The 67553-nt window shown below is 46.1% G+C and overlaps 5 protein-coding genes across 13 annotated transcripts in view; 2 read left to right on the forward strand and 3 right to left on the reverse strand.

Annotated features, from left to right (window-relative positions):
* Positions 1-1160: 1160 nt before the first annotated feature.
* SLC50A1 (solute carrier family 50 member 1) lies at positions 1161-13728 on the forward strand. 2 transcript variants are annotated; one of them, XM_060685051.2, is made up of 6 exons: positions 1214-1425; positions 3195-3272; positions 3780-3903; positions 5883-6044; positions 11395-11514; positions 12823-13728. In XM_060685051.2, exons 1-6 carry the CDS (start codon positions 1352-1354, stop codon positions 12922-12924), a joined length of 660 nt encoding a protein of 219 aa, XP_060541034.1. In that variant the 5' UTR covers positions 1214-1351; the 3' UTR covers positions 12925-13728. The 2 variants fall into 2 exon arrangements, with proteins under 2 accessions (XP_060541037.1, XP_060541034.1); XM_060685054.2 differs by lacking the exon at positions 11395-11514 and having other exon boundaries at positions 1161-1425.
* A 4321-nt stretch (positions 13729-18049) lies between these two features.
* On the reverse strand, positions 18050-27142 carry DPM3 (dolichyl-phosphate mannosyltransferase subunit 3, regulatory). 2 transcript variants are annotated; one of them, XM_087881115.1, is made up of 2 exons: positions 27123-27142; positions 18050-18503 (listed from the first exon to the last, which is right to left on the reverse strand). In XM_087881115.1, exon 2 carries the CDS (start codon positions 18497-18499, stop codon positions 18218-18220), a length of 282 nt encoding a protein of 93 aa, XP_087737241.1. In that variant the 5' UTR covers positions 18500-18503; positions 27123-27142; the 3' UTR covers positions 18050-18217. The 2 variants fall into 2 exon arrangements, with proteins under 2 accessions (XP_087737241.1, XP_087737240.1); XM_087881114.1 differs by lacking the exon at positions 27123-27142 and adding an exon at positions 20220-20275.
* Positions 27143-31554: 4412 nt separating this feature from the next.
* Positions 31555-40265, reverse strand: KRTCAP2 (keratinocyte associated protein 2). Of its 2 annotated transcripts, XM_087881036.1 has the most exons (6): positions 40120-40207; positions 40050-40067; positions 38757-38911; positions 36481-36544; positions 35358-35424; positions 31555-31761 (listed from the first exon to the last, which is right to left on the reverse strand). In XM_087881036.1, the coding sequence occupies exons 1-6, from the start codon at positions 40190-40192 to the stop codon at positions 31641-31643; spliced, it is 498 nt and encodes a 165-aa protein (XP_087737162.1). In that variant the 5' UTR covers positions 40193-40207; the 3' UTR covers positions 31555-31640. The 2 variants fall into 2 exon arrangements, with proteins under 2 accessions (XP_087737162.1, XP_087737161.1); XM_087881035.1 differs by lacking the exon at positions 40050-40067 and having other exon boundaries at positions 40113-40265.
* A 752-nt stretch (positions 40266-41017) lies between these two features.
* Positions 41018-56010, forward strand: TRIM46 (tripartite motif containing 46). 5 transcript variants are annotated; one of them, XM_087881133.1, is made up of 10 exons: positions 41018-41130; positions 43892-44147; positions 45236-45582; positions 46187-46330; positions 46574-46669; positions 47488-47741; positions 48587-48708; positions 52033-52332; positions 53690-53987; positions 54745-56010. In XM_087881133.1, the coding sequence occupies exons 1-10, from the start codon at positions 41068-41070 to the stop codon at positions 55118-55120; spliced, it is 2256 nt and encodes a 751-aa protein (XP_087737259.1). In that variant the 5' UTR covers positions 41018-41067; the 3' UTR covers positions 55121-56010. The 5 variants fall into 5 exon arrangements, with proteins under 5 accessions (XP_087737259.1, XP_087737261.1, XP_087737260.1 ...); XM_087881134.1 differs by lacking the exon at positions 41018-41130 and adding an exon at positions 41574-41726; XM_034406952.3 differs by lacking the exon at positions 41018-41130 and adding an exon at positions 42608-42656.
* A 7010-nt stretch (positions 56011-63020) lies between these two features.
* MUC1 (mucin 1, cell surface associated) overlaps positions 63021-67553 on the reverse strand; it is a 20739-nt gene continuing 16206 nt past the window's right edge. Inside the window, exon 7 of one of the 2 annotated variants that reach the window (XM_087881038.1) lies at positions 63021-63641. In XM_087881038.1, coding sequence (XP_087737164.1) covers positions 63639-63641 — 3 coding nt within the window. In that variant the 3' untranslated portion in view covers positions 63021-63638. Of the gene's footprint in view, positions 63820-67553 lie in introns of both variants that reach the window. The other variant, XM_087881037.1, reaches the window with a different exon arrangement.

Consider the following 67553-nt stretch of genomic DNA (forward strand, 5'->3'; position numbering starts at 1 on the left):
CTTTCTCTTTCCCTTCCTTCTTCTCTCCTCCCTTACCCACCTCTCCCTTCTTCCTTCTCTTTCCCTTCCTTCCTCCTCCTCTTCCTTTCTCTTCCTCTCCCTTCCTCCTCTCTTTCTCTTTTCCTCCCTCCCTCCCTCCCTTTCTCTTTCACTTTCCCTTCCTTCTTCCCTCCTCCTCTTCCTTACCCACCTCTCCCTTCTTCCTTTCCTTTCCCTTTCCCTTCCTTCCTTCCTCCTTTCTCGTCTTTCTTCCCTCCTCCTTTTTCTTACCCACCTCTCCCTTCTTCCTTCTCTTTCCCCTTTCCTTCCTTCCTTCCTTCCTCCCTTTCTCTTTCACTTTTCCTTCCTTCTTCCCTCCTTCTCTTCCTTACCCACCTCTCCCTTCTTCCTTTCCTTTCTCTTTTCCTTCCTTCCTTCTTTCCTTCCTTCCTCCTCCTTTCTCTTCTTTCTTCCCTCCTCCTCTTCCTTACCCACCTTTTCCTTCCTCCTCTCTTTCTCCTTTCCTTCCTTTCTTCCTTCCTCCTCCTTTCTCTTTCACTTTCCCTTCCTTCTTCCCTCCTCCTCTTCCTTACCCACTTTTCCCTTCTTCCTTTCCTTTCTCTTTTCCTTCCTTCCTTCCTTCCTTCCTTCCTTCCTTCCTCCTCCTTTCTCTTCTTTCTTCCCTCCTCCTCTTCCTTACCCACCTCTCCCTTCCTCCTCTTTCTCCTTTCCTTCCTTCCTTCCTCCTCCTTTCTCTTTCACTTTCCCTTCCTTCTTCCCTCCTCCTCTTCCTTACCCACTTTTCCCTTCTTCCTTTCCTTTCTCTTTTCCTTCCTTCCTTCCTTCCTTCCTTCCTTCCTTCCTTCCTTCCTTCCTTCCTTCCTCCTTTCTCTTCTTTCTTCCCTCCTCCTCTTCCTTACCCACCTCTCCCTTCTTCCTTTCCTTCCTCCCTCCCTTTCTCTTTCACTTTCCCTTCCTTCTTCCCTCCTCCTCTTCCTTACCCACTTTTCCCTTCTTCCTTTCCTTTCTCTTTTCCTTCCTCCCTTCCTCCTTTCCTCCCTTCCTTCCTTCCTCCTCCTTTCTCTTTCACTTTCCCTTCTTTCTTCCCTCCTCCTCTTCCTTGCCCACCTCTCCCTTCCTCCTCTCTTCCTCCTTTCCTCCCTTCCTCTCCCCTCCCTCCGCTTTGCCAAGAAACCCACCGCTCCCCTCGCCAAGCGCCCGGGCGGAGCAGCGCGATCCGCCCCCGGAAAGGCGGAGCAGCTGCGCGCTTGGTGCCCGCCCGGCCGCCGGCCTGCCTGGCTGCGGTTCTCGCGGGGGCAGCGGCGGGTGCGGAGCCGGTGGGGAGGGGGAGCCTGCCGGGGGGCGATCCGGGATGGAGGGGGCGCTGCTGCAGCTCCTGGCCTGGAGCTCGCTGCTCTTCACGCTGGGCATGTTCGGCACCGGGCTGTAAGCAGGGCTGGGGGGTTGCAAGCAGGGTTAGAAGGCTGGAAGCAAGACTGGGGGGCTGTAAGCAGAGTTGGCGGGTTGTAAGCAAGACTGGGGGGCTGGAAGGAGGGCTGGGGGTCTGGAAGCAAGACTGGGGGGGGTTGCAAGCAGGGTTGGGGGGCTGTAAGTAGGGTTGGCGGGTTGTAAGCAAGACTGGGGGGGCTGTAAGCTGGGCTGGGGGGCTGTAAGCAAGACTGGGGGGGGGGGTTGCAAGCCGAGTTAGAAAGCTGTAAGCAAGACTGGGGAGTTGCAAGCAGAGCTGGAGGCTGTAAGCAGCTGGGGGGGTTGCAAGCAGGGTTCGGGGGGGGGCTGTAAGTAGAGTTGGCGGGTTGTAAGCAAGACTGGGGGGCTGTAAGGGTTAGAAGGCTGTAAGCAAGACTGGGGGGCTGGAAAGAGGGCTGGGGGAATGTAAGCAGGGCTGGGGGGCTGCAAGCAGGGTTAGAAGGCTGTAAGCAAGACTGGGGGGCTGGAAAGAGGGCTGGGGGGCTGTAAGCAGAGCTGGGGGGTTGCAAGCAGGGTTAGAAGGCTGTAAGCAGAGCTGGGGGTTGCAAGCAGGGTTAGAAGGCTGTAAGCAAGACTGGGGGGCTGTAAGGGTTAGAAGGCTGTAAGCAAGACTGGGGGGCTGGAAAGAGGGCTGGGGGAATGTAAGCAGAGCTGGGGGGTTGCAAGCAGGGTTAGAAGGCTGTAAGCAAGACTGGGGGGCTGGAAAGAGGGCTGGGGGGCTGTAAGCAGAGCTGGGGGGTTGCAAGCAGGGTTAGAAGGCTGTAAGCAAGACTGGGGTTGCAAGCAGAGCTGGCAGCTGTAAGCAGCTGAGGTGTTGCAAGCAGGGTTGGGGGGGCTGGAAGAAGGGCTGGGGGGCTGTCAGCAAGACTGGGGGGTTGCAAGCAGGGTTGGGGGGCTGTAAGCAAGACTGGGGGGCTGGAAGGAGGGCTGGGGGGCTGGAAGCAGCTGAGGGGTTGCAAGCAGGGTTGGGGGGGCTGGAAGCAGAGCTGGGGGGCTTGAAGCAGGCCTGGGGGTTGGGGAGCTGGAACCAGAGCTGGGGAGTTGCAAGCAGGGTTGGGGGCCTGTAAGCAGGGTTAGAAGGCAGGAAGCAAGACTGGGAGGGGGTTGCAAGCAGAGCTGGGGGCTGTAAGCAGCTGGGGGGGGTTGCAAGCAGGGTTGAGGGAGCTGTAAGTAGGGTTGGCGGGTTGTAAGCAAGACTGGGAGGCTGTAAGCAGGGCTGGGGGGCTGGAAGCAGAGCTGGAGGGTTGCAAGCAGGATTGGGGGGCTGTAAGTAGGGTTGGCGGGCACCGGGCTATAAGCAGAACGGGGGGGGGGCTGTAAGCAGCGTTAGAAGGCTGTAAGCAGAACTGGGGGTTGCAAGCAGGATTAGAAGGCTGGAAGCAGGATAGTGGGGGGGGCTGGAGGCAGAGTAGAAATGAGGGGAGGGGGGACTAGCCTTGTGGCAAACTGAGCCCCCCCCGCCCCCCACAGTGCACAGGTGGATGGAAAATCCGGTTTGGGTGGGTGGAGCAGAGATTCCACCTGTCTGCTCAGGTGAGCCGGTGAATGATTGTCCAGGAAGCAGATTTACAGAAAGGAAAGTTTATGGTTGTGGGGCAGAAGTGAAAAAAAAAATAGAGAAATAAATTTATTTATTTATGAATAAATTAATTTCCACAGGGAGGGAGGTTATGGGGCAGGAGAGGGGGGGGCGATCTAACGTTTGCCCCGTCTCGTTTCGCACTCAGGACTGACCTCCGGAAAATGTTTGCAACCCGAAGCGTGGAAAATATCCAGTTTCTTCCCTTTCTGACGACTGATGTGAAGTAAGGCCGCTAGCGATGTGGCATCCCGGATTGGGGGGGGGGGGGCTGGACGGGGTTGGACTAAATGATCTCTGGGTTCCCCCTCCGAGCCCTTACCTTACAAGATTTCGGGAATCGCTCGATCGATCAGGCATATTTGTACGATCGATCTTCTCAACGGTAACAGGCTCCTGATAAACGAGGGAGGCCATCAAAAATTGAAAAAAAATTTAAATTGCCAAGGAGTCCTCGACCTTACGACCAGACCGACGTTTCTGTCGCTAAGTGAGACATTGGTTAAGTGAGCGTTAGCCACGTTTTACGACCCGTCTTGCCACCCAAGGTTGTAAAGTGTGTGTGTGTGTGGGTGGGGGAAAACTCACTTCATGGCTGTCTTCATTTAGCGACGGAAATGTGGGGCTCGATTGCGGTCGTAAGCCGAGGACTACCCCGGGCCATTTAAGACATCTCAGAGAAAGGGAGTGGGCTCGTCACTCAAAACTCTCTTTCCTTCTCTCTCTGGATCAGCAACTTGAGTTGGCTAAGCTATGGTTTCCTGAAGGGCGACTGGACGCTGATCGTGGTTAACTCCGTGGGCGCGACGTTGCAATCTCTGTACATCCTGGTTTATTTCTTCTTCAGCGCGGAGAAGGTGGGTGGGCTTGTCCCAAAGACCAAGACCCTCAGGACGGGGGTCTCTCATTCTCTCCCCTCCACCCTTGGCGAACGAAACGCCTTGGCCGAAACCTCCCTCTGCGAAGCTGGCACTCAAAGGTAGACTGCTCCTGACCTCGGAGTTCCTTTACCCAACCGATAAAAGTTTGCAAAGAGCCTTTGGGAGGTGTTTTTCGACCGACGTTCGAGCAGCTTTGGGGTTGTCCCCTCCCTCCCTCTGTTGACTCAAGAGGGCTGGTGACTTGAGTCAACAAAAGCTCTTGTCCCCATCGGTCCAACTCCGCCTCGTGGGCTCACGTGTCCCGGGTCACCAACGGGCCACGAAGGGCGTGGAAACTGAAAAAATATTGACTTATGCCCAGAGTTACTAGGCCTCTCGGGAGAAACCCACAACTCCTGAGTGAGCCCGTATTCCGGTTTTTTAAACCTAGAGCTGCCTCCGTGTTTTTATAACTCTGTGCCAGTAACCCTCCTCCTCCTCCTCCATTTCTTTCTCCTTCTTCTTTTCTTTCTCTTTCTCCTCCTTTTCTTTCTCCCCCTCCTCCTCCTCCTTCTCCTTTCTCTTTCTTCTCCTCCTCCTCCTCCTCTTTTTCTTTCTCCTTCCCTTCCTCCTGCTCCTCCTTTTCTTTCTCTTTCTTCTCCTCCTCCTTTTCTTTCTCTTTCTCCTCCTTTTCTTTCTCCCCCTCCTCCTCCTCCTTCTCCTTTCTCTTTCTTCTCCTCCTCCTCCTCCTCCGTTTCTTTCTCCTTCCCTTCCTCCTGCTCCTCCTTTTCTTTCTCTTTCTTCTCCTCCTCCTTTTCTTTCTCTTTCTTCTCCTCCTCTTTTTCTTTCTCCTCCTTCTCCTTCACCCCTTCTCCTTTTCTTTCTCCTTCTCCTCCTTCTCCGTCCTCTCTTCCTTTCTTGTCTTCCTTCTCCTTTTCTTTCCCTTTCTTTCTCCTCCTCTTCCTCCTTCCTCTCCTCCTTTTCTTTCTCCTCCTCCTCCTTTTTTCTTCTCCTCCTCCTCCTCTTCTTTCTCCTCCTCCTTCTCCTTTTCTTTCTCTTTCTTCTCCTCATCCTCCTCTTTTTCTTTCTCCTCCTTTTCCTTCTTTTCTTTCTCCTTCTCCTTCTTCTTCTTCCTCTCTTCCTTTTCTTTCTTGTTTTCCTTCTCCTTTTCTTTCCCTTTTTCCTCCCCTTTTCCTCCCCCTTCTCCGTCCTCTCTTCCTTTCTTGTCTTCCTTCTCTTCCTTTTCTTTCCCTTTCTTTCTCCTCCTCTTCCTCCTTCCTCTCCTCCTTTTCTTTCTCCTCCTCCTCCTTTTTTCTTCTCCTCCTCCTCTTCTTTCTCCTCCTCCTTCTCCTTTTTCTCTTTCTTCTCCTCATCCTCCTCTTTTTCTTTCTCCTCCTTTTCCTTCTTTCCTTTCTCCTTCTCCTTCTTCTTCCTCTCTTCCTTTTCTTTCTTGTTTTCCTTCTCCTTTTCTTTCCCTTTTTCCTCCCCCTCCTCCTCTTTTTCTTCTTTTCCTCCTCCTTTTCTTTCTTTCTCTTCCTCCTCCTCCTTTTTTTCTCCTCCTTTTCTTTCTCCTCCTCCTTTTCTTTCTCCTTCTCCTTCCTCTCCTCCTTTTCTTTCTTGTCTTCCTCTCCTCTTCTTCTTTCTCCTTCTCCCTTCTCCCTCCTCCTCCTCCTTTCAACCCCTCCCTCCTCCTCCTCCTCCTCCTCTCTGCAGACCCCACCTCTAGTCTAGCACTGATGATGTCACCTAGTTTGGTAATAAAATGTTTGCAAGAAAACGATCAACCTCAGAGCTACTATATGTCAACAGAGGACAAATCCCACCTCCTCCTAGCACTGATGATGTTCCCTAGTTGGGTCAAGAAACGTCTGCAAGGAAGCTATCCAGCTCAGAGAGCACCAAAGGCCCTGTGTATTTTACATCTCTCTCTCTCTCTCTCTCTCTCTCTCTCTCTCTCTCTCTCTCTCGCTCTCCAGCTTGGCGTCTTAAGGAAAACAACAGCCCTGCTGGCGGTCCTTCTCTTCGGCTACGCCTACTTTAGCCTGATGGTCCCCGATCCCACCACGCGCCTGGCCCAGCTGGGTCTCTTCTGCAGCCTCTTCACCATCACCATGTACCTCTCGCCGTTGGCAGATCTGGTAGGTAACCTGGCGTCTTCGCTGCTCCTGGCTGTGGAGGCTTTTTGCGGGCTGAGGCAAAATCTTTGAATGGGTCATAAGAGGGAAAAGCTTGCATTCAGAAGGGTGTTTTTATTTCCCTGCCGTTGCCGGAGAGATTTGGAGCAAAAACTGTTGCAGGAGACAAGATAACATTTAATAATCATTTTCCTTCTCCTGTCTGCCTTTAGTTATTTGTCTCTTTTTTTTTTTCCCTCTCTTCTGTCATCCGTCTATCCAACCAAACAGTTTTCTCTCTATCAAACGATCTTCTATCCCTGTTTTCTGAGTATTTCCTATCTTTTCTCTCTCTGACTGTCTGTCATCTATCTTCTTTTCCGTCTTGCCTCCCTGATCTATCTGCCACCCTCCCTCCCTCCCTCCCTCCCTTCCTTCCTTCCTTCCTTCCTTCCTTCCTTCCTTCCTTCCCTGTCGATCTATCTATTTATCTATATCTATCATCTATCTATATCTATCTATCTATCTATCTATCTATCTATCTATCTATCTATCTATATCGATCTATCGATATTATCATCTATCTATCTCACTGATATGTCTCAATCTCTCTATCTTACTTCTGTTTATCTTTTATTATTATTATTATTATTATTATTATTATTATTATTATTATTATTTATTTATTGAATTTCTATACCGCCCTACTCCCGAAGGACTCAGGGCGGTGTACAGCCATGAAATAAAACACATAGATATACAAAATTTAAAATCGAATAAAATGAATTAAATAAATTTGGCTGAATTAATACCCATAATTTAAAATACCCATAATTTTAAAATACATTAAAAATTTAAAATTTACACTTAAAAGGGAGAAGATTTAGGCGAGGCCCTTTTATCTTTTCCCTATTGCTAGCCATATCTTCCTTCTTTCCTTCCTCCCTTCCTTCCTTCCTTCCTTCCTTCTATCTTTGTCTGTCTCTCTGTCTCTCTCTCATCTATCTATCTCTAATATCTATCTATCTCTAATCTATATCTTCATTATCATCATCTATCTCACTGATATGTCTCAATCTCTCTTACTTCTATTTATCTTTTATCTTTTACCTATTGCTCCCCATAATATCTTCCTTCCTTCCTTCCTTCCTTCCTTCCTTCCTTCCTTCCTTCCTTCCTTCCTTCCTTCCTTCCTTCCTTCCATCCATCCATCCATCTTTGTCTGTCTGTCTGTCTCTCTCTCTCTAATCTCTCTCTCTAATCTCTATCTATCTATCTATCTATCTATCTATCTATCTATCTATCTCTAATCTATATCTTCATTATCATCATCATCTATCTATCTCTCTATCTCTCTATCTTACTTCTATTTACGGTATCTTTTTATCTTTTACCGATTACTCCCCTTAATACATTTCCTTCCTTCCTTTTCTTTCCTTCCTTCCTCTTTCCTTCCTCCTTCCTTCCTTCCTTCCTTTTCTTTCTTTCCTTCCTTCCTTCCTTCCTTCCTTCCTTCCTTCCTTCCTTCCTTCCTTCCTTCCTTCCTTCCTTCCTTCCTTTCCCTCCCTACCTCCTGAAAGCCATCCATCTCATCTACATCACTGGACAAGCTTATCAATTTAAAACTGTATCCTCCTCCATTTTTCAGCCTCGGCGAGGGAGGGGCAGACGAAGCAACTTAATTCTGGGGGAGGGGAAAAAAAGCCTCGAGACCAAGGATTACACAAGCGTGCCCTCTTCTGACCTAATTCAAATTAAAGTGAGTTCATCAAATGAAATGCATCTTTCATATGACACACCCCTGTAGCAAGTAGCGGGAAGGAGGGGAAAGCAGTTTCTACTTTTCAACAGGTGCATCATTGATGGTTTCTCAATATTTGGCAGATGAGCGTGAAATATTGACATGAGCCAATAAACGGCGTCACCGATACCGAAGGGAGAGCGAGAGAGGCATGATTTGCAGAAACTGTGATTTGGAAAACTTAAGAAGGGGGGAAAAGAGGACAGGAAAAAGAAAAGAAGTTTAAAAAAGAGCCCAGCAAAAAGCCAAATGCTGACGTCAGCCAGGAAATGGCAATGAGAAAAATAGAGAACTTTTTTATTTATTTTATTTTATTTTATTTTATTTTATTTTATTTTATTTTGTTTTATTATTTTATTTTATTTTATTTTATTTTACTTTACTTTACTTTACTTTACTTTATTATTTTATTTTATTTTATTATTTTATTTTATTTTATTATTTTATTTTATTTTATTTTATTTTATTTTATTTTATTTTATTTTATTTTATTTTATTTTATTTTATTTTATTTTATTTTATTTTATTTTATTTTATTTTATTTTATTTTATTTTATTTTGATTTATATGCCGCCCTTCTCCGGAGACTCAGGGCGGCTTACAGTGCGCTAAGCAATAGCCTTCATCCTTTTGTATATTTATACAAAGTCAGCTTATTGCCCCCACAAACTGGGTCCTCAATTTACCTACCTTAGAAAGGATGGAAGGCTGAGTCAACCTTGAGCCTGATGAGAATTGAACTCGCAGTAATTGCAGGCAGCTGGGAGCTAAATACTACCTTTAACAGTAGCATTAGTCTGCTGCGCCACTCAGGCTCCTAAAGAACTTTTTATTACCTTTTATTCTCTCGTTTAATTGAATGGCCTTTGGTGTCTCCTTTCCTAATGATTTCTGGTGTTTCTGTGAAAGGGGAGGCGGGGGAAGAAATCTGAATTTTGTTGCTGTTTATACCTTTCCCTGTAAGGGACCGAATTTAAATGAGAGAGGGGAAAAAAGGAGAATTATGTACATTTTGAGACGTATCCAAGAAAGAAAGTTTTGGTGGTCCAAAACTCCTACGTTGCTTCATTAAAAAAAGAGTGAAATGGGGACATCTGATTCTATTCTATATATTCTATATTTTATATTCTATGATATTCTATTTTAAATTGTAAATAGTAAATTCTATTCTATTGTTTTTTTTATATTCTGTATTTTCTATTCTATTCTATATTGTAAATTTATATTTCTATTCTATTCTATTCTACTTATTTATTTATTTATTTATTTATTTATTTATTTTTCATATTTGTATACCGCCCTACTCCCGAAGGACTCAGGGCGGTGAACAGCCATAATAAATACAAATATTCCTATTCTATTCTATTCTATTCTATTCTATTTACTCTACTCTACTCTACTCTACTCTACTCTACTCTACTCTACTCTACTCTACTCTACTCTAAATTGTAAATGCTATATTTCTATTCTATTCTATTCTATTCTATTCTATTCTATTCTATATTGTAAATTCTATATTTCTATTCTATATTGTAAATTCTATATTTCTATTCTATATTATAAATTCTATAATTCTATTCTATTCTGTTCTGTTTTGTTCTGTTCTGTTCTACACTACTCTACTCTGTTCTAAATTGTAAATGCTATATTTCTATTCTATTCTCTATTCTAAATTCTAAATTCTATATTTCTATTCTATATTGTAAATTCTATAATTCTATTCTATTCTATTCTATTCTATTCTATTCTATTCTATTCTATTCTTCTATTCTCGTAAATTGTAAATTCTACTCTATTCCATTCCCTCTCCTCTATATTCCATATTCTATTCCGTTCCCTCCTTATTCCCCTTTCCCCTTCCCTCCAGCAAAACAAGGCCATAAAATCGGGGGCGCCCTTCCCTGAACCATCGCCCTGCTTAGCAACGAAAACCCTGACTCCCGACTGTCGGCGTAAGTCGAGGACTCGCTGCCAACAAGCAGCCGTGCTGTGTCTCCCATTCCTCGCTTTCCACCTGCCTGCCAGGCTCCCGTTCGGTCTCGTTCGTTCGCTCCCGACTAGCAACGGGCCAAGCGTGTTGGGGCACGCGGCTGGCACGCGTGCCGTTTTTCCGGTTTTTTTTTTTTTTAAGGGCAGCTCAACGCCCAGAAAGAAGCCGGACGTGAACAATTGCCCGTGAAGTAACTTTGGCAAAGGAATTTTTAATTTTGCATAAAGGGCAGGGCTCGGGCGGGGTTTTCGGAGTTTTAAGAGGCGCACCTGTCAGAAAAGGGCAAGAGAACTCACAAACCTGGTTTCGGGGATGCCTAACCAGGTTAAAGCATCACTAAAGACAAGCCAGGGTTCGCCTCCCGGGGAGCCTCACATGAACCCATCCAAGGTTTCTCTTCGGATCTGCGCAGGCTGGGAGCATCTTGGGGGGCGTTTTCTACCCTTCCCCGTGCGATTCCTTGGCGTTCCGAGGTAGACTTCTACTGAAGCTGGAGGTTCTAGGGAGGGTTTGGTGGCTAAAGAGTCCAGCTGGATCTCTCCCCCCCCCCCACCACTGGTTCCTGCCTTTTTCCAGTTCTCCCTCGCCCTTCTGCTGCTCATACTTCTCTGCTTGTGTGTCAGGAAGTGTTTCCTGGTTGGTGAGGCGGCGGAACTCACTGCCACATGAAGTGGCAATCGGCTGTCAGGCGACGGAACGGGCAAGCCACGTGTAAGGGAGTTTTTCACTTGCCGAGCCTTCAAACAAAAGGCTGAGACAATCAATTGTAGATTTTATTCATTGATTTTTTTTTTTAAAAAAACAAACTTTGATTCGATTTGATCTTCTGCCGTGCCGTCTCCTCTTCCTCCTCCCTGCAAACTTAGCGACGGGCGATCCGGTGTCAATTGCGGCCATAAGTCGAGGACTCCCGTTAAGTCTTGAACGACGCAGTGCTTAACTCCCCTGTGTAACCCCAGTTAACCCCAGGTGTGCTGGCATCTGACCCCAAACAAACCCCGTATGTTGGCTTAATTTTTAAGACAGGAACTTACTTAACAGTTGGAGGGCACCTTGGAGGTCATCTAGTCCAGCCCTCTGCCCAAGCAGGAGACCCTACACCCGAGGCACGTTCAGCTTTGCAAGGTGGGAGTTTAATTTTTAAAGAGTACGAGACCAGTTCAATGGCGGCTTATGCCATAAACTAACTACGATTAGGGACAACTGAATGAATTCGCCGTCTCTCTTCTTAACATCGCATCCACGGAACGCATGCATCCTGTGGCGGGTGGAATTGAATTAAAAATGCCGAAAAAAATCACCCCCAAAAGACGTAAAAACCGGCGCCGATGTGGCTTACCAGCCAAACCGTGGTTAATATTAACTCCTTTTTTTTTCTTCTTTGCAAGCGAGCCAAAACGAGCAACGTGCTCGCCTCTGCGTCGGGACTTTTTCCTCCACGAAAATTATCAATATTATCTCCGAATAATTTTTTGCCGGGTTCCCCTTATCTCCTGTGCCGTTCGGACTGTTGGATTCCCAATAAATATTTGATTTCAGGCGGAAGTAAATAATAGATATATATATATATTTTTTTCCCCAAGATCAAGATCGTGAAGAGCCGTTCCACCCGCTGTCTTTCCTTCCCTCTGACGGTCACCACTTTCTTGGCGTCGGCGAGCTGGACTTTCTACGGGCTCGTTCTGGAAGATCTGTATATCGCGGTTAGTCTCTGGCCAGGTTGCGGGGGACGGGGAGACGGGGCTGAATTAGGCCGAAAGAAACTGAGTTTCTGGGCAGAGGGAGAGGGCAAGCAGAGAGGGACGGTGGACAGATTTTTCTGCTTACGCTGCACGCCGTTCTCTTCTTTTGATAGAAGGGAATATTTGTAGCTCGGGATTGAACTGTAACCCTGATGATGTTAGCTAGTTGGGTCGTGAGACGTCTGTAAGAAAACCGCCAAGCTCGGAGAGTACCAAAAACCCCTCAGTCCTCCCCCTCCCCTTCCTCTTCCTCCTTTTCCTCCTCCTCCTCCTCCTCGCAAACCCCACCTCCTCCTAGAACTGATGATGTTAGCTAGTTGGGTCATGAGACGTCTGTAAGAAAACTGCCAAGCTCGGAGAGTACCAAAGACCCCTCAGTCCTCCCCCTCCCCTTCCTCTTCCTCCTTTTCCTCCTCGCAAACCCCACCTCCTCCTAGCACTGATGATGTTAGCTAGTTGGGTCATGAAACGTCTGTAAGAAAACCGCCAAGCTCGGAGAGTACCCTTCCTCTTCCTCCTTTTCCTCCTCCTCCTCCTCCTCCTCGCAAACCCCACCTCCTCCTAGCACTGATGATGTTAGCTAGTTGGGTCATGAAACGTCTGTAAGAAAACCGCCAAGCTCGGAGAGTACCCTTCCTCTTCCTCCTTTTCCTCCTCCTCCTCCTCGCAAACCCCACCTCCTCCTAGCACTGATGATGTTAGCTAGTTGGGTCATGAAATGTCTGTAAGAAACCCACCAAGCTTAGAGAGCACCAAGGACCCCTCAGCCCTCCTCCTCCCCTTCCTCTTTTCTTCCTCCTCCTCCAAAACCCCACCTCCTTCTAGCACTGATAATGTTAGCTAGTTGGGTCATGAAACGTCTTCAAGAAACCCACCAAGCTTAGAGACCACCAAGGACCCCTCAGCCCTCCTCCTCCCCTTCCTCTTTTCTTCCTCCTCCTCCAAAACCCCACCTCCTTCTAGCACTGATAACGTTAGCTAGTTGGGTCATGAAACGTTTGTATGGAAACCAGACGAGAGAGCACCAAGGACACTCACAATCCTGTTCCTCCTTCTCCTTCTCGTATCTTCTCCAACTTATCTCCCCCCCCTCTTCCTCCTCCTCCTCCTCTTCCTCTTCTTCTTCCTCCCCCCCTGCTCCGAAACCCCACCTTCCTCCATCCCTGATGACGTTCCCCTAGTTAGCTCACGAAACGTCTCCGAACGAACCTCGAAGAGAAATCTCCCTCACCAAGGACCTCACAATTCTCCTCCTCTTCCTCCTTCCAGATTCCCAACGTGCCGGGCATCGCGACCAGCCTCGTCCGTTTCTGGCTTTTTTGGCGTTTTCCCGCCGAGCAGGACAAAAATTACAAACTGCTGCAGGCCTGAAGACGGAGGGGGTGGGGGGCAAGAAGCGGAGGAGATCCCACTCCTCAAAGCCAGCCGAGGAAGGAGAGAAAAACCCCAAAAATCAGAAAACTCTGCAGATGATGGACTTGCCCGCCTCGCTTTGCACACAGCCTGCTCACCTGTCCAGCAGTGTGGTCCATTTCCACCTGGATGGACCATTCTGGACATTTTACAGCGGGAGGGGGGGCGTGAGAAAATCCCCCCCCCCAGGTGGAGCAAACATCTGGATCTAGATGGACGGGATTCCCACTCTGGACTCTTTAAAAGAGGTTTGCAGACTCCACCAAGTCTGGGGAATGTAAAGGGGCTTCTCCCCACCAGATATTTTTTTGGGGTGGCGGGGAGCAGGCCCCCCCCCACCCCGAAAGCTGTTGGAAAAACCATTGAGTTTTGAAGATGGGAGCTTCCAAAATTTGACAGTCTCTTCTCCCTCTTTCTTGATTCTTTATTCAGATCTGCCAACGCGACCAGCTTGTATACAACCGTTGCCTTATCCGTCCACCAGAAATGCCTTTTATATCTATATTTATAGAGAGAGAGAAAAAGTTTTTATAAACTCTTCCCCCCTTCCTCCTTCGCCACCGGCTCCTCTTTTCCAATTTTTTTTTTTTTAAAAAAATGGATTCCAAAGATTAAAATCCAAAAGAGAGGGGGGAAAAAAAAAAAACCAGAGACAAAACAAGAGGATTTTTTTTTTAAAAAAAATGTGAATTGAAAAGGACAAAAATGCCTTTTTTTAAAAAAGAAAAATAAAAATTATCCCACACCTTTTTTTTTTTGCAACTGGCTCCTCTTTCTGTTTTTTTTTAAAAAAAATTGATTAAAATACAAAAGAAAAAGATGAAAAACAAGGTGAATTCAAAAGGACCAAAATGTCTTAAAAAAAAAATGATTCCACTTCCCGTTTGCAACCGTCTCCTCTTTTCAATCTTTTTTATTTGATTCCAAAGATTAAAATAGCAAAATCCAAAAGAAGGAAAAAAAACAAGAGTCTAATCAATGTGAATTTTAAAAAAGGACAAAATGTCTTTTTTTTAAAAAAAAAAAAATTCTCCCACTCTCTCTCGGCAACCGGCTCCCTCTTTCAATCCACCGGGCTCCCTTCTAGGTGGGAGATCTCCCTGAGGTCTTGACCTGTTGAACGTTGGGCCGAGAAGAAGGGAGGAGAGCCCCAGGCAAACATTCCACGGATGTAGCTTTATGAGTGTCTTGCAATAAACAGGAAAGAGAGGAGGGGTCTTTTTTTTTTTTTTAAAGAGTTGTTTTTTTACCTTCCTGGAGCAAAAAAAATCAAACTTTGATTAAAAAAAAAATTAGCGGACCTCATAAAGCAGGGAGTTCCTTCGGCTTTCAGTTGAGTGGATTCCTGCCTAAATGATCCCCGATATCTGTTTCATTCTATGATTCTATATAGTGGGGTTCCTCCTGGGGAAGGGGGCTGGCCTAGATGACCTCTGAAGGTCCCTTCTGCGTGGATTTTGTATAGAGGATTCCTCCTGGGAAGGGGGTCAGACTAGATGGGTTTTTGAGGTCCCTTTCAGAGTGGGATTTCGTGAAACGGGTTCTCCCTGAGAAGGGGGCTGGACTAAATGACCTCTGAAGGTCCCTTCTGCGTGGATTTTGTATAGAGGATTCCTCCTGGGAAGGGGGTCAGACTAGATGGTTTTTGAGGTCCCTTTCAGAGTGGGATTTCGTGAAACGGGTTCTCCCTGAGAAGGGGGCTGGACTAAATGACCTCTGAAGGTCCCTTCTGCGTGGATTTTGTATAGAGGATTCCTCCTGGGAAGGGGGTCAGACTAGATGGTTTTTGAGGTCCCTTTCAGAGTGGGATTTCGTGAAGTGGGTTCTCTCTGAGAAGGGGGCTCGGCTAGATGACCTCTGAAGGTCCCTTCTCCACGGATTTTGTGTAGCGGATTCCTCCCAGGATGAGGGTCAGACTAGACAGTCTCTGAGGTCCCTTTCAAGAGTGGGATTTCGTGAAGCAGGTTCTCTCTGAGAAGAGGGCTGGGCTGGATGACCTCTGAAGGTCCCTTCCTGACAGATTTTTGCGTGGCAGATTCTCCCCAGGAAGAGAAGTCAGACTAAAGAACCTCGTGAGGTCTCTTCCAGTATGGGATTTCATGCACCGGATTCCTTCTGGGACGAGGGCTTAGACTAGATGGTCTCCGAAGGTCCCATCCTGAGATTCTGGGAAGGAGGTTGGCCTAGATGGTCTCTCTTTTTTGTAAATATTTTTTATTATTTTTCAAACATAAACATAAAATCGAGCAAAAACTCGATCCGGTCATAGATGGTTACCACGCTTACATTCCTTTAACAAACTCCATTCACAATTTCCCATTACATCTTTAAAAAGGTGAATATTCAAAACATGAGAAGAATAAATTTTAACATCAATTCTAACATCCTTATCTATATCGTATCGATACAATTTTAATTTCATATTTACTTTAGCTCATTTATATCTAAGTATCATTCCTGCTTATATCCGGTTCTTCTCCACATTGTCTTTATCATCCCTTTTACCATCAGTTGCAAAATACTTTTTAACAATATTCTAATCTCTTATTCTAATTATTAACCACGATTTTATCACCTCAATTCTTAATTTCAAACTTGATACATTTCCATGTTTCTTACCATTTATACAACAAAATTCTAACTACATTTCTTGGACTCTTGACCCATTCCATCAAATCTTGATAAGCCTAGATGGTCTCTTGAGGTCCCTTCCAGACTGAGATTCCGTCTAGCGGATCCCAGCATTCGAAAGGGACCGAAGTAATGCTCTCTCAAATCTCTTCTAGTGGTTTCTTGGAGAGGATTCCTCTTGGAAGAAACTTAAAGATGCCAAACTGCCCCCCCCCCAACAACTCTTCCATTCTAGGATTCCCTGCATTGGGTCGGGGTTCGTCTAGATGACCTCCCGAGAACCCTTCCAAACTCTTTTTGTGATTCTTTTGTTCCTTTGCAACCAATAGGTTTCATTTTCCCTACTGGCTACCACAAAGGCCCCTTTTGCAGAAAAAAATGCACAATTTTACGAACGAACGAAATGTCGTGTTCCCAAGTCCTGTTGGACCAGAACGCCAGGGAAACTGAGTCACGCAATCCTTGTCCTTCAAGCCACCGGTCTCTCCGGAAAGGGCTAATTATCTTCCCGGCTAATTACCAGGTGTTTTTGCTCTGCCCCCGCCAACTTTATGAAGGTGTGAGTTAAATAAACCCCAAAAATCTAGAATAGCCTGGTTTTTTTTTGAGAGGGGAGAAAGAAACATCCCAAATTATTATTATTATTATTATGGATCGTAAAGACAATTTATCTGGCACACCCAAACAACGTAACTCGACGTGTAGGCCAGACTGCAAAAATAAATGCAGAGCGTGAAGGTAAAAGGCAGGCATTAATATTTATGAATAATTATAGTTTGGGCAGACAACCGAAGGCGGAAGGGGAAAAAAAAAATTAATACAGGGAGTCCTTGAACTTAAAACGGTCCATTTAGCAACCGTTCAAAGCTACTGAAAAAAAAAATATTTCCTTTTGTTCTGGCTCAAATGTCAGGCAGACCCCCTGTGAATTTGAGCGATACCCCCCGTCCCCCCAGTGCTAAACGGACAATTTTAATTTCTTTCACCCCCTTTTCTAGTTTGCACAAGATTCTGAAACAACAGCTTAAAAAGAGACAAGAGTCTAATCTTCTCAGTGGGTGCATGTAAATAAGATTTTGTCTGTCTTTGGAGTTGCGTACGTGTGTCTCTTTTGCATATATATATATATGCAAACCTGGCCCCCACCTTGGCACCTTTGTTGCAAATGAAGTCTGTAAAATAGTATAGCCAGCAATTCTCCCCCCTCTCTATGGGATTTCCTGCTTCCCGTCCGCCACGCTCCAGAAATGAAAATTCAATTTAATTAAGCAGAAAAGAAATTCTCAAATCAAGTTCTACACGCCTCCGTTGTCGCCACACTTTTGGCTGGGAACGAAAAAAAAAAAAAATCACCTGTCTGGATTTTTTTATTTTTCCTCTTGAACGTTTTTTTTTTCAAATATATATATATATATATATTTTTGGGGGGAGTTGTGTGGATCAGTTTTACAAAATTGTGGGATTGTTGTATGCCTCTCCCACCCCCGGAGTGTGTTTCCGTGAGACGGGCAGATATATTTAAAAAAATTTGGATTGATAAAATTAGCGGAGATAGTAAAATACTAGGAAATCCTTCAGGTGCTTTTTCAGGCTGAAAAAATGGATAGAAGTGAATGGGGTTTTGGGGCTTAGCAACTGAAAAACAAATATGGGAAGAAGTGATTTATGTAATATCAAAGGGGAAGTTGTCTGCTTATAATTGCTGTAAAGATCGGAAATGATTTCCTTAAGTGTCCTTTTCTTTCCTCTCCTCTCTCCTTCCTTCCTCACCCCTTCCCCTCTTCCATCCTTCCCTTTCTCATTTCCTTTTTTCCTCCCCCTTTAATCCTTCTTTGCATCTTTCACTCTCATTATCAACTGTTTTCTCCTCCCTTCCTTGTCTCCATATTCCTTCCTTGCTATCTTTTTCTTTTCCTTCCTTCTTTCCATCCATCCATCCATCCATCCTTCCTTGTCTATCTATCTTCCCTCCTTTCTTCCCCATTTTCCTTCCTTGCTTTTTTCTCATTCCTTCCTTCTTTCCATCCATCCTTCTCTTTTCCTTCCTTGTCTATCTTCCCTCCTTCCTTCCCCTTTTTCCTTCCTTGCTATCTTTTTTCTCTTTTCATTCCTTCTTTCCATCCATCCATCCTTCTCTTTTCCTTCCTTGTCTATCTACCTTTCCTCCTTCCTTCCCCATTTTCCTTCCTTGCTATCTTTCTCTCTTTTCCTTCCTTTCCATCCATCCATCCATCCATCCGTCCCTTCCTTCCAGCCATCCTTCTCTTTTCCTTCCTGCCATCCTTCTCTCTTTTCCTTCCTTCTTTTCTCTCTGCCATCCTTCTCTTTTTCTTCCTTCCTTCCTTCCTTTCTTCTCTCCCTCCCCTATTCTCTGCACTATTTTCCTTTTTACATTTCTTCTCATTTTCCCCTTTTTTTACTTATTCAGATTTCGGATGACCTTTTGCTACTGTTCAAACTTTTAATAAAAATTTCATTTATTTTTGTTTTTAAAAAAAGAAGCAACGCTTTTTCTTGACGTGGGCTCCCCGAGCCAGGCTGCACCCCCAAACCGTTCGGTCACATGCTGAACAATTGTTTAATGTCCATGGGTCATTTATGCTCCCGCAAGGGTCCCCGGTCAAAACTTCATGCCGTGTCGGGCGAGGTCGGCTCGGGCCTCTCGGATTTCGGCCTGCAGCTCGAGCGAGGCCTCCTGGCAGTCGTTGAAGGTAGCCAGGCGGTAGCCCACGACTCCCAGCGAGTAGCAGCCGAAGGTCACCAACAGGTAGGTCGGCAGGGCCCACAGCACCTGGTGCCAGCTTGGGGATAAGGGGTGGGATCCCACGAGATCCAGCATCAACGCAGCCCAGATGCCACCCAGGAGAGCCAGAGAGCAGAGCCACTGCATCAGTTTCGTCATGATCCTGAAAAACAGCAGAGGAAAAAAAAAAACAACAGTGAAAACTTGAGAGATTTACAAGTTTCTGCCTAGCCTAGTATATTTTCAGGATACCTCTGCCAAAATTTAAAATTTTTCTTTGCAAGTAAGTACAGGAAGGATTTTTAGCTTGGCTAAAAAAATCCTCCTTGCAAAATCTGGAATCAAGTCTTGAGTATTAAAAACAGGCCAGGAAAAGGACAGACGTCCCTGCCTGGCAGAGAGAAAAAATGGGTTTGAATATCAGTAGATAATATAGTAGATATATTGGAGATATATTAGAGAGAGAAAAGTGTGGGAAAGGCAGGCGGAGGGAAAAAATGGGTTTGAATATCAGTAGATAATATAGTAGATATATTGGAGATATATTAGAGAAAAGTGTGGGAAAGGCAGGTGGAGGGAAAAAATGGGTTTGAATATCAGTAGATATTTAGTAGATATATTGGTAGATATATTAAGAGAGAGAAAAGTGTGGGAAAGGCAGGCGGAGGGGAAAAATATCAGTAGATATTTAGTAGATATATTTGAATATCAGTAGATATTTAGTAGATATATTGGAGATATATTAGAGAGAGAAAAGTGTGGGAAAGGCAGGCGGAGGGGAAAAATGGGTTTGAATATCAGTAGATAATATAGTAGATATATTGGTAGATATATTAAGAGAGAGAAAAGTGTGGGAAAGGCAGGTGGAGGGGAAAAATGGGATTGAATATCAGTAGATAATATAGTAGATATATTGGAGATATATTAGAGAGAGAAAAGTGTGGGAAAGGCAGGCGGAGGGGAAAAAATGGGTTTGAATATCAGTAGATATTTAGTAGATATATTGGAGATATATTAGAGAGAGAAAAGTGTGGGAAAGGCAGGCGGAGGGAGAAAAAAAAACAACTTTCCAGACAAGACTACAAGTCCCACTAAACTCTTGTTGCCATTTGCCCAGGCAGATGGGAACTGGAGTCCAACCTCCAAAGGGCCAGGAACTTCTACCCAAACAAGCCAAATTTTGCAATCCTTTCTTAACAGCGATGACAATATGTATATAGTAATATCATTATGTATATATATTATAGAATAGTGGCTCAGTGGCTGAGCCTGTCGATCAGAAAGGCCGGCAGTTTGGCGGTTCGAATCCCTACTACAGGTCTCCTGCGTGAGGAAGGGGTTGGACTAGATGACCTCCAAGGTCCCCTTCCAACTCTTATTCTGTTAATTAATCAGTGGTATTGCCTGGCTACAGGTGGCTCAGTGGCTATGACTGAGCTTAGGCAGTTTTAGCAGTTCGAATCCCTAGTATAGGGTCTCCTGCGTGAGCAAGGGGGTCGGACTAGATGACCTCCGAGGTTCCCTCCCAACTCTGTTCCTGTTAAAGATGTTATTATTTAACATACATTATTATATCTGTGCATTGCAATGGCACAATTATATCTATTATTATTATATCTACGATTACATCTCTGCCTCTAACAGCAACGGTTTAAGATACCTTTACTATTATTAATAGGATTATATTCGTGCATCTACTAATTGCAATGATCTATATAGTTATATTTTTATTATTAGCAGCAATTAAAAAAAAAAAAAGCCCTCCCACCCTTTTCCAATTTTTTGCAACAATTGCAAAAATAAATAAATAAATGCATAAAATAAATAAGCCTCCCCAGGGATAAACCCGCAACTGTCGACCCGCATTCTCACGACCCACCGACTCCGGTGCAGCTCCGAGTTTTGCTTTTTTTTTCCCTTCCAGCTTCCCCGACTTCCCCGTCGCTCGCTGGTGACGTCACCCCCGGCCCCTGCCAATCACCGCGCCCGCTGAGCTGGGTGGCGCCGGTGGAGAGGCGCGGTGCTTGCCGGGAGTTGTAGTTTTTGTCCCCCCCTTTAACAAGTTTGATGTTTTTAAGCGGAAGGTGGAGAGGGGAGGCGGGTTCTTGAGCATGGGCAGAGTGCTGGGGAGGTGTTGATGCACTTTTTTGTGGGGAGTGGGGTCTGGCCAAGGTCTTCTTTTCTTTTTTTCATTTAAGACTAACTCCCAACTCTCATTTAACCCTGTTGGAAGTTATTCTGGATAATAATAATAATAATAATAATAATAATAATAATAATAATAATAATAATAATAATAATAATAATAATAATAATATCATCATCATCATCATCATAATGTTGGCCTAGGTTTGCTCTGCAGAATCATGAGGACTGGAAACTTGGTGCCGTTTTTTTAAATGCTTCATGTGCAGAAGCCTGAGGACTGTCTGGAATCCTTATTATTTCCTATAGAAGTGTGGCCTTTCAGTCGCTTTTCTGGGCAAAACCATGAGGACTAGAAACTTTTATTATAAATGCTGTAGTTTTTTTTATATGTAGAATCATGAGAACTAGAAACTTGGTTATGAGTGCCGTTTTTTTTTAAATGCTTCATGTGCAGAAGCCTGAGGACTGTCTGGAATCCTTATTATTTCCTATATAAGCGTGGCCTTTCAGTCGCTTTTCTGGGCAAAACCATGAGGACTAGAAACTTTCATTATAAATGCTGTCTATGCAGAATCATGAGGACTGGAAACTTGGTTATGAGTGCCGTTTTTTTTTAAATGCTTCATGTGCAGAAGCCTGAGGACTGTCTGGAATCCTTATTATTTCCTATATAAGCGTGGCCTTTCAGTCGCTTTTCTGGGCAAAACCATGAGGACTAGAAACTTTTATTATAAATGCTGTAGTTTTTTTATATGTAGAATCATGAGAACTAGAAACTTGGTTATGAGTGCCGTTTTTTTTAAATGCTTCATGTGCAGAAGCTTGAGGACTGTCTGGAATCCTTATTATTTCCTATAGAAGCGTGGCCTTTCAGTCGCTTTTCTGGGCAAAACCATGAGGACTAGAAACTTTTATTATAAATGCTGTAGTCTTTTCTATGGAGAATCATGAGGGCTGGTTATTTATAAGCCTGGGATTTAAAGCAGCTTTCTGTGCAGAATCGCGAGGACGGGGGAGTCTTCATTAGAAATGTTGCGTTATAAATCAGTTTGTCTATGCAGAATCATGAATGTCGGGAATTTTTTATTGCGTATAATAAACACGGCTGTGAAATCAAGTTGTCTGTGCAAACTCATGAGGACTGGAATCTCTGTGGTATTTAAATCAGCCGTTCTATGCAAAGCCATGGGAACCGAAGTCTTTATTATAAAGCATTTGCGTCATTTCCCCCCCCCCCCCCATGCATAACCATGAAGAGGGGACTCTTTATCATAAAGCCACCCTTCGGCATTTAAACCAGGCCAAAACCAATGAGGACCAGAAGCTTGGCATTCATTATCCCTTGAGGAAGAAGCAGCATAGCTTATCTGGTTGTCTCGAATGTGTGACCCGATATAAAAAGCCCATTTTTTTTTTTGTATTGCTATTCCCACAGCATACACCCCCCCACACACACTTCAAGCCCCATTGGGATCACACAGCCATGAGGACTAGAATCTTGACTTTCGTTTCTCTCTTCGGCGTTTCCTTTCGCCTGGAAGAAAGCCGCAGAAAAATACCAAGAACCAATCGCTCGAAATATCGACGCATAAGTGAAACTGGTCCCCCCTAAACCAGAGGTCTCCAACTTTGCTAACTTTTAAGACCTGTGGACTTCAATTCCCAGAATTCCCCAGCCAGCCAGCCAGCTGAGGAATTCTGGGAGTTGAAGCCCACACTCTTAAGGTTGGAGACCCCTGCCCCGGACAAAACCATGAGGACTGACACCTTGCCTTTATTCGTCGAGGAAATGGCGTCAAGTCCAGACCGGAAAGCCTATTTCCTTAACTCGATAAAGGCAAGGTGCCAGTCCTCAATGTTTGGATTTGGTATCGAAGGCGGCGATGAGGCCCAACCCTTTTCCCGTCCACCGAGCCGCCACTTTCCTCGACAAGGACCCGAGACAAAACCATGAGGACTGACACCTTGCCTTTTTATCAGTCGAGGAAGTGGCTTCGCGAGCCGTTTCCTTAACTAATAAAAGAAAGGCAAGGTGCCAGTCCTCATGATTTGGACTGGGTATTGAAGGCGGCGAGGCCCAACCCCTTTCCCATCAACCATCCTCCGCTACAAGGACTCAAGTGGACCTGGCCGAAAGTGCTGGGAACCAGGCGCCGCGATATTCCCACTGGGTTTTCTCTTGACCAGGCGCGTGGGAATCCCGGCGGGCACGGGAAACAGCGGGAGGGGGGGTGCCCCCCGCGCGAGGACGCTGCCACCCGCCATGTTCCCAGCTTTCTTTCGTCCTTCCAGCTCCTGGAATTGGCGCTCAAGGAAAAGTTTTAGGAAGCTGAGGCAGTTTCTGGCAGGAAACATCTGGTTTCCTCCATTTTCCGGCCCAGGCAGGCCGGGATTTGGCTTGAGATGGGAAGGAGAGGCTGGCATGGAGGGTGGGGAGGCCGAAGATCGGAGGGAGGGAGGGGTTGCAACTTGTCTGTGGGGTCAGATCTGGGGACTTAGAATAGAATAACCGAGTCAGGAGGGACCTTGGAGGTCTTCTAGTCCAACCCCCTGCTTAGACTCCGTTTCAGACAAAATGGTTATCCAACATCTTCTTAAAAACTTCCAAGTGTTGGAGCATTTGCAACTTCTGGTGGCAAGTCGTTCCACTGGTGAATTGTTCTCACGGTCAGGAAATTTCTCCGTAGTTTTAAGGAATCGATCGAACCTTCTCCTCCTCCTTTCTCACCTTCCTTCCCTTTCTCCTCCTTCGTCTCTTGGTGTATCTTCTCCTTCCTGCTTCCCTCCTTTTCCTTTTCTCTCTCTCCTCCTCCTCTCCAGTTTCTCTTTCTTCTCCTCCTCCTTTATCTTCTCCTTCTTGTATCCCGCCTTTTCCTTCTCTCCCTTTCTCTCTCTTTCCTCCTCTTTCTCCTTCTCCTCTTGGTCTATTTTCCTGTTTCCCTCCTTTTCCTTCTCCCCCTCCCTCCCTCCCGCCATCCCTCTCCTCTTTCACCTCCTTCTCTCCTTCCTCCTGCTCCTCCTCCTGTTTTCTCCTTCCCCTTGTTTCCTTCCTCTTTTTCTCTCTCCTTCTCTCTCTCTCTCTCCTCCTCTCCTCTTTCTCCTTCTCCATCTTCTCCTCTGCCATATCCTCCTCCTCCCCCCTCCTGGCAAAGCCCCTTTCCCTTCTACCACTGATGATGTTACCTAGTTGGGTCATGAGACGTCTGCAGGAAAACAAGCCAGCTCCGAGAGCACCAAGGACCCCACATAATCATTATCATCCTTCTCCTCCTCCTCCTCTTCCCTTCCTTTCCTCCTTTCTTTCTCCTCCTCCTCCTCTTCCCCTTTCTTTTCTTTCCTTCCTTTCTTCTCCTCCTCCTCCTCTTCCCTCCCTCTGTCCCTTTTTTTCTTTTTTCTTCTCCTCCTCCTCCTCTTCCCTTCCTTTCTTTCTTTCCTTTCTTCTCCTCCTCCTCTTCCCTTCCTTTCCTTTCTTTCTTCTTCTCCTCCTCTTCCCTTTTTTCTTTCCTTCCTTCCTTTCTTCTTCTCCTCCTCCTCTTCCCTTCCCTCCCTTTCTTTTCTTTTCTTCTCCTCCTCCTCCCTCCCTTCCTTTCTTCTCTTCCTCCTCCTCCTCTTCCCCTCCTTTCTTTTTTCTTTCCTTCCTTCCTTCTCCTCCTCCTCTTCCCTTCCTTTCCCTCCCTTTCTCTTTCTTTCTTTCCTTTCTTTCTCTTCTTCTTCTTCTCCTTCTCCTTCTTCCTCCTCCTCCCCACTAACCAGAATTCACAAAAATTAAAATAAAACTTGCTCTACCAGCCTTTGCAAAGAGGCCTTTGGGATCAAAAAGCCCCCGTGTGTTACGATTCTGCCTTTAGACCAGGTTTTGCCCACGGGTGCCTCTGGGCATGCACAGAGTACTTTCCTCCTTTCTGTTAAAAACAAAACAAAACAAAAAACCCAGATCTTTGCAGTGGGAGGTTGCCTGGCTTCCTCCTTTCACACGGGGTGCCTTCCCTCCCCGATCAAAGGCAGAAAACCAGCTGCAAAGTTGCTTTGTCTAGAAATCCTGGCTGGCAAACAAAGAGACGCCCGAGGCCGGTTTAGCTCGAAACGCTGAATCGGCAAAAAAAAACCAACCCCAAACACCCCGTTTGTCTCTTCTTCAGCCTTGCAAATTTGCAGGGTGCAAATTCTTCAAATAATTCTCCCTTTTATTTCTGCAGCTTTGACTCTCTGGCACACACACAAAAAATCAGGAACGGCCTTCGACGAGACCCATGGCCTTGCCACCACTCCATAGCCCATCACTCTCAGCCCTGCCTAGGTTTAGGTCCTTTACCCCTGCCATATTTGGGAATCTTTTTGATTATTATTTCTCTTTTAGCAAATCTCTTGCTTTGTGTGTGTGTGTGAATCACGCTTTTATTCTAAATCACACGCACCAATAAATCCCACGGCGGCTTATGTTGATGGAAGAGGTGGGATCCCAAAAGAAGATTTTAATTGCAGAATTCGCTTCTGCAAGACTCTTTCGGTGGTCCAGGCCAGGGGGATTATAAGTGGAGCCTCCGTGTTCAGGCATAGCCTATCTGAGCAACGGTGGGAGTTTCCAGGGGGGGAAATCCGAGTTGTTTTTTCAATTGCAACAGTCTGGGGTTTTTTTTAAGGTGGTGAGTTGCAAAGCACAGCCATACATATTTTCCATCCCACCTCCCCAAATAATCCCTCAGGGCAGATGACCTCTCTCTCTGTCTCTAATTTGGGGACGTCACGGCTCTAGATTTGCACACAGACCCCCCCCTAAATGTTTGGACGTGCTCGAAAGAAGTCAAGGGGGTCCCCGTCCGCAGATGAAATTATTCATTCCTTGTTTCAGCTGGCTGCAACCCAGGACAGGCTGGAAAAAGTGGAACTAAAAGATCATCTAGTCTAGCCCCCCGTTTCGGACCTGGGTTCAAGGCAGGAATTTTGCTCCCCCCCCCGTTCTTTCCGACGTTTTTTAGACAGCTTTTCCAGTTATTCCTAGAAATCTTGTCTCCCCTTAATTCTTTTTTTTCCCCTTTCTTTTCTTTCTTTTTTCTCTCTCCAATGTTGTCTGGAACCCTGAAGGCTTTTTCCTCTTTCTCCTTAAGAGCGGTGCCAAAAAAAGAGAATTATCAGCCAATGCAATGTATATCTCTCAATGTTCCTCAGTTTTTTGGTCCCCTCCAGCGAGGGGATCTGAATTCAAAGCTGTTGGCTTTTTATCAGGGGGTTTGGGGGGGGGGGAGGGAGATTCTGTTTGGCCGCAGGGACAAGACAATAGAAAAATATTCTGCAATCGGGAGATTGTTGGCTTGATTGATCCCAGTGCTGATTATTTAGGAAAACATATTTTTTTTTCTGTAGCTCTTGCTTAATTTACTCCTGCCGGAGCAGGTATAGTCAGCTGTTTATACCAGGGATATTTGCAGATGGGAGGGAAGGAAGGAAAGAAGGAAAAATGAGAGGGAGGGAGGGAGGAAGGAAGATGAGAGGGAGGGAGGGAGAAAGGGAGGGAAGGAAAGAAGGAAGCAAGGAAGGAAGGAGAGAAAGAGAGGGAGAGGAAGGAAGGAAAGAAGGAGAGGAAGAAAAAAGAAATGAAGGGAAAGAGGGGAGGGAAAGGGGAGGGAAAGGGAGAAGGAAGGAAAGGGAGGGGAAGAAAGAAAGAAAAATGAAAGATGGAAAGAGAAAGAAGGAAGGAGAGGAAGAGGGAGGGGAAGAAAGGAGAGAAAAGGAGGGGAAGAAAGGAAGAAAAATGAAAGATGGAAAGGGAAAGGGAGAAAGAAGGGAGGAGAGGAAGAGGAAGAAAGGAAGAAAAATAAAGGGAAAGGGGAGAGAAAGGAGAGGAAACGGGAGAAGGAAGGAAGGAGAGAAAGGGAGGGCAAGAAAGGAAGAAAAACGAAAGGAGGAAAGGGAGAAAGAAGGAAGGATGGAGAGGAAGAGGGAGAGGAAGAAAGGAAGAAAAAAGAAATGAAGGGAAAGAGGGGAGGGAAAGGGAGAAGGAAGAAAGGAGAGAAAGGGAGGGGAAGAAAGGAAGAAAAACAAAAGGTGGAAAGGGAAAGGGAGAAAGAAGGAAGGATGGAAGGGAGGGAGCGAGGAAAAGGAGAAAGGGAGGGATGGAAGAAAATAAATGAAGGAAAAGGGGGAGGTTAGGGAAGGAAAGGAAGGAAGGAAGGAAAGAAGTAAAGGAAAGAAGGAAGAAGTCTCTCCCCAACTCTTATCGCTTCTTCCCAGCTTTGGCAGATCTTTTGCATATGCCCCAGATTCAACCTCGCCCTTCGCTGAATGCCCACGACTCCTGCCAACACCTTCCAGAGCCAAAAAAATATTCTTTTTTTTTTCCCCTCCCTCCTTACCGAGAAAAAAAAAAAAAACAAAACAAAACAAAAATTAAAACAACTCGGTGGGGTCACTTGGGGAGGGGGCCCAGCCTCCGCTCACCCCAGGCCAGTCCAGCAAATTGGGACTCGCCAGGCCAAGCCAAGCTGCCCCCCTACTTGCCTTCCCTGCCCCCCCCCCAAAAGAACCCAAGAGAGGGAGGGAGAGAAAGAGGTTATTGGAGCCGTCTTCAAGTAAATAAACCCTCGCTGGAGGTTGGGACTTGCTCCAACCTGCCCGGTTTCTCGCGAATGCTACTCACCTTGCCTACAGGTCTAAACACACATCACGCTGGAGAGAAACAGAAAAAATAAAAATAAAAGATTTGAGATATTCGGCCAGCTTTAAAAAAAAAACAACAACGGAGGCCGGAGCTCTTGGCGAATTGTATTTTCCCCGATTTTTGCAATGCATATTTTGATTTTTTTTTTCTTCCTCTCTCTCTCTCTGGAGAGAAATCCCACCCCCACCCCTGCAATTTTTACTTTACGGTAGTGGGTTTTACTCCTGGGAGGAGAGGTTAAGGCCCTTCGTTACTCCCAGATAGAATCTTGTGATTACGGGGACAACGGTCGTTAAGTGTGAAAAACGGTCATAGAAGTCCCTTTTTTTTAAAGTGCCGTTGTAACTTTGAATGGGTCCCTCAATGAACCGTTGTAAGTCGAGGACTATCTGTATAGCAATAATGACTTGGTTAAGGTAGATAGATAGAGAGAGAGAGCGCGATAAATAGATACACCGACAGACAGATAAGATGGATGGATGGATGGACAGACAGACAGATAGAATGATAAAGATGATAGAATGATAGATAGAATGAAAGAGATGATTGAGATAGGTAGGTAGGTAGGTAAGTAGATAGATAGATAGATAGATAGATAGATAGATAGATAGATAGATAGATAGATAGATAGAAATGATAGTGAAGATAGAGAAAAGATAGATAGAAATAGATAATTATTGATAGAGATAGAGATGATAGAGAAGATAGAGAATGGAGAAAGATAAATAGATGATAGATATAGAGAATATAGTTAGAAATAGATGATAGATAGATGATAGAGAAGATAGAAAAGATAGAAATAAGACAATTATAGATATAGAAGATAAAGAATAAAGATAAAGATAGAGAATAGAGAATAGACAGATAAATAGAAAGATAATGATAGATGATAGATAGAAAAAATAGAAAAGATAGAAGACAATTATATAGATGATAGATGGTAGAGAAGATAAAGAATAAATATAGAGATAGAGAATAGACAAATAGAAATTGATGATAGAGATGATAGAAAAGATAGAAATAGACAATTATAGATGATAGAGAAGATAAAGAATAAATATATAGAGATGATAGAGAAGATAGAGAATAGACAGATAGAGATGATAGAGAAGATAGAAATAATTAGATAGTAATTATATAGATGATAGAGTAGAAAATAGATAGATGATAGATGATATAATGATAGAGAAGATAGAAGATATAGATAGATGATAAATATCCTAAATTCTTTTCGTCTTCCAATTGTTTTTCCTTTGTTAAGGATTTCTTAAATCACTTATTTCAGCGCCATCCTAATTTCAGTCACTAAATGAGTGGTTGTACTCATTTGTTGGTGGGGGGGGTGTCGATGAAAAGGCTGCCCCATCCTGGCTCAGCAGACCCCCCCCCACCCTCCTTTAAGACACGGCCAGTCAACCTATCTGGAAAGGTGCCCAGATCCCCCCCCTTTTTTTAAATGATTTTTTTCCAAGTTAAAAAGAATCTTTGTTTAAAAAAAAAAAAAAACACAGCCGGAGAAACACTCAAGAGGGGAGATTTTAACTATAGCCCACCTACCCAATTCCACATCCCCTTCCTTGCTCCTGGGTTGTTTTCCTTGCAATCAAATCTTGGGGTGGGAGGGGGGGTGGATGGACAGGAAAGGGTTGAGTTACCGAAGGCTTTTGCAAGGAATGCGATCTGATTCCATCCCCCCCACCCCCCAGGCAAAGGGGTCGCTGGTTCACGCAGGCCCCTCCCTCGGTTTGGGGAGGCTGAAGTATATATGCCTTCCCCAGGGGCTCAGGGCAAAGGTTGAGCCAGGGAATCCTGTGGCTTGAAAAAGGGGCTGGGTATGGGAGGGGGAGACTCGAGTGGATGAAGGGGCCACGAGGATGTCCACTTCAGGTAGCCCCCCCCCGATTGTCCAGTCTGGAAAGCAAGCAATGAATGAATGTCGTATTTTCCTTTCCTTTCCCTCCTTTTCTTCTTTCTCATACATATGTCCTTCCTTTGCTTTCCTTTTTCCATCACTCCTTTCCTTTCTTTCTCATGTCTTTCCTTTTTCCATCACTCCTTTCCCTCCTTTTCTTCTTTCTCATACATCTGTCCTTCCTTTGCTTTCCTTTTTCCATCACTCCTTTCCTTTCTTTCTCATGTCTCTCCTTTTTCCATCACTCCTTTCCCTCCTTTTCTTTTCTCATACAAACTTTCCTTCCTTTCCTTTTTCCATCACTCCTTTCCCTCCTTTTTTCTCATACAAACTTTCCTTCCTTTCCTTTTTCCATCGCTCCTTTCCCTCTTCTTCTTTCTCATACAACTTTCCTTCCTTTCCTTTTTCCTTCCTTTCACTCTTCCTTTCCTTTCCCCATCTCCTTTCCTTCTTTCTCAAACTTTCCTTCCTTTCCTTTTTCCATCACTCCTTTCCTTTCCTTCTTTCCTTTTTCCATCTCCTTTCCCTCCTTTTCTTTCTCATACAACTTTCCCTCCCTACCTTTTTCCATCACTCCTTTCCTTTCCCTTCCTTTTTCCATCTTTCCTTCTTTCTCATACAAACTTTCCTTCCTTTCCTTTTTCCATCACTCCTTTCCTTCCGCCTTTTTTTATCTCCTTTCCATGTTCCCTCCTTTCCTTTTTTTACAGTATCACTCTTTTCCCTCTTCTCATTTTTCCTTTTCTAAGTTGGGAAATTTTAACATAAAATAAATTTATCAATCTTCCTATCTCAAAGGTGGCTTTTAAAAAAGCATCCGAGAGTCCCTTAAAGGAAGAAGGGGCGAAGTTAGCAAAGCCTGCCATGAATTAAAATTAAAAATAAGCCTGATCTTTCCTTGTCCAACAGCGCTCCCTGCTGGAGATCTGATTGTGGCACAATGGTTGAGAAGGCCGATCTGGGTTGGTGATAAGACCCATCGTCCCCAGCCTGCCCTCTTTCGGCGGCAGCTTTAAGGAGGTTTCAGGGGCATTAAACACCCTGTTAGAGAGTCTAGACTACATAGATAGTCATCTAGGGCAGTGTTTCTCAACTCTAGAAATCTGGACTTTTAATTCCCAGAATCCCCCAGCCAGCATGCTTTAAGAGGGATGGACTTCAACTCCCAGAATCCCCCAGCTAGCATGATTTAAGACGGGAGGACTTCCACTCCCAGAATCCCCCAGCCAGCGTGCTTTAAGAGGGGTGGGCTTCCACTCCCAGAATCCCCCAGCCAGCATGCTTTAAGAGGGATGGACTCCAACTCCCAGAATCCCCCAGCCAGCATGCTTTAAGAGGGATGGACTTCAACTCCCAGAATCCCCCAGCCAGCATGCTTTAAGAGGGGTGGACTCCAACTCCCAGAATCCCCCAGCCAGCATGCTTTAAGAGGGGTGGGCTTCCACTCCCAGAATCCCCCAGCCAGCATGCTTTAAGAGGGGTGGGCTTCCACTCCCAGAATCCCCCAGCCAGCATGCTTTAAGAGGGATGGACTCCAACTCCCAGAATCCCCCAGCCAGCATGCTTTAAGAGGGATGGACTCCAACTCCCAGAATCCCCCAGCCAGCATGCTTTAAGAGGGGTGGACTCCAACTCCCAGAATCCCCCAGCCAGCATGCTTTAAGAGGGATGGACTTCAACTCCCAGAATCCCCCAGCCAGCATGCTTTAAGAGGGATGGACTCCAACTCCCAGAATCCCCCAGCCAGCATGCTTTAAGAGGGGTGGACTTCCACTCCCAGAATTCCCCGGTCAGCATGCTTTAAGAGGGGTGGGCTTCCACTCCCAGAATCCCCCAGCCAGCATGCTTTAAGAGGGATGGACTCCAACTCCCAGAATCCCCCAGCCAGCATGCTTTAAGAGGGGTGGACTCCAACTCCCAGAATCCCCCAGCCAGCATGCTTTAAGAGGGATGGACTCCAACTCCCAGAATCCCCCAGCCAGCCTTCTTTAAATTATTTGGACATCAACTTCCAAAATTACAGCTGGGGAATTCTGGAACTTGAAACCCACCCATCTTAAAGGGGGCTTAAACATTGATCTGTTGAGATTTCTCGGGATCGATTTGGGCCAGTCCCTTCCTCTTTTCTCTCGATCGAGCCTACCTCGCAAGATTGTTGGGACGGGGGGGGGGGAAGAAAAATCACAGAGTGTGCCACGCACGCCGTCTCCTTGAGAGGCCAGGAGATAAATCTAACGTATATTTAAAAAAAAAACTAGAATAATTGTCTAATTATTCTACTTTTCCATCTCCTGCGCAGTCACTTCCCGACGGCAGATAATTTAACAAAAATATGTCTTTTTTTTTTTTGTTTTGTTTTTTGGGGAAATATGCTAAATTTGCAAAGCGCTCACCCAGAAAAAAAGCTTGCAAGAAGAAGGCAGATGGCTCCGAAGCTGTAAAAGACACCAGTCTGGTTGCTGTTTTCGGTATATATATATATAAAAAAAGAAATCCCTCCCAAGGGAAGAGTGTTTTTTTTTTTTTTTTAATTGAAATTTCATCGATGGGGAAACCGGGGAAGCGAAGGGACGATGTTCCCGTCGTCAATTCCTCTTCCGGCTTTTGCTGACCGTCTTGGCGGGCACGGAGACCGGGGTGGCCATTTGGTAGAGGGTGGAGGAGATCTTCTGGATGTAGTAGAGGGCCACCAGGGAGAAGATTAAGCTGCAAGAGGGGAGAGAGAGTAGCAAAATTAAGCCGGGTTTTGCTATCTGCAGCCACCGCAGGCCGAGGGAAAAATTTTAAAAGGATTTACTGCTATATTGGCCTCCGAGAAGGAGAAGGAGACCGTTTGGTCAAGGGAAGGTGAGGATGGGTAGAAGGTGGGTAGACAGATAGATGAGTGAGTCCTTCCTTCCTTTCTTCTTCAGCAGGGGGTTGGACTAGAAGACCTCCAAGGTCCCTTCCAACTCGTTATTCTGCTATCCTTCCTTCCGTTATTTTGCTTTTCATCCTTCCTTTTTCTTCCTTCTTCCTTCTCTCTGCTTGTCTCTGTCTGTCCTTCCTCTGCTTCTATTTCTCCTTTCTTCCTCTTCCTTCCCCTCCAATCCTGCCTTCCCTCATTTCCTTCTTTATCTGCTTCCCTTCCTTTCTTTTCTTTCATCCGTTTTTTTCTTTCTCCTTCCTCTAGTTTTTTTTCTCCCTTTCTTTCCCTTTGCCCTTCCTATATCTTTCTTTTCCTTCCTCCCTTTGCTTATCTTTCTCCTTCCTTCCTCCCATTTATCCCTTCCTTCTTCCCTCCCTCTGCTCCTTTCTCCTTTCCTTCCTCCCCTCCCATCTACCCCTTCCTCCCTCCCTCTGCTTATCTTTCTTCCTTCCTTCCCATCTATCCCTTCCTTTTTCCCTCCCTCCCTGCTTATCTTTCTCCTTCCTTCCTTCCTCCTCTCCCATCTATCCCTTCCTCCGCTTTCTTCCTTCCTTCCTCCTCTCCCATCCCTTCCTCCTTCCCTCTGCTTCTTTCTCCTTCCTTCCTTCCTCCTCTCCCATCTATCCCTCCCTCCCTCTGCTTATCTTTCTTCCTCCTCTCCCATCTATCCCTTCCTTCCTCCCTCTGCTTATCTTTCTCCTTCCTTCCTTCCCAACTATCCCTTCCCTCCCTCCCTGCTTATCTTGCTCCTTCCTTCCTTCCTTCCTTCCTCCCTTCCCATCTATCCCTTCCTCCCTCACCTTATCTTTCTTCCTTCCTTCCTCCTCTCCCATCTATCCTTTCCTTCTTCCCTCCCTCCCTCTGCTTATCTTTCTCCTTTATCTCCCTTTTTTCCCCTCCCAACAAGGCCTTTCAAAGAATTTAAAAACAAAACAAAACAAAAAAAAAACCTAGGATTATTATTATTTTGTTTGCTCACATTCCTGATCCCAGGTGGGATTCTTTCTAAACCCTTTTAATTGCCGCAGAGGTGGGCCAAGTATTTGTCTTCTTCCTCCTCCTGCCTTTTTTTTTTTTTAGACTTAAGGCGTGGAGCTCGCCCGTCAATCGTTAAACCAGGCTGATATTATTCAACCGCCCTTCCGAGACACACAAAAAAACCTCTTTCTCCAGATTTCAAGCCAGCCGCTTTCCCGGACGTGCCGAAATTCCAGACCACCCCTTAGCCGGGACTGTTTTGATTCGAGGATCTGTGTCTGGATTCACAGAACAGGAGAAGAGAGCTCAGAAGGGACCTCAAGAGGCCTTCTAGTCCAACCCCCTGCCCAAGCAGGAAACCCTACGCAATTCCAGACAAAATGGCTGTCCAATCTCTTCTTAAAAACCTCCAGGGATGGAGCTCCCACAACTCCTGAAGGGCAAACAGGAACTGGGCCTGGCTGGTCTAGGGAAGAGAAGGACCAGGGGAGGCAGGAGAGCATCTTCCAATATTTGAGGGGCTGCCACAGAGAGGAGGAAGGAGGTCCAGCTATTTTCCAAAGCAGAAGAAAGAAAGAAAGAAAGAAAGAAAGAAAGAAAGAAAGAAAGAGAAAGGGAGGAAGGGGGAAGGAAACAAAGGTAGAAGGGAGGGACGGAAGGAAAGAAGGAAAGAAAAAAATCTGAGTGAACCATGGATGGACAGAAGACATGGCTGGTCTAGGGAAGAGAAGGACCAGGGGAGACAGGAGAGCATCTTCCAATATTTGAGGGGCTGTCCCAGAGAGGAGGAAGGGGTCAAGCTATTTTCCAAAGCAGAAGAAAGAAAGAAAGAAAGAAAGAAAGAAAGAAAGAAAGAAAGAAAGAGGAAGGGAAGAAGGAAGGAAGGAAAGAAAGGTGGAAGGGAGGGAGGGAAGGAAAGAAAGAAAGAAAGAAAGAAAGAAAGAAAGAAAGAAAGAAAGAAAGAAAAAGAAAGAAAGAAAGAGGAAGGGAAGAAGGAAGGAAGGAAAGAAAGGTGGAAGGGAGGGAGGGAGGGAGGAAGGGAGGGAGGAAGGAAGGAAAGAAAGAAAGAAAGAAAGAAAGAAAGAAAGAAAGAAAGAGGAAGGGAGGAAGGAAGGAAAGAAAGGTGGAAGGGAGGGAGGGAGGGAAAGAAAGAAGGAAAGAAAGAAGAAAGAAATCTGAATGAACCATGGATGGACAGAAGACATGGCTGGTCTAGGGAAGAGAAGGACCAGGGGAGACAGGAGAGCATCTTCCAATATTTGAGGGGCTGTCCCAGAGAGGAGGAAGGGGTCAAGCTATTTTCCAAAGCAGAAGAAAGAAAGAAAGAAAGAAAGAAAGAAAGAAAGAAAGAAAGAAAGAAAGAGGAAGGGAAGAAGGAAGGAAGGAAAGAAAGGTGGAAGGGAGGGAGGGAAGGAAAGAAAGAAAGAAAGAAAGAAAGAAAGAAAGAAAGAAAGAAAGAAAAAGAAAGAAAGAAAGAGGAAGGGAAGAAGGAAGGAAGGAAAGAAAGGTGGAAGGGAGGGAGGGAGGGAGGAAGGGAGGGAGGAAGGAAGGAAAGAAAGAAAGAAAGAAAGAAAGAAAGAAAGAAAGAGGAAGGGAGGAAGGAAGGAAAGAAAGGTGGAAGGGAGGGAGGGAGGGAAAGAAAGAAGGAAAGAAAGAAGAAAGAAATCTGAGTGAACCATGGATGGACAGAAGACATGGCTGGTCTAGGGAAGAGAAGGACCAGGGGAGACAGGAGAGCATCTTCCAATATTTGAGGGGCTGTCCCAGAGAGGAGGAAGGGGGTCAAGCTATTTTCCAAAGCAGAAGAAAGAAAGAAAGAAAGAAAGAAAGAAAGAAAGAAAGAAAGAAAGAAAGAAAGAAAGAAAGAAAGAAAGAAAGAAAGAGGAAGGGAAGAAGGAAGGAAAGAAAGGTGGAAGGGAGGGAGGGAAGGAAAGAAAGAAGGAAAGAAAGAAAGAAAGGAAGGAAGAAATCTGAGTGAACCATGGATGGACAGAAGACATGGCTAGTTAATGAAAAAAAGGACCAGGGGAGATGGGAAAGCCGTCTTCCAATATTTGAGGGGCTGCCACAGAGAGGAGGAAGGGGGTCAAGCTATTTTCCAAAGCAGAAGGAAGGAAGAAAGAAAGAGGAAGGGAGGAAGGAAGGAAGGAAGGAAAGAAGGAAAGAAAGAAAGAAAGGGAGGAAGGAAAGAAAGAAAGAAAGGTAGAAGAAGGGGGTCAAGCTATTTCCCAAAAAGCAGAAGAAAGAAACTAGACATCCCCAATTCCTCCAATTTATCCTCCGCTCATCTTCCTTGCTCTCCTCTGCCCTCTTTCCAGAAAACTGGATGCAGGACCACCAAGTGTGGCATCATTAAGATAAATCCCCCCCACCCCACTTCGATCTCACACATACCCCAGCCCACCTCTGTCCTTACCAAGTAGTGACACACACTCGATGGATCAGCCCTGATGCGAACAGGGCCAGGAGGAGACAGGAAATAACTGTAGACAGGAGGCGGAAGAGAGAGAGAAAGAGAGAGAGAGAAAGAGAGAGAAAAAAAACCAGGTTAAAAATCAAGATAATCCCAATCCTGGAAATTAGAACAGTTGCCAACCGAACAACAAATAATTCAAAAGCTATTTTATATGTGCAGAAATGGAGAGATTAACTTTAAAATTAAACGATAAGGAAGACTCACAGTATTTCCAAATATGGGAACAGATGGTATGAATGGAGCTTTGGTAGTACAGTGGTCTAAGGCACCCTGTTATTAAGCTGGTTATTAAGACCAGCTGCCTGCAATTACTGCAGGTTCGAATCTCGCCAAGGCTCAAGGTTGACTCAGCCTTCCATCCTTTCTAAGGTAGGTAAATTGAGGACCTGGATTGTGGGGGCAATAAGCTGACTTTGTATAAATATACAAAAGAATGAAGGCTATTGCTTAACGCATTGTAAGCCGCCCTGAGTCTCCGGAGAAGGGCGGCATATAAATCAAATTAAAAATAAATAAATAAATAAAAAATAAAATAAAATAAAAAGTATGAAGGCTATTGCTTAACTCATTGTAAGCCGCCCTGAGTCTCCGGAGAAGGGCGGCATATAAATCAAATTTAAAAAAAAATGGATTAATCGATGGAAAAAAAAACTAGTCAAATACAGTAAGAAATTAAAGGTAACAAATATACACCCTCATTAAGAAATTAAGGTTAATGTATATATGTATTTTTATAGCTGGAGCTACAAAAAAAAACCTTGGCTACGTAGGGAAAACCTGGCTAGAAGAAAAACACACATAAACCCTACGAAGAAGAAATATATATATATATATATATATTCATATGTTTAAATATTATAGATAGATAATCCTGTATGTTAGTTTTAGTATGTATGTAATTTAGAATTGTATTTTCTTTTTTAGAGTTAAGGACGCTTTGTACAATTTTTTAATCTTTTTATATTGAATAAAGTTTGTTTTTAAAATTAAAAAAAAATAAAAAATCAGGATAATCCGTTTTGAGCCGCTCGAAGCCCCCCACCCCTTCCGCCATTTGACTCACTTTCAGGAAAAACTTTGGCTTGGAAGCCTTTGCCGAAAATCAGACTTTCCAGGTTGTTGAAGGCCTTCGTGGGAATCTCGGGTCAAGGACAATTGTCAAAAAGATTGGAGGTGTTTTGCAACGGTTTTAAGCCGGATGTTTCCTTCTGCCTGGCAGCCCTGGAGAAAAGCTTCGTAAGGTTTTTAAATATGGAGGGGGGGGCTCTTTAATAATTTTTTATTAAGGCCGCTGCCCCCAAGCGGAAACTTCAGGTAAATCGAGCAGGGGGTTGGACTAGAGGATCTCTAAAGTCCCTTCCAACTTTTGTTATTCTGTAATCTGGACTTCAATAACCAGAATTGAGACGGAAATTTCTGCAGCTACGCCAAGACAGTTCTTCGGAAAGTTTTGCTCCAGTTTAAGATAAAACAGGATAAAACTTACTCGACAACTGTCTCACTTAGCAAACGGGGATCTGGGGCGCAATCGTGGTCATAAATCAAGGACTTAAGCCGCAGGTGTATTCTTTTCCTGCTGCTCCCTTGTGGGAGGAGACCAAGGGTGAAATCCCGCAGGTTCTGGAGAACCGGTAGCGGAAATTTTGAGCAGTTCGGAGAACCGGCAAATGCCGCCTCTGGCTGGCCCTAGAGTGGGCTGGGAATGGGGATTTTGCAATATCCTTCCCCCTGGAGTGGGGAGGGAATGGGGATTTTGCAGTATCCTTCCCCTGGAGTGGGGAGGGAATGGAGATTTTGCAGTATCCTTCCCCCTGGAGTGGGCTGGGAATGGGGATTTTGTAATATCTTTCCTCCAGGAGTGGAGAAGGAATGGGGATTTCGTAGTATCCCTCCCCTGGAGTGGGGGTGAGAATGGAGATTTTGCAATATCTTTCCCCTGGAGTGGGCTGGGAATAGGGATTTTGCAATATCTTTCCCCTGGAGTGGGCTGGGAATAGGGATTTTGCAATATCTTTCCTCCTGGAGTGGAGAAGGAATGGGGATTTCGCAGTATCCTTCCCCTGGAGTGGGGTGGGAATGGGGATTTTGCAGTATCCTTCCCCTGCCATGCCCACCAAGCTACACCCACAGAACCGGTATTAAAAAAAAATGGATTTCACCACTGGGGGGAAGACACACAGACATGGAACAACTTGTCACAGTCAACGTGCTGCGGCCAACTCATCCCGGGCAACTCGCTGCAGGGGGGCAACTCAACGATTCTATTCAATCATTTCAAATAAATAAATTATTATTTGAATTTTTGCCATTCACATTTTCTTCTGCCCCTCCTTTGGCATCCTTTCATGATTCTGTTCCACCATTTCTTTGATATTGTTTTTGTTAGCTGCGAAGTCGTGTCCGACCCATCGCGACTCTATGGACCACGTTCCTCCAGGCCTTCCTGTCCTCTACCGTCCTCTGGAGTCCATTGAAGCTCCCGCCGACGGCTTCGGTGACTCCACCCAGCCACCTCGTTCTCTGCCGTTCTTCTTTTGCCCTCCATCGTTCCCAGCATTCGGCTCTTCTCCAGGGAGTCCGTCCTTCTCATTAGGCGGCCAAAGGATTTGAGTTTCCTCTTCAGGATCTGGCTGTCAGGTTTCGAGGTCATCTCAGATAAATTGCATTTCACTCCCCTGCACTCACTGGCCATCTTCCAAGTAACTCTACCCCTAATCTACTGCTCCAGCTCAAAGGAATTTCCCCCCTCCCATCCCATCTCCTAGGGGATATTATCTCCAGGGAAAATAAGTAGGTGAAAAGTCAAGCGTCCCTTTCCAGACGCCTCCGCTTTTCCTTCTTATGTCAGCACTAGAGTAACTGCAGCTTGAAGTGCTGACACTGGCCTTCTAAAGAGCAGACAGGGTTGATCTCCTCTAGAACTGACCGGTTGGATCGCCTTGCAGTCCAAGGGATCTTGCGGGAGTCTTCTCCAGCCCCAGAGTTCAACGGCCTCCATTCTTTGGCCTTCTCAGCCTTCCTCATGGTCCAACTTTCACAGCCGTCCATCGCAACTGGGAAAACCATCGCCTTGACGATACGCTCGTTTGTTGGCAGGGTGATTGATGTCTCTGCTTTTTAGTATGCGGTCTAGATTTGCCCATAGCTTTCCTCCCCAGGAGCAAGCGTCTTTTTAATTTCTCGGCTGCCGTCCCCGTCTGCGGCGATCTTGGGAGCCCAGGAAAATAAAATCTGTCACTCCCTCCATTCCTTTTGATATTAGTGTTAACTCTTAATTGGCGAATTGTCATGGATTCGACACCCACCTGCACACACACACACGAGAAAATCAAAGGATACGGTGAGGGAAACAATGAAGAGGGCAGACCCCAAAAGACCCCCTTGGATGGTCAGCCATTCGCTGGAAGCCAGTTGGCGGCTGTACATCTGCATCCCGGTGAAGAGCAGCAACGATAACAGGGAAGAAAGCACCAGAGATATTCCCGTGCTGACGGCTAGAAAGGACAGAAAGAGACGGTCACGGCCGGTGAGACAATTCGGCGCTAGGAAGGGTCCAAAAAATGGGTTAGGTAGGAGGGAATCCGGGCAGCTGCGCAGCCCATGCTAAACCCTGTTTTGCCACCTTCTTGGAGGGGTCTGGAGGGAACTCCGGCTAATGATGGTTTGTTTGAGGAATGCATCCTGGTTTATCCAGGATTGGGAGAGGAGTGGGGGGGTGTTGTGTCTTCCCATCCTGGGATCAGGCTGGTGGGGTGCAGCTTTGCACGAGAGCCCAGGCAGACGGGACTCCGGGGAAGCTGCCTCCCTTGAGTAGTTTATAAAAAAATAATAATGGCGGGATACAAAATAAAATTTAGCAACGTTGTTCTTTGGCATAAAACTTAGGTTTGTTCCGACATTGTCTGCCAAAAAGAGGCCGGAATATACAGCGTGAAACTCACAAAACTTTGAAAGATATATGTTTAAATGTTAAATCTTTTAGTTTCATGCGAGTCACAAAGGTTTTCTGCCCTCAATGCCCCCTCTACCCATAATCCCCTCTGTCTACAATGCCTCTTAGCCCATAATCCCCTCCATCCACAATGTCTTTTTACCCATAACTCCCTCCACAATGTCCCTCTATCCATAATCCCCTCCATCCACAATGTCTTTTTATCCATAATCCCCTCCACCCACAATGCCTCTTTACCCATAATCCCCTCCATCCGCAATGCCCCTCTACCCATAATCCCCTCCACCCACAATGTCTCTTTATCCATAATCCCCGCCGTGCACAATGCCCCTCTACCCATAATCCCCTCCACCCACAATGTCTTTTTATCCATAATCCTCTCCACCCACAATGCCCCTCTACCCATAATCCCCTCCATCCATAATATCCCTCTACCCATAATCCCCTCCGTGCACAATACCCCTTTAACCATAATCCCCTTGTACCCACAATGCCCTTTTAGTATGAGAGCAAACAGAACGGCACAAATAGCTCTCTTTGCCCAGGGAAGCGGTGCTGTTTGGGGATGATGGGGATTGTAGTCCAACACAGCTGGAAGGCACCAGTTTTGGGGGATTCTGGGTAATGCCATGGCCTCTTTCATTGGCCTGGCCTTGCCTTGCCCACCCCTGCCAGATTACCCAGGATGCACTTGGATTACTTAATCTGAGGCCCACCTCCCCCCTGCCCAGAGACCACGTTACCCATAATGCCCCCCGCTCCGTCCGCCGACGACGATTCCCTCCTCGGTTTGAACCAGAGCGTCTCTGTCTGCCTTGCGCATGCGCCACCGGGAAGAGCCTCTTTCTCTCCCCTCCCCAACCACGCTGGAACTTCTTTTCGCGCATGCGCCGGACCGCCCCGGCTGCTGAGCGCAGACGTGTACTTTTTTTTTTTCTTCCGCGCCTGCGTACAAAAGGAGGAAGAGGGAGGCGAGTGAAGCGCCTTGGTACATGCGCGGTGATCGCCTCGTCACTTTAATAGGCGGGAGGGCCTTTTTCAGCGTCCGGCCGCTAGGGGGCCTCGCGCACCCGCACGCCTCTCGAACAAAGCGAGGCGTGACGCGTTGTCGCGGGTTCGAGACCCGCCTCCTCGCTTTTTACAAAGATTTTTTGGGGGGGGTTGGAATCCTAAAAAAAAAAAAAACGTATATTGAATAAAATTTACACGAGTCGCTTTTGCAATCCTTGACCAGCAACGCCTTCCCCATCTCTGCCCTTGCAGAAGCGGAGAGGCACTCTGCGTAGGCTCAGAGGCGGCCTCTCCACCAAGGGCTGTGCAATGCATGCCCAGCTGGGCAACACCTTGTGCAGAAGGCTCCCCCACCGATGCACAACTCCAATGTGGGCGCCCCACTCTCTCTAAACTTGCAAATTCTTTTGGCTCATCCATCAATCGCGATGCAAAGGGATTTCCCCCCCCTCCCTCCTTAAAATGGGTGGGTGGGTGGACTGGAGGGGGGGATGAGCCACTCTTCCCCCCGAGCATGCGCACTCTCCCTTCCTCCCTCTCTCCATCCCCCCACCCCTCCCTACGGATCAGCCCCAGCTGCAATAGACCGAAGCGTTAGCCGGCCGCCGCCGCTGCAGGCGCGGCGCTGGGTGGGTGGGTGGGGGTCCCCGCTGGGAAAAGCATCCCCGCCCCGCTTCCCCGGGAGACATGGCCGAGGGCGACGACCTCCACTCTTTTACCTCCATCATGGATGCTCTCGTCCGGATCAGCGTGAGAAACAAGCCTTTTTTTGGGGGGGTGGGGGGTGTCGGATAGATAGATAGATGGATGGATGGAGGGGGAGGGGCAGCCAAGCAGGACGGGGGCGCCCCTCCCTCTGTGCATTATATGGGGAGGTTTGGAAGGGAGGTGGAATTTAAAATTTTTGGGGGGACCGGGAGAAAATTCGACAATTCGCTATTGTCTCCGTCGTGGGAAAGTGGGAGCGTCGCTTCTTTCCCCCCCTTTTTTTTAATTGCCCCCCCCCACTCCAGGTGGGTGTTGGCTGAGCCCCCCACCCCAAAATCTGGCGCCTTTCCTAATTCCAACCCCCCCCCCCAATTTTTTTCCCCTGGGTGTTTTTCTTCTATTCTCCCTCCGGGGCAAAAAAAAATAAAAAATGAGCAAGGATGCTATGAGCATCCGAGCACAGCCGCCGTCGCCATGGCAACCTCCTCCCTGCCTGCTACCCAGGCCGTGGTCCAGCTCTCCCTCTCTTTTTTCCCCCCTCCCCTCCTCTCTCTCTCTCTCTCTCTCTCTCTGCTTTGTCCCCTTTTCCTCCCTTGCCTGCCAGCAAGGAAATGGCACCCCGGCAGAGGGTGGGCAAGGTAAGATTCCTTTTTCCCCACCCTCGCCCACCCACCAAAGCCCATGCTTCCCAGCCTGGGCTTTGGATGATGGGCCACCACGGGAGGAGAGAGGTGGGTGGGGCTTGGCTGGCTCAGTTTGGCTAAAATGGAGAGGATTTTTTGCTGCGAGAGGAAACTCTTGAATCCCTGGCATGGGTGGTGGTGGGGGGGGCACATGTGGGTGGGTGGGGGGCCTCAGATGCGGGGAGATCCCGAAAGGAAGGTAGGAGGAAGGATCCAGGAATGGATGCCCTTGAAGGATTCGTGGCAAAGATCAGAGACCGGGCAGTCAGCCGAGCTGTTTTGAGAAACGGGGAGTGTGGGGGGGTGGGATCTTTTCATGCGTGGCGATGGAGGAAAATTAGAGACTGGGGGGTCAGCGGGTATATTTAGATAGCGGCCTCCGGTCTGCCCTTGATCTTAAGACGGATCCCTGGTGGGAACAAAGTCATTTTTAGATCTTTGGGGAGGGGGGAGAGGGAAATCTGTCAGATTCATTTCTTCTTCTGGAATCCATTGGAACTTGGTCTTTGCAGATAGATTGCTCCTGGACAGGGAAGTTCTCCTAAGGTTTCCTTTCTTTCTTTCTTTCTTTTTTTAATGAAAGAGAGAGAGAGAAAAATGTTCTTTTTTTTTCTGATCCTAGACAGATCCCAGGTTGAGAACAAGGAGAAAGTCATTTTTAAATCTTTGGGTGGGTGGGTGGGTGGGGAATCTGTCAGATTTATTTTCTTCTTCTTCTTCTTCTTCTTCTTCTTCTTCTTCTTCTTCTTCTTCTTCTTCTTCTTCTTCTTCTTCTTCTTTTTCTTTTTCTTCTTCTTCTTCTTCTCCTTCTCCTTCTCCTTCTTCAATCCATCAGAACCTGGTCTTTGCAGATAGATTGCTCCTGGACATGGAAGTTCTCCTAAGGTTGCCTTTTTTTTTTTCCTTTTATGAAAGAGAGAGAAAGGAAATGTTCTTTTTTTCTGATTGATTGGCTGCATTCCGAAGAGCCTCTTGAAACGCTCTCTTGAGCTGTAAAACATGTCGGGTTTATTCTTAGCAAGCCAAGATGGAGTCCTAATTACTTTGTTGGGTTTATTGTGTGTGTATGTGTGGGGGGGGAAATCTGGGGTTCAGCTCCAGCAAAAGCCTGGGGGGCTTCTGGATTGCAAGTCCCATCGTCCTCAGCAGCTGATTTTTCGCTGTATGCCGGTTTGGTCTAATGGTGAATGCACAAGGCTAGAAAGTGGGAGATGCGAGTTCTAGTCCTGCCTTAGGCATGAAAGCCAATTAGGTGGACTTCGGACCAATCACCAGGAGACTGGGAGTTCTAGTCCCGCCTTAGGCATAAAAGCCAATTAGGTGGACTTCGGACCAATCACCAGGAGACTGGGAGTTCTAGTCCTACCTTAGGTATGAAAACCAATTAGGTGGACTTTGGACCAATCACCAGGAGATGGGAGTTCTAGTTCCGCCTTAGCCACGAAAGCCAAATGGGTGACTGTGAGCCAATCACCAGGAGACTGGGAGTTCTAGTCCCGCCTTAGGCATAAGAGCCATTTAGGTGGACTTTGGACCAATCACCAGGAGATGGGAGTTCTAGTTCCGCCTTAGCCACGAAAGCCAAATGGGTGACTGTGAGCCAATCACCAGGAGACTGGGAGTTCTAGTCCCGCCTTAGGCATAAGAGCCATTTAGGTGGAATTCGGACCAATCACCAGGAGATGGGAGTTCTAATCCTACTTTAGGCATGAAAGCCATTTAGGTGGAATTTGGACCAATCACCAGGAGACGGGGAGTTCAAGTCCCGCCTTAGCCCTGAAAACCAGCTGGGTGACCTTGAGCCCATCCATCTCAGCCCAACCCATCTCACCTCACAAGGTTGTCGTTTTTTTGGGGGGGTAGAAATAGCAGGAGGAAGGCGTGTTGGATACATTTAGCCACCTTGAATGACTTGTAAACCTAATAAAGGCGGGATTACAAATAAATTTTACAAGGACCCCCTATAACAGCTGATCTGATCTCGTGGCGGGTACCAAAATAGAGCACAATTATTTGCAGATATGGCGCTTTTGGTTTTTTCCCCCCCCCTTCCAACTCTCCTCCCTCCTCTTTTCTTTTTCCTTTTCTTTTTTCCCTTTTTTTTTTTTTTTTTTTTGCAGACGAGCATAAAAAATATGGAGCGAGAACTGCTGTGCCCAGTCTGCAAAGAAATGTACAAGCAACCTCTGGTTTTGCCATGCATGCATAACGTTTGCCACATCTGCGCCACCGAAGTCCTTCTGCAGCAGGGTTACATCTGTCCGGACCCCACCTCGGAGCCAACCTCCCCGGCGTCCACCCCAGCTACACGGAGTCCTCGTTTAGGGCGCCGGATCGTGCCAAAACCGGAGCGGTTAGACCGGCTTCTGAAATCGGGTACTCTTCTTTTGGACTTCCTGTCCGATTGGATCTTTGAAAATACAAGGCAGTCCTTGACTTACGACCGCAATTGGATCCCAGTGTTTCTGGTGCTAAGTAAGACAGTGGCTAAGGGAGGTTCCGCTCCATTTTACGACCCAGTTAAACGAATCCCCTGCCGTCGTTAAGTCAGGAACTTGGTCGTGAGGTGAATCTGGCGTCCCCGTTGACTGTCCTTGTCAGACGGTCACAAAACGGGATCACGGGACGCTGCGACCTCATCATAAATAGGAGTTGGCGGGGGGAGGGGCAAGCGTCTGAATTTTGACCACATGTTCGCAGGGATCCTAGGTAGAGGCAGATATTTCTCTCTCTCTGGGCACTCTGAGAATATATCTGCTGGGAAAAAAGACTCCGCACTGGTGACAGGAAGGGCATCGGGCCAGTAAACAGTCAGTTCCATTCAGTTGCCCAGATGATGGGGTCGTTAAAAGAGGATTGATCGCAGGGATGCTGCCATGTCGTCAGTGTGAAAAGCGGTCCGAAGGTCACTTTTTTCACTGCCGTTGTAACTTCGAACAGTCTCCAGACGAGCTGTCATAAGTCGAGGACTAGCTATATACGGCTGCCAAGTATTGAGTCGACAATATCTCGAGGGCACCAAATCCACATTTGGAGAGGAATCCAAAACCAGACAAAAGCAATTGTGGAGAGAGAGAGAGAGAAGATCCCTGAACGGATCTTTCCATCTGATTGCTTAGAGATAGACTGCTCCTGCCCGGAGCAGTCCTCCTTTGTCAATCTCCTAAGTAACATCCGGAAAACATATTTCTTCTTTGTAATTATCATCATCATCATCTTTTAACGACCCCATAATTGCTTGTGGGGTGGAGTCTGGGCAACTGAAAGGAGCCAGCAGAGTGTTTTTAATGGCCGGATGCCTTTCCTGTTTCCAGTGAGGAGTTTTGTTCGGCAGATATATATCCTCATTGTGCCCAGAGAGAGATCCTCTACCTAGGATCGAACTCGCAGCCTCTTGATTGGGAGGTGAGAACTCCGCACCACTCTCCTTTGTAATAATGTTCCCCGTTTTCCATTCCACCCAGGTTTCGGCACGTATCCCGGCCGGAAACGGGGTGGCGCCTTGCACCCCCAGAGCATTCTCTTTCCGTGCCCGCTGTGCCAACGAGACGTGGACCTGGGCGAGCGAGGTTTGGGCAGCCTCTTCCGGAACCTGACGCTGGAACGGGTGGTGGAGCGTTACCGCCACACCATCAACGTCAACGCGGCCATCATGTGCCAGTTCTGCAAGCCGCCGCAGCTGGAAGCCACCAAGGGCTGCACCGAGTGCAGGTCCAGCTTTTGCAACGAATGCTTCAAACTTTACCACCCGTGGGGGACGCAGAAAGCGCAGCACGAACCGATCCCTCCGACGCTCACTTTCCGTCCCAAAGTAAGGCTCCCCTCTCGCCTTCGAGGGCTCAAAATGTGCCCCCCCAATTCCTTTCCTGAAGACTAAATGACCTCTCAGGCCCCTTCCAACTCTCTTTTCTGTGTCTATATCTATTTTTATACCTTAGTTCCGAAGGAAAACATTCGTGTTTTCATTTCTTAGATTTGAACACCCCATTCATGTTTTTATTTCGTAAGGTTCGTATTCTACTTTTAGTTCATCTTCTTTTAATAATCCCTTGCAGGATGGAATCGGAGCAACTAAATGGAGTTGAGTGTTTACTGGCCGGATGCCCTTCTTGTTGCCAGAGCGGAGTTTTGTTCAGCAGATATATTCTCATTGTGCCCAGAGAGAGAAATATTTGTCTTCTGGGCACGATGAGAATATATCTGCTGAAAAAAACCCCTCCACATTGGCGACAGGAAGGTTCAAAAACAGCGTCTAAGGATCGTCCTCGTTTAGTGACCACAATTGGCGAAATAAAACCACAACTGACAATCTTCCTTCCAGCTTTCTTTTGCTTAACAAAGGTCACAAACACGAGGATTGGCCGACAAATTACTTTTTCATCAGCGTTGTAACTGCAGACGGATGTTCTTTGCAGGGTTTGCTGTGTCCCGAACACCGAGAAGAAGTCACTCATTACTGTAAAACCTGCCAGCGTTTGGTGTGCCAGTTGTGTCGAGTTCGTCGCACGCACGCGAGTCATAAAATCACGCCTGTGCTCAGCGCCTACCAGGCTCTCAAGGTGAGAATTTTGTAGAAGCTCATATTTTTTCCCTCCCGTCTCCGATCCTTGACGTTTTAATCGGCCACTAAATAGAAACACAATTATTACACAATCTTTGGAAGGGACCTGGAGTGGATTATGGGAACACATCTCCTGTTTTTTTTTCCGTGCAACTGGGTTTTGGAGCCTGATAGAGATCAGGGGTCTGTAGGATCACTCCCTCTGCCCAGTTACGTCACTCCGTTTTTTTCTCGCTCGCAGGAAAAATTGACGAAAAGCCTAACTTATATCCTGAGCAATCAAGACACGGTGCAGTCACAAATCAACGAATTAGAAGAGACTCTTCGACTCACGGAGGTAACGTTGCTTTTCGTTATTATTTTGTTGGGGTTGAACCAGGGGTGAAATCCAGCAGGTTCTGACAGGTTCTGGAGAACCGGTAGCGGAAATTTTGAGTAGTTCGGAGAACCGGCAAATGCCACCTCTGGCTGGCCCCAGATTGGGGTGGGAATGGGGATTTTGCAGTATCCTTCCCCCAGGAGTGGGGAGGGAATAGGGATTTTGCAGTATTCTTCCCCCTCGAGTGAGAAGGGAATGGGGATTTTGCAGTATCCTTTTCCCTGGAGTGGGGTGGGAATGGGGCTTTTGCAGTATCCTCCCTGGAGTGGGGTGGGAATGGGGATTTTGCAGTATCCTTCCCCCTCGAGTGAGGAGGGAATGGGGATTTTGCAGTATCCTTCTCCCAGGAGTGGGGAGGGAATGGGGATTTTGCAGTATCCTTCTCCTGGAGTGGGGAGGGAATGGGGATTTTGCAGTATTCTTCCCCTGGATTGGGGAGGGAATGGGGATTTTGCAGTATCCTTCTCCCTGGAGTGGGGTGGGAATGGGGATTTTGCAGTATCTTTCCCCTGGAGTGAGGTGGGAATGGGGATTTTGCAGTATCCTTCCCCCAGGAGTGGGGAGGGAATGGGGATTTTCCAGTATCTTTCTCCTGGAGTGGGGAGGGAATGGGGATTTTCCAGTATCCTTCCCCCAGGAGTGGGGAGGGAATGGGGATTTTCCAGTATCTTTTCCCCTGGAGTGGGGTGGGAATGGGGATTTTGCAGTAATCTTCATTGTGCGTCCCTCCCCCCTTTCCCCTCCCTGTATTGTCAAGCTGTCAAATTTCCTCGCAGGTGAATGGCACTCAGGCGAAGGAAGAGATCATAAGGCTGATGAACAATTTAAGCAGCCTGCTGGATGAGAAGCGATCCGCCCTGCTTAACGCCATCGAAGATTGTCGCCAAGACCGGGTCGGTCGCCTACAAACTCAGCTGCAAGAACATCAGGCCATGATGGAAAATTCTGGAATGGTGGGCTACTCACAAGAAGTCTTGAAGGAAACCGACCAGCCCTGTTTCGTCCAGGCCGCCAAGCAGCTTCATCACAGGTGCGTTTTGCCGAAAAACAGCAAAAAAAAACAACAACCCCAAAAAAACCCATTGGGGAGGCTGGATTCACTTAGCGACCGTCTGATCCGCTTAATGACTGTACGATCCCACTGTCGGTGATTGCGGTAAGTCATTTGGCCAGTTGGATTCACTTAACAACCCTCTGATTTGCTTAACAACGGTACGATCCCACTGTCGGTGATCGTGGTAAGTCATTTTGCGGGCGGGATTCATTTAACGGCCATCTGATTCGCTTAACAACTGTATGAATCCACTGTCGGTGATTGCGGTAAGTCATTTTGCGGGCTGGATTCACTTAGCGGCTGTGATTCGCTTAACAACTGTACGATTCCACTGTCAGTCACGGCGGTCGTAAGTCGAGTTGGACTTGATTTGATGACAAATTTTTAACAGCGGTAAAAATTGATCAAATCAGGTCCGACTCGACTTAGGACCGTCCTGACTTCATAGTGGAAAATTCGGACCCAATTGTGGTCATAAGTTGAGGGACTGCCTGTACAGTGTCAATGTACGTGTATATAGTTAGTCCTCGGCTTAATGACAATTCATTTAGTGACCGTTGAAGGTCACGACGACACTGAAAAAAAGTGACGGTTTTTCCAAATTCACTCGACCAACGTCTCACTTAGTGACGGAAAATTTGGGGCTCCATTGTGGCCGTAAGTCGAGGACTTCTTGTACAATATAAATGTGCGTGCGTATTGTCTCTCACAATCCAGTAAGCGATGGTGGTTTATCTATATTCAGAGACTAATTTTTTTCGCCCCCTGATTCTTGATTTATTTTTCCTGCTCTCATTTGGGCTGCTCCGCCTTTATGACAGGATCCTCAGAGCGACCGATTCCCTTCAGGCGTTCCGGCCAGCGGCCAGCGCCTCCTTCAGCCAATTCCAGGTGGACGTGAGCCGAGAAGTGAAGCTGCTTACAGACCTAATTTTTATTAAAGGTGCGTAAAAAGCCGTCATTAAATGATGCTTGGCCTTCTTCCTTCCGGCTACGACAAAAATTTTAATTTCTCTCCCCCCAAAATTAAAACGGCAGCTTATAGATTAGTGGCCAACTACGGCTTCCATTTCTGACAGACATTGCCCTGTTTCTGTGGCCGCCGTCATCGTTTTCAAGTCGCTACAGGCGGTCCTCGTTTAGCGACTGCCTCCTTTTAGCGACCATTCGCAGTGACGACCCGTGACGAGAAAGTAACCTTGCAACCATTCCTCGCATCGAAGACCTTCGCAGGTCTTGTAAAGCAAACAGATCATTAGCACGGTCGACGTTCTACTTAGTGACTGCCTCGTTTAACGGCCCCGTTGTTGGTTCCCACGGCAGTCGCTAAACGAGGATGACCTGTAACTGTCAGGCGTGCTGGTTGTTACCAATATAGTTTCAGAGTGCTTTGCACAAGGTTGTAAGTACCCGTGTAGATTTCTCAACCTTGGCGATTTTAAGATGTGTGGACTTCGACTCCCAGAATTCCCCAGCCAGTCATGTCAAAGTCTATACATCTTCCCCTTCTGGCTGGGGGATTCTGGGAGTTGAAGTCCACTCATCTTAAAGCATGCAGGCTAGGGAATTCTGGGAGTTGAAGTCCACCTCTCTTAAAATAAGCTGGCTGGGATTCTGGGAGTTGAAGTCCACCCCTCTTAAAACAGGCTGGCTGGGGGATTCTGGGAGTGGAAGCCCACCCCTCTTAAAACAGGCTGGCTGGGGGATTCTGGGAGTTGAAGTCCACCCCTCTTAAAACAGGCTGACTGGGGGATTCTGGGAGTTGAAGTCCACCCCTCTTAAAGTTGCCAAGGTTGGGAATCGCTGCTGTAGATCAAAAGACTTGAATATCTCAAGAGTTTCCTGCAACTGGAGTACCAACTCTGTACTGTGAGCCTCTCGGGGCACGTACTGTGTTGTTTTTTTGTTGTGTTGTGTATATGTGTTGCATGACCTGTGGAAGAGCGGAAAGACCGTGGGAGCCTGGAACCGTCGGCGTGGTGGTGAGTCCACCTTGGCCCTTACCTGTCCCTCACCTGCGGATGGGAGTACCTGAAATCCTTTCCGATGCTTTGATTCCCATCGCTTGTATCGTTTTTAATTCTCAGGGTCCCTTCGCCCCAGCCAGCCAGCTTCCCTCTTTCTCCCCTGGCCCGGATGCGATCCATAATCCACAGCCGGCCCCAAGTTCGAGCCACAGAGTCTGCCCACCCCACGGCCCAATTCTTTGAGGTGTTTTTGGCCGTTGGCCGACCCATTCGTCACCGAAAGGGATCGCACGACCCTCGGACGCTGCGCCCGTCCTAAATACAGGGTCCGTTGCCAAGCGCCTGAATTGTGAAATACACAGGCCTACTGCCGCGGGTGTACGTCCGAGAAACTCGCTTTTTTTTCCAGGGCCGTGGTAACTCCCAACGGTCGCTAAATGAGCGTTCGCAAGTCGGGAACGGCCCGTAGTTTCGAAATGGATTGATGTAGGGCAAAACGACAGCTACTAGAGCGTCCGGTAGACAGCGGGAATCCTGGTTGTTTTGGCTCCCACGGGAACCGTGTTGGAGATCACGAGTTTAATTTTGGTTTCCCGCCGGGTCGAAGCCCGCCCGCCGCCCACCCCACCACGGCCCACTCCTGCCAGGTGCGTGGCTGTTGATCCCTCTGCTTTACCTCTCTTTGTTTATAGGCTGGGTCTGCTGCTGAGACATCACCGCAGTTAAAACTGAGGCAAGTCACGTCCCACTCCACCGATCCCGTCCCGCCCAAATCCTTCCCCCCCTCCCCCCCCCACTTCTCTTTCTTCTCCTCAGCCCTTCCATTGCATCCATCCCTGCCTCTCCCTTCTCCCTTTCCGTCCTCAGACCTTCGTTTTGGGACCTTATTTCAAACCCTTGTTGAAATAAACGTTCTAGTCCTCCTGAAGGCCGGAAGAGCCTCCGCGAGGGCTTAGAATGCTGGAATGCTTATTTGCACCAAGAGTTTCCGATCGAAAGCGTTCTGAAGGCTTTTCCTACCCGCCACGGCTCCCTGCAGTTCCCCTCGGTGGCCTCTCCCTAATTTTTGCGAAACAAACAAACCATGACTTAGTTTGTCAAAATTTTTGTTATCCTGGTTCGGTTGGACTGAACCTGGATGGGAATTGGGTTTATGGAGGGAAGGCGTGTTTATGGAGGAGGCCAGTGGATTGCGTAAGAGGTCTTTAGAATAGAATAGAGCGGGAAGGGATCTTGGAGATCTTCTAGTCAAGCCCCCTGCTGAAGCAGGAGTACCGATGCCATTTCAGATAAGCGACTGTCTAGTTTCTTCTTAAAAACCTCCAGTGATCTTCTCGGCAGTGGAAACCTGGCTGTGGAGTCCCCAAAAGAAGGCAAAGCAAGGTTAGATATGATCGAGAGAGAGGGAATGGAGTACCAGAGAATGGGCACCAACAGGTGGCTGGCACAAAAAAACCCACCCCATGTCATTCTTGCTTTGGTGTCCTGTTGCCAAGTCTTTCATATTGACATCTTCAAGACTTGCTTTCCCCAACCTGATGCTCTATATAAACGTAGGCCACCGGTACCCATTATCCTCTCCACCAGCAGGGCCATGCTAGGGGTGCATTATGGGACCTGTAGTTCAACAGAACCTCTTGTCCTTCTGCACGGCGCGAGTTCCAAAGCCTTGACTTATTTGCAGATTTAATCAGATGGCAGAGCAAAAAGTGCCTTCGCGTAACCAGTTAAAGGCACCCCTAAGTGCAAAAGATAAGCTTACTTCTAATCATCATCTGTTGCTTGCTGACTTCCTGTAACTCCATTGCTTAATTTATTTGGGACAAAACAACAGCCACCAGGGAGTCCGGTAGACGACGGGAATCCTGGTTATTTTGGTCTCTACGGGAACCGTGTTGGAGCTAAAAAGCTTAATTTTGATTAGTTTCAATGGTGTCCCAAATCCTTTCCTTTATTTTCGGCATCTCTCCTCCTGTATCCTTGCACCCTTCTCTCGTTTTTCTCACTCTCCGTCTCTCTCTCTTTCTCTTCCCTCCTCCGCCTCTTCCTCTGATTTTTTCCCCGACTTGCACTCAGTCTCTCTTGTGCCCCCCCGGATTCTTCTCAGCAGCTTGCCTGTCCCCCTTGATTCTTGTCCCTCTCCCCTTCCGATGTTCCTCCGCGGAACACGCCCGTTTCTTCTCGGTACTTCGGGACCTCGTACCTGGTCGTCTGCGGTCAGTCTGCAAAGCGCTCAGCCGCGCCGCGCAGCCTGCGGTCTGACGTCACGCGCCTTCCTCTCCTCTTCCCTCCCGTTGCAGCCCCGGAGGCTCCTGTGATCGACACGCAGCGGACGTACGCCTACGACCAGATCTTCCTCTGCTGGCGCCTGCCGCAGCATTCGCCAGCCGCCTGGCACTACACGGTGGAGTTCCGGCGGGCCGAGCCCAAGGGCAAGGCGCTCAAACTGTGGCAGAGACGGGAAGAGGTCCGAGGCACGAGCGCCGTTGTGGAGTACGTGGACACGGATAGCGTTTACGTGCTGCGCGTCCGAGGATACAACAAAGCTGGCTTCGGAGACTACAGCGAGGATATCTACCTGCGTACGCCGCCTGCACCCGGTAAACCCTCCTTTCTCGTTTTCCTCGTCTCGTGTTTTTCCTTTTTCCAGTGCTGTTGTAACTTTGAACAGTCACACAACGGATGGTTGTAAGTTGAACACTCCAGTAGCGGCCAAAATTGTGGAAACCTTTTGGGAAAAGTGTATTTTCTAAAACTAGCTAATAACACCACTTTTTTCGGGGGGAGTAGTACCATAAAATGATATATCCACGGAAAGATAATTTAATCAAGAATGTAATACTGTAACTTTTAGGAAGGACTTGCTATTAGAATAGCAGTTGCGGTATAAAGAAGAAAAGGGAAACACGTAGAAAAAACGAGATATACAAAAATGATATACAAAAATATTTCGTTGGGTATTTTGAATGACAGTTTTTCAATGAAATTGTGTGCATGTGCGCAAGCCGGAGCACCGGGAACCTGAGGACCAACTGGCTGGCGCACGCACGCCTGTTTTTTCAGGCTGTTTTTCAGGCTGTTTTTGGGCCGTTTTCAGGCCTGTTTTTGGGCCTTTTTCAGGCCATTTTTCAGGTCATTTTCAGGTTGTTTTGGGCTGTTTTCAGGCCTGTTTTGGGGCCGTTTTTCAGGCTGTTTTGGGGCCGTTTTTCAGGTCATTTTCAGGCTGTTTTTCAGGCCTGTTTTGGGGCCGTTTTCAGGCCTGTTTTGGGGCCGTTTTTCAGGCTGTTTTTCGGGCTGTTTTGGGGCCGTTTTTCAGGTCATTTTCAGGCTGTTTTTCAGGCTGTTTTTGGGCCGTTTTCAGGCCTGTTTTGGGGCCGTTTTCAGGCCATTTTCAGGCTGTTTTTCCAGCTATTTTCATGCCTGTTTTTTGGCCATTTTTTTGGCCTTTTTCAGGCCATTTTCCAGGCTATTTTGGGGGCGTTTTCAGGCCATTTTCAGGCTGTTTTCCCGGCCATTTTCATGCCTGTTTTTTGGGCATTTTTGGACCGTTTTTTGAGCCATTTTAGGCTGTTTTTCTGGTCATTTTCATGCTTGTTTTTTGGCCATTTTTCAGGCTGTTTGGGGGCCATTTTCAGGCCTGTTTTGGGGTCATTTTCAGGCCTGTTTTGGGGGCCATTTTTTGGGCCATTTTCAGACCATTTTCCGGCACTCTGGCACTCACGAAGACCAGCTGGCTGGCATACATGTGCACGCCGGAAACTAGAAGAGCAGCTGGCAACGGCATGCGTACCCACAGAGAGGGCTCTGTGTGCCACCTGTGACACGCGTGCCATAGATTCACCATCGCCTGTTTAGGCTCTTCCTATATTCTCACAGCTCCTGTTCTCATATGGTTTAGGCTCTTTCTAATTCTTTGTTCCTCGCTTTCTTCTCCCATCCCCTCTTCCTTCCCCCAAGTGCTGAATTTCTTTCTGGACAATCGGTGGGGTTTCAACCGAGAACGCCTGGCCATTAGCAAGGACCAGCGAGCGGTCCGCAGCATTCCCGGTCTTCCAATGCTGTTTGCCGCCGAGCGTTTGATGACCAGCTGCCATCTCTCCGTTGACCTGGTGATCGGCGACGTGGCGGTCACTCAAGGACGCAGCTATTGGGCCTGTTGCGTGGATCCCAGTTCCTACCTGGTCAAAGTGGGCGTAGGGCTGGAGAGCAAGCTGCAGGAATGGTTCCAGGTGCCCCAAGACGTGACGAGCCCCAGGTGAGCAAATATTCGGAAAGGCAGAGAAGGAATTAAGTTTAGAACTTGTTCAATCACAACTCTGAAGATCTAGAATGGTGTGAGTGGGCGTGGAGTAGTCAGCCTCCTGCACCATGGGGTGGGGGGCATTTTTTCCCTCCCTTGGCTCCGGATGCTTTTTTTGAGCCTCCGGGAGGGTGAAAACGGCCTCCCCAAGCTCCAAAGGCCCTCTGGAGGCCGAAAACTTCAGGTAGGCCCATTTTTCGCCCTCCCTGAGCCTCCGCAGGCATCCTGCATTTACCTACATCCAAAACGGGCCGTGTGGAGACTCCTGGGAGCGGCAGGATGGGATGGGTGGGGATTTGGGGGTTCTCCGAACTGCATAGAATCTTAGCTAGAGATTCTCCCAAACCCTACGAACCACCAGCAGCCCACCCTTGCTTCTGTCCTTCCGAGGTCCGTAAAACGAGGACCCAGATTGTTGGGGGGGCAAGAGACTGACTCTGTAAACCGCTTACAGAGGGCTGTAAAGCACCGTGAAGCGGTATATAAGGGCTATCGCTATTGCTAATCACCGTGGCAAGCAAGGTCGTAAAACGGGGCAAAGCTCACTTAACAACGGTCTCATCGAGCAACAGAAATGTTGGGCTTAATTGTGATGCTACCTGTAAATTGGGTTGCTCTTTTCGGCTGCGAAAATGAATGAACCGAGAATGGATGTTTTGCTTTTCCTTTCAAGAATCTGTATTTTACTTCGAATCATTTTTCTCCGGCTCAGGTACGATCCGGATAGCGGGCATGACAGCGGCGCTGAGGATACCACGTTGGAGTCATCACCACCCTTCGCCTTCCTGACCATCGGCATGGGCAAGATCCTCCTTTCCCACGGAGTGTCGCTGACCTCTCGGGATCCCGGCAATTCCACCGTGCCGCTGCCTCCCCGCGTTGGCATCTGTCTCGACTACGAGCACAGCAAAGTGACGTTCTTCGACGCCGTCTCCTTCCGCAGCCTTTGGGAGTGCGGGGTAGACTGCTCGGGGCCCGTCTGCCCGGCCTTCTGCTTCATCGGCGGCGGCGCCTTGCACCTTCAAGAGCTGGTGGTCAGCCGTCAGGAACGGAAAGTAACCATCAGCGGCTTCTCGAAGCTGGACTGAATTTGCCGTCGGTCGATTCCGAGCATGTTCGGGGAGAGGATCCACCAGCAGAGGGAGACCTTGGGGTCTGGTGGGTGGGTGGGGGCTCTCCAGCCCCTGCTTGCAAAAAAAGAAAATGAAAAAAATATCTCTAGGTATGGGGTGAATGAGCAGAGGGTTTCGGCGGTTAGGAACAGGGCAGAGCATATGTTGAGCAATGCTGCCCTCTAGTGAACTTCCAACAGATAGACTCTTTAAATTCCGACGGCGGCGGTACCCTCTTCCCATAAAAATTGAGCATCCCAGCTGTGGGGACTAAGAGCAACTTCCCCCCCACAGCCGTCCCATGAAGGGGGATTTTTTAAAACTATCCAACGTCCTTTCTCTGTTTTGTTCTCTTCTTCAACGCACCGCCTAAACTTCTGGGGGGAAATCCAGATTTTCCCCACCCTTTTCGTTCCTGTCCAGGGCAGGAATCTCAGTTGAGAAAAGACAAACACGACCCCATCTCCCCCCAAATCCTTGTTTGGAGCATGGCTGAGTTTGGAATGGCTTCCAATGCCTTTCCCCCCCCCCACACTTTTTGTGTTGAAAAAGATAAAAAAAAAAAAAGATTGTAAAACGCCATCTTGAAACCATCCTCTCTTCAATTCTGTCTCTTTACCCGTTAGGTACAATTGATCCCGCTGTGGTCATCGTTTTAAATCAATCTCTCTTTTTTAAAAAAAAGTCACTCGTCACGCTCCTCAAATTTGCCGCTCCTGTGAATCGCTCCGTAACTTGTTTCCTAATTTTGGCAACTTCCAATTTTTCTTCGGCGGTTGTGACACGCGGCTACCTATAATTGTATCGTCTCTCAGAAACTATGAGCAGCTGGGAAGATAACCACGTTTTAAAAATTTCCGACTGTTTCCTCGCCAGAGTTTGCTTCTTTCTGGCTCGACCGAGTGTCGATCCCCGGCGCGACTAAGTGTCGATCCCCGGCCCGAAGCTATCGCCGAAACCCGCAAATGGTTTCTAAGCAGGATTTCACAGCCTAAATTTCTCAGCTGAAAACGGGGCATGAATTCCCCCTAATTCCCTAACCGGGAATCAAAATTACTCTTTTTTTCCCCATTTAAAAGAATGCTAGATTTTCTTTCCCAAAAAATTCCTTCTCGTAAAACTAAAGACAGCCAAGTTTTTGTTGGGTATTGCTTCTCGGTTTCTTCTACGCCAAAGCTGGTTTGACATCCTGAATTTCCGGTTTAGCTCGGGATCCGTTTGATCTTCCACCGTGGAAAAGCGGCGGGGGGTGGGGGGTGGTCCCAAACAAGGACGTGACAAATCATCGATTGACGACAATTCTTTTTTAACGACTTTCCAAGATAACGACAAAAAAAAGTGACTTTTGCAACTGCCCCATTGTCTCCATGACGGCGTGATTAAAAATTTGCGCGCTTGGCCATCTGCACGAATTGACGAAGGCGGCAAATTCCCTGGGATCGTGGGCCGTTTGCGACCGTTCCCGGGTTGTCTTCCCATAACCCAACATCCACGAGGGAAGCTGGATTCGCTTAACAACCACGGTGATCGGCTGAACGACCCAGCACCCACAAAAAAAAAAAAAGAAAGAAAGATGGCGCTCGCTTAACGAGTGGAAATTCCGGTTGCCATTACGGTCGTAAGCCAAATTGCTACCTGTGACTGGACGTCGAGCGCCCTTTCCCAGGCTGAACGGAGTGAAATCCAACAGGTGCAAAGCCCGTGATGGTTCAGTGCCCAGGAGAGGTGGTTTTGGTTTGGTTTCTGAAAAAGGGAACTGTTTTGTAAGTGTTGAGGTGTTTTGTGACAATATGGTGCCTGGTAGAATATATCCCCTAACCCCCACCCCCTCTGCAAACCCCTTCCTTAAATTAGCCCTGTTTTTATCAAACTTCCTTCTTGGGGCCCGTTTTTTTTTATTATTATTATTATTTTGGTCTCGGTTCTTCTCAGCGTGCGCGACGAGAGCCATGCTGGATTGTGCGTCGGTGTTGTTGCGGAATTTGTGGTCGCGAAAAAAGAAAAGGGGTACCGGAGGCCCTCACGAGGCCGGTGTGAATCCCCTCGGGGTGGAGGGGGGCTCGGCGGAGATTAGAGGGATCACCGAGGGATCTTTTTTTTTTTTTTTTCAAGGAAAGCGAGCGGACCAGCCAAAAACCAAGCACAGGTTGTGAGTTCGAAAAAAATCCAACAATGCCATGACAAATCTCTGCGGGTTGCCTCAGAAAAGCCGCTCAATTTGGCGGACTCTCCGTCCATCCACACACACACCTAATAATGTTGTTGGTTTCTTTTTTTAAAAATTTTAATTAGGCCTCCCCCTCCCTGCCCTTCTGAGTCCACACCGAGGACTAGAATCTTGCTTCCTGAGGAGAGAACACCACGTAGAGTTGGCTCGCACCTCGTACGCAATCCCCGGCCTAGGTTTAAAAAAAAACGGACCTAGGGACGGACGGACAGAGAGAGTCCGACGGGCTAGAAACCTTGCTACGTTCCTCCTCCTGCCCCTCTTTTTTTTTTTTCTTTCCATTTCTTTGGCCAGATTGTTAACTTAAAAATAAATAAAAACGAATAAAAATTTTAATTGTTGGCTTTGGTTGAAGTTTTTTTTTTTTAAAAAAAATTGAACGGAAGGTGTCGTTCCAAACTGAGCCAATAGGGGGCGCTGTGACCTTACGATTCTACAGAATAAATTCTTTCTCTTTTTTTTTCTCTCCTCCTCTTAAGAAATTTTGAGTTTTGCTGCAGAGGGAAATGTTTGGAATTTTTTGCTTTTCTGGGATCGTTAAGGCTTCTGTCTCTTTCCATTTCTTGGTTAAAGTTGTTTGTTGCTTCGTGCAGCCGTTCAAAGCTACTGAGCCCCCTCCGGGGACTTGTAGTCCGTCTAAAGTTACTGTTGTGTCTCTGATACTCCCTCTGGGTAATGTCTATTTGTAATATAAATTAAAAGGGGGGAAATGTTGTTTGTACACTGGGAGGGGGCAATAGCCCAAAACAACTGGGTTTGGAGAAGGGAGGAACAAACCACTGGCTACTGCTGTCCTGGGAATCATTAAATTCGCACATCGGAGCATCCTTCTTCGTTCATTCAAATAGCTTTATGTCCTGTTCCATAGATGGACTTCAACTCCCAGAATTCCCCAGCCAGCAAGGGTGAATTTCAACTCCCAGGATTCCCCCTGTCAAGATGAGTGGAGAGGCTGTTTTTGTCCTCCCCAGGCTCCGGAGGATTTCCTTGAGCCTCTGGGAGGGCGATAACTGTCTCCCCAGGTTCTGGAGGCCCTCTGGAGGCTGGAAACGTTCCTGTTTCTGGCCTTCCCGAACTTCCGGTAGGCCTTTTTTTCGCCCTCCCCGAGCGTCGGCGCACGTCCTGCACTTACCTGCATCCAAAATGGGCCGCGTGGAGACTCCTGGGAGGGGCGGGGCTGGGTGGGAGGGGCGGGGCTGGGTGGGCGGGGCCAGCCAGGAGTGGGATTTGGGGGGTTCTCCGAACTGCACAGAATTTTAGCTAGAGGTTCTTCCGAACCCGTGCGAACTCCCAGCAGCCCATCCCTGGAACTGACCCACGGACCCACTCAGAGGCACCGCATTATTCGCGAACCGTTCATCGCCTGCGACGCGAAACTCGCCCAAAGTCCCATCTGACTTTGGGCATCAGGACGAAACTCGAACGGGGAGCGCCCCGTCAAGAAGCCCGATGCGTGTCAAAAAATAAATAAATCAACATTCTTGGGGCCGATGACGGACGGCCATTCTCCAGCCTTTCAGTCTGCTTCCTTGTTACTCAATTTAGGATAAACTTCAGTTGAGTTTGTGGCTTTGTTCCACCATTTGGGTGGGGCAAATTGAGCGAAAGGGAAGCTTCCTGTTTGAAGGTCACCTGTCGGTTGTAAGCCGAGGACTACCTCTAACTTGCACAGAAATCAGGCCTCTTCGGACGCCAGACCTGGTTTCCGCACAAATTTACAGCTCGTTCTCGATTTACGACCGATCACTTAGCTGCTAAAGTTGCGACGGACCTCTGCAGGACTACCTAAAACCCTGTTTCAAAGTTATGACGGCTTCCCCCCTATCCCTGGTCATGTGGTCATATTTACCCACCTGGCCACTATCCCGGATTGACGTCCGTTTGTAGTTTCCCACGTTCAACACGGACCATATTTTGTGTTATTTGGATGAAAAATCAGCATTGATTTCTGATTTCCAAGGGGGTTGGTTTAACGACCCTTGGGTTTGTTTAACGACCACCCCTTTGGCTTACTGATGTCGGCGTTCGTTTAATGACCATTGTTAAAAATAACAGGTGAGCAAATCGGGCAGGTTCATACGGGGATTTAATCGAATTAAATTTAATCGGCCTCGTGACTTAGGATGTAATACAGGTAGTTCTCGACTTACAACGGTTTGTTTAGTGACCGCTCAAAGTTTCAACAGGACTGAAAAGAGGGACTTATGACTGTTTTGCACACTTAACGACCGTTGCAGGATTATAGGCTCAAAATTCAGGCGCTTGGCAACTGACTCGTATTTATGATGGTTTCAGTGGACTCCCGGAGGTCACGTCATCCCCGTTGGGCGAACATCTGACGAGCCAAGTCCACGGAGAAGCCAGATTCACTTAACAACCGTGTCCCTCACTTAATAACCGCGGCAAGAAAGATCGGGGACAAAAGTCACTGAACGAATGTCTCGCTTGGGGTTCCGTTGTGGTCGTACGGCGTGGACTCCCTGTTCACAGCGGTTTTTACAAGAGTGACGTTTAGCAAGGGGTTGGTCTAAATGACCACTCGTGTCCCCCCTCCTGGCTTTCACATCTCACGAGTCTACGCCTCCAGGAATTAAACGAACGCAGCTCCATCTTCTCGGCCCCGAAGCAGCACGAAAAGAGGAAAACACAAATATTTTATTTATTTCTTTTTAGTTCCGTTTATTTCTTGGGTTTCTTTCTCCGCTCACCGCATCACCGACACGGGCTGACTTTTGGTGCAGTTGAAGCCGAGCCAACCTCGTTCGTTCTTTCCTCCTTCTTTTCCATTTTTTTTTTTTTCTGACCTAATTCAAACATTGAATTGCATTTCCTCATTTTTCTCTCCCTACAAGGTGCTTGGCAAGCTTCTGGTTCCAAGGTTTAGAGGAAAAAAAAAACACACACCCACACCACAAAACTACTGTATTTCAGAAGAATTTCTGGGAGCCAGTTTCTCCCCAAGGATTACTTATTAAAATGTATTTAGATTTCTTGATTACATTACAATGGATTAAATTGACTAATTTGGTCACGGCACAATTCATTACATTTTAATTAAACAATTAAAAAGATATTTGCTAACCCGTTTGTCTGAAGTGGTGTAGAGTTTGCTGCCTAAGCAGGGGGTTGGACTAGAAGACCTCTAAGGTCCCTTCCAACTCTGTTATTTTATTCTATTCTATTCTATTCTATTCTATTCTATTCTATTCTATTCTATTCTATTCTATTCTATTCTAATTCTTATTTCTATTTCTATTTTATTCTAATTCTTATTCTATTCTATTCTATTCTAATTCTAATTCTATTCATTTCTATTTCTATTTCTATTCTATTCTATTTTAATTCTAATTCTTATTTCTATTTCTATTTTATTCTAATTCTTATTCTATTCTATTTTATTCTAATTCTAATTCTAATTCTAATTCTATTCATTTCTATTTCTATTCTATTCTATTCTATTCTATTCTATTCTATTCTATTCTATTCTAATTCTTATTTCTATTTCTATTTCTATTTCATTCTAATTCTTATTCTATTCTATTCTATTCTATTCATTTCTATTCTATTCTATTCTATTCTAATTCTAATTCTTGCAACTGTCGTAAGTCTGAAAAAAGTAAGTCTTTTTTCAGGGCCGTTGTAACTTTGGACGGCCACTCAATGAACTTGTTGTAAGTGGAGGTTGTAAGTGGAGGTGTAAGAGGGGCAGCTGCCCTGAATCTTCGGAGAGGGGCAGCATATAAATTAAATTAAATTAAATTAAATTAAATTAAATTAAATTAAATTAAATTAAATTAATTAAATTAAATTAAATTAAATTAAATTAAATTAAATTAAATTAAATTAAATTAAATTAAATTAAATTAAATTAAATTAAATTAAATTAAATTAATTAAATTAAATTCCAACTCTCTGTCCATTTGTCATCTGAATCTGTTTGAGGCTGTGTTTTTCTGTTTTGCTCTAACAAGCAGAACGACGGTTTTCTTTGAAGCTGAATTTCTTCCAGGTTTTCAAGCTTCGTTTCTCTTGATTGTGGTTTTACGTTGTTGTGGTTTAAAAAATGTTGTTTGTTTGTGTTGCATTGGCCACTCTGTTGGCAAAGACGTTGGTTTTTGGGGTGTTTTGTTTCCTCTTTCTTAAACCTCACCAGCCCTCAAGAGCTTAAAAGTCTGCTTGAGCCAAACCTTGTTTGTCTTGGGTTTTTAAAAGTGGCTTATCTTTTCTTTAGGCCACAATAGCTAAACATTTCCCACAAAAGCCCGACAATCAATCGGCAAACAGCTTGTTATGCTTCTCTCCCTTTGTGTCACTTGAACCATTTCCTAGAAGTATATACTGTATATACCCAGCAGAAGAATCGGTGGGGGAAAAAAAATAAATCAATCAACCTTCGGGCAATGCTTTCTCCCTGCCTTTAAAGCAAGTTTCTAGTCCTCAAGGCGCTTCCGGATATCCAATATTCCTTGTCCCTGGAAAATTACAGCTCAAACTTTCCAGAGTCCAATTCTCCATCGAACCTAACAGAAGGGGTCCCGTCTTCTTTATTACCAGCCGAATAAATTTATTCAAATGAGTGGCACTATTTGTTTGTTTTAAAACAATTTTAAAAAATGCAAAATGGAGGCCTTAGTTCTTCCAAAATACTTTTTTTTTTTTTACATCCGTAGATTGGAAATGAAGTTGCGCCATAACAAAGGGAGGGAATTTTAACTCTAGGTACATATTGTGTCGATTCTCAGTTTGCTGAATAGATAGAATCCTATTCTATTCTATTCTATTCTATTCTATTCTATTCTATTCTATTCTATTCTATTCTATTCTATTCTTTCTATTCTATTCTATTCTATTCTTTCTATTCTATTCTTTCTATTCTTTCTATTCTATTCTATTCTATTCTATTCTATTCTATTCTATTCTATTCTATATTTTACATTCTATTCTATTCCATTCTATTCTATTCTATTCTACTCTACTCTATTCCTTCATTCCATTATTCTATTCTATATTTTACATTCTATTCTATTCTGTTCCATTCCATATTTTCTATTCTATTCTAGTCTATTCTAGTCTATTCTAGTCTATATTTTATATTCTATTCTATATTTTACATTCTATTCTATTCCATTCTATTCTATTCTATTCTACTCTACTCTATTCCTTCATTCCATTATTCTATTCTATATTTTACATTCTATTCCATTGCATTGCATTCCATTCCATTCCATTCTATTCTATATTTTACATTTTATTCTATTCCATTCCATTCTATTTTACTCTATTCTACTCTACTCTATTCCTTCATTCCATTATTCTATTCTATATTTTACATTCTATTCTATTATGTTCCATTCCATATTTTCTATTCTATTCTATTCTATTCTATTCTATTCTATTCTATTCTATTCTATTCTATTCTATTCTATTCTATATTTTACATTTTATTCATTCCATTCTATTTTATTTTACTCTACTCTACTCTACTCTATTCTACTCTATTCCTTCATTCTAGATGACCTCTAAGGGCCCCTTCCCACTTTCAGGGTTCTGCGATGCCGGAGAGGCGAGTGTTTTTGTTTCCTATTTATTTACATTCCGATGAACAATTTAGGAAGGCACATTTGGAGAAAGAAAAACACGCGATACAAATTGAAATTTAAAATTTCATTTATTCCATTCCTTCATGTCTCCAAAAGTTGGCTTCTCGGGAATTCTTTCTTTTTTTTAGTTTGATTTTTTTTTTTTCAAGAGAGAGGGCAAGAAAGAAACGGGGAAGGCCAGAATCTCTCCTTCCTCTCTTTTACGTCCAAAATCGACGCCTCGCAGAGCGAACCCTTAAAAAAAAAAAAAAAAAATCCCGCCTTCGATTCTTCTTCTCTTTCTCCGGAGACGTAGTTAGCGGCCTTCTTCTCCAGCTACGAAACTTCCCAGTACCGTCTCCATAAATTAATAAATGGGCCATAAATTAATCAAGCAAAATAGTCTGCCCGTAAGTAAAGACGCCATGAAGAGAGTTCGTCGCTTTGACTTCCTGTCGAGATGCTCATGGCGGGGAGTTCCACCGGGCCCGGAGATGATTTTTTTTTTTTTGGAAGTAAAATCTCCCAGCTTGGTCACTCCAAGTTTCTAGTCCTCAGTGTCTAGGAAGGGCAACGAATTTCTTCTTCATCACCACTACCCATCCGTAATTCTGTTCCTGGTCAACGGAGGAGCAACTCTTCGGAAGCCCTTCTCCCGCAAAAAAAATAATAAAATCGCCCCACTTTTTCACTGGTCCAAAAGGAAAAAAAAAAAAAGAACTTTAAGTGCCGAAGTTCAATTTTTTTTTTCCAATTCATACCCCTCCCCCTCCAAAGTCCGGCTGTAGGAAGAGCGCCCCCTACAGTTCCTCGTTGGCCATGGCAGGGTTGGTATAAGAGAAAGGCTTTGTGCCGTTTTTGGGGTGCCCCTAAGGAAGAAGCAGAAGAGAGATTGGAGGGGTCCCCCGATTTGCAGCTGTCTCACACCCCCCACCCCCCAACCTCCCACCCTGGCCTCAATCTCCATCCGGGTATTTGACGGTTCACACATTACTCTAAACCCAAGTTGGGTTGAGTGAGTGGGGGCTGCACCCCCTGCTTTCACGCTAGTCCAAATCCCACTCGAAGTTGTGGGAGCTTCATCACTGGGAGGATTTCAAGAAGAGATGGGACTGCCATCTGTCAGAAACGGTGTAGGATCTCTTGCTTGGGAAGCGGGTTGGACTAGATGACCTCTAAGGTCCCTTCCACCTCTGTTAATCTGTAATCTGGCCCTCATTAAGATTTCTGGGAATCGTGGCGGGAAACACTGTTGGGAAATAGCTACTTAAATTACGAACCAGTTACATATTAATACATATTCTAATAGAACAAATAAAACAAAACAAATATTAGACTTCAAATTAAAGTATTTTGGGAGTGACAAATTTGAGATGGAAATGTTGATTGATTTAGAAACGATTAAGAGAGGAGGAAAATATTCTCTGTCAAGATTATGGGTATTACTAGCTGCCATTTAAGAGAGGTACAATATAGATTCGATGTAACGGGTCTTAGAAATGAGGAATACATATGAAATATGTATAATAATTATACATATGAAATATGTATAATAAAATATGTATTATGTATAAAATATAATGAGGACCCAGTTTGTGGGGGCAATAAGCTGACTTTGTATAAAATATACAAAAGTATGAAGGCTATTGCTTAACGCATTGTAAGCCGCCCTGAGTCTCCGGAGAAGGGCGGCATATAAATCAAAATTAAAAAAAAAAATATTGATTGTTAAAATGACTAAGATTTGGAATGATGCCTATTTGGAAATAATTGTCTAGAATTTAGGGTGACAGAGTAGAATGATAAATGTTTAGAATAAGATTTTTCTTTCTTTTTTTTAAAGATGTAAATGGATAAAATTTGGAACAAAATCGGTTGAGGGAATGTGAGTAATAATTGTATTGACTTTATACCGGATCAAATCCTTGCTCTAAAAAGATGTATTTTATGTGTTAATGTTTAAAAAAATAAAAAAACTTTTCCAAAAAAATAATAATAATAATTCTGGGAATTGAAGTTATCTGGCGGATTTTGCTGTTCGCCCGAAGGCCGTCGCTGCATTTTGCAAACTTGGTGGTGGTGGTGGGGAGACTCGATTGATGGCTTAGAAATCACCGTTTCTGGCTTATTCTAGAAATCCTGGCTTGGGGGAAGGTGGGAAAGCCCGGATTACAAAGCCCATCCTTCCCTGCCTGCCTGCCTGCCTGCTGTGCCTTTGGTCCCAAGCTGTTTGCAGAAAGTGCAGGGGGAAAAAAAAAATATCACGTTGATGGTACGCGATAGGGCAGAAATGGCCGCTTCAGTTATTTATATAAAATAAATAAGGAAGGAAGGATTAAATAAATACACGAAAAGTAAATAAAACGTCCCAAATTCTCTGGCAAGGTGTGGCAATGTTTAAACAGCCTGGAGAAGCCACGAAGGACTCTGTTTTCCAACAGTTAGAAAACTGAATTGGTCAAATGCATATTTTTTTTTACATAATAATCAACCGAAAGCAAATATACCGGTTTGCATATTATAAAAGATTGCTCCAATGCTGTAGGTGGAGAAACAAGGGGGAGGAGGAGGGGGGGAAGGAGAGGGAGGTGGAGTTTATCGCAGGTGGGGGGGAAAGGTAACTCGGAGGGAGGGGGAGAAAAACAAAATTGGTTTGAGATATTTTTGGGGTTGCTTTCTATTCACAAGCAGCCCTTGGCTAAGACTCAAGAGGGAGGGAGGGAGGAAGGGAGGGAGAAAGGAAAGAAGGAAATGGAAGGAGGGAGGGATGAAGAAGAAAGGGATGGAGGAAGGAAGAAAAGGAAGGAAGGAAAGGAAAGAAGGAATGAGGGAAGGAAGGAAGGGAAGGAAGGAAGGAAGGAAGAAAAGGAAGGAAGGAAGGAAGGAAGAAGGAAGGAAGGAAGGAAGGAAGAAAAGGAAGGAAAGAAAGGAAGGAAGGAAGAAAAGGAAGGAAGGAAGGGAAGGAAGGAAGAAAGAAAAGGAAGGAAGGAAGGGAAGGAAGGAAGGAAGAAAAGGAAGGAAGGAAGGAAGGAAGGAAGGAAGGAAGGAAGGAAGGAAGGAAGGAAGGAAGAACATAAAACATGCTTTAGGATTGTAAGGCTTGGAAGGGACCTTGGAGGTCTTCTAGTCCAACCCCTGGCTCGTACAATGGATGATCAAATGGGGAACTACCAAAAGTTAGAAGGCACGCAGACAGGCAGGAAGGAAATGGAGGGAAGAGAGGGGATGGAGGGCAGAAGGAAGTAGAAGAAAGAAAGAAAGAAAGAAAGAAAGAAAGAGGATGGGTGGAAGGAAGGAAATGGAGGGAGGGAGGGATGAAGAAGGGAGGTATGGATGAAAGGAAGGAAGGAAGGAGAAGAAAGAGAAGAAAGAACAAAAGAAAGAAAGAAAGAGGAAGGAAGAAAAAGAATAAAAAAGAAAGAAGAAAGAAGGAAAGGAAGGAGAAAGGAAGGAAAAGAATGAAAAAGAATGAAAGAAAAGGAAGGAAGGAAGAGAGGAAAAGAATAAAAAAGAAAGAAGAAAGAAAGAAAAGGAAGGAAGGAAAAGAATAAGAAGAAAGAAGGAAAGGAAGGAGAAAGGAAGGAAAAGAATGAAAAAGAAAGAAAAAGAAAAGGAAGGAAGGATAAGAATGAAAAAAAGGAAGGAAGGAAGGAAGAGAATGATAAAGAAAGAAAGAAAAGGAAGGAAGGAAGGAAAAGAATGAAAAAAAGAAAGGAAGGAAGGAAGAGAATGAAAAAGAAAGAAAGAAAGAAAGAAAGAAAAGGAAGGAAAAGAATGAAAAAAAGAAAGGAAGGAAGGAAGAGAATGATAAAGAAAGAAAGAAAAGGAAGGAAGTAAGGAAAAGAATGAAAAAAAGAAAGGAAGGAAGGAAGAGAATGATAAAGAAAGAAAGAAAGAAAAGGAAGGAAAGAAAAGAATGAAAAAAAGAAAGGAAGGAAGGAAGAGAATGAAAAAGAAAGAAAGAAAGAAAGAAAGAGAGAGAAAGAAAGAAAGAAGTGGGAGGGAGGGAAAGATTTCAGACAAAAGCTATCTATTGAACAAAATTAATTTCCTCATAAAAAACCAGGAAACCACTCCTCGTCCAACTTTGCTCTCCTTTGGACTTCTCTCTCAGGAGGCTTAAAAAAAGAAAAAAAGAAAAAAAGAAAAAAAAGGAGGGAGGGGGACCTTTCTGAATTTCCCAATGAGAACTAGAAACCTGCTTGGGCTTCTCTCCTTGAGATTTCCTCCCCTTCTTTCCCCCTTCCCCCCCCCCCACCATACCCCCAACCCTGCGTGAGAATTTAAGGCAACTGTTGTGTTGAAAAGTTTAGGCAACCTCCAGATGCTTCGATGTGGTGTGTAAACACTGTTGGGTCACGAGGAGAGGGAGGGGGGGGGAAACAGCCGGGCCAGCTGAAGGCCTCATGTGTGCCCCCCCACCCACCCTGCCCCCAATAACCAAGGGCAAACAAACCCTCTGCCAGTCTGGGAAAGTCCCTCTTGGAAATCTGGGGCGGGAGCTGAGCGGAGCTGAGCTGAATATTTGCACGGGCGCCAATGTTTACGGAGCTCAATCAAGCACGTAATGGCACGGATGGGGCCAGTTCGGCTTAGATTGGCC

The sequence above is a fragment of the Pantherophis guttatus genome, chromosome 18 (genome assembly GCF_059756535.1).
Source record: "Pantherophis guttatus breed Tessera chromosome 18, ASM5975653v1, whole genome shotgun sequence".
NCBI classification, from domain to species: domain Eukaryota; kingdom Metazoa; phylum Chordata; class Lepidosauria; order Squamata; family Colubridae; genus Pantherophis; species Pantherophis guttatus.

Excerpts from the sequence above, each read along its gene's own strand:
- SLC50A1 (XM_060685051.2), top strand. The coding sequence starts at position 1,352 with ATGGAGGGGGCGCTGCTGCAGCTCCTGGCCTGGAGCTCGCTGCTCTTC. Across the intron at positions 1,426-3,194 it reads GGCATGTTCGGCACCGGGCT|GACTGACCTCCGGAAAATGT; the intron begins GTAAGCAGGGCT and ends TTTCGCACTCAG. Across the intron at positions 6,045-11,394 it reads TCTCGCCGTTGGCAGATCTG|ATCAAGATCGTGAAGAGCCG; the intron begins GTAGGTAACCTG and ends TTTTTCCCCAAG.
- DPM3 (XM_087881115.1), bottom strand. The coding sequence starts at position 18,499 with ATGACGAAACTGATGCAGTGGCTCTGCTCTCTGGCTCTCCTGGGTGGC.
- KRTCAP2 (XM_087881036.1), bottom strand. The coding sequence starts at position 40,192 with ATGCGCAAGGCAGACAGAGACGCTCTGGTTCAAACCGAGGAGGGAATC. Across the intron at positions 36,545-38,756 it reads TCTTCATTGTTTCCCTCACC|GCCTTCAACAACCTGGAAAG; the intron begins GTATCCTTTGAT and ends ATTCCCACGAAG. Across the intron at positions 31,762-35,357 it reads CGAGTGTGTGTCACTACTTG|CTTAATCTTCTCCCTGGTGG; the intron begins GTAAGGACAGAG and ends CCCCTCTTGCAG.
- TRIM46 (XM_034406951.3), top strand. The coding sequence starts at position 43,793 with ATGGCGCTTTTGGTTTTTTCCCCCCCCCTTCCAACTCTCCTCCCTCCT. Across the intron at positions 44,148-45,235 it reads AGACCGGCTTCTGAAATCGG|GTTTCGGCACGTATCCCGGC; the intron begins GTACTCTTCTTT and ends CATTCCACCCAG. Across the intron at positions 45,583-46,186 it reads CGCTCACTTTCCGTCCCAAA|GGTTTGCTGTGTCCCGAACA; the intron begins GTAAGGCTCCCC and ends TGTTCTTTGCAG.